Source organism: Mizuhopecten yessoensis, unplaced genomic scaffold (genome assembly GCF_002113885.1).
Source record: "Mizuhopecten yessoensis strain PY_sf001 unplaced genomic scaffold, ASM211388v2 scaffold10965, whole genome shotgun sequence".
NCBI classification, from domain to species: Eukaryota; Metazoa; Mollusca; class Bivalvia; order Pectinida; family Pectinidae; genus Mizuhopecten; species Mizuhopecten yessoensis.
Window position 1 is genome coordinate 1 of NW_018408810.1, and position 63,980 is coordinate 63,980.

General features: G+C 35.9%; 2 protein-coding genes across 3 annotated transcripts; one reads left to right on the top strand and one right to left on the bottom strand.

The window, feature by feature from the left end:
- Positions 1 to 1,183: 1,183 nt before the first annotated feature.
- Positions 1,184 to 27,054, top strand: LOC110464136. Of its 2 annotated transcripts, none has more exons than XM_021519202.1 (12): positions 1,184 to 1,278; positions 7,472 to 7,532; positions 8,147 to 8,227; positions 11,017 to 11,681; positions 12,558 to 12,603; positions 16,642 to 16,701; positions 17,469 to 17,528; positions 18,043 to 18,102; positions 18,900 to 19,007; positions 22,834 to 23,017; positions 26,068 to 26,289; positions 26,514 to 27,054. In XM_021519202.1, the coding sequence occupies exons 1-12, from the start codon at positions 1,262 to 1,264 to the stop codon at positions 26,546 to 26,548; spliced, it is 1,599 nt and encodes a 532-aa protein (XP_021374877.1). In that variant the 5' UTR covers positions 1,184 to 1,261; the 3' UTR covers positions 26,549 to 27,054. The 2 variants fall into 2 exon arrangements, with proteins under 2 accessions (XP_021374877.1, XP_021374878.1); XM_021519203.1 differs by having other exon boundaries at positions 22,834 to 23,011.
- A 21,135-nt stretch (positions 27,055 to 48,189) lies between these two features.
- Positions 48,190 to 48,903, bottom strand: LOC110464135 (putative deoxyribonuclease TATDN2). The gene has a single exon (XM_021519201.1). The coding sequence runs from the start codon at positions 48,901 to 48,903 to the stop codon at positions 48,190 to 48,192; it is 714 nt and encodes a 237-aa protein (XP_021374876.1).
- Positions 48,904 to 63,980: the final 15,077 nt, after the last annotated feature.

The window sequence follows — 63,980 nt, forward strand, 5'->3', positions numbered from 1 at the left end:
TCCTATCTTAGAACCTTGCTGACATTGTATATCTCCTATCTAATAGCCTTGCTGACATTGTATATCTCCTATCTTAGAACCTTAATATAAACCCTCCAACGTGCAAAGCTCAACTTCTGTAGCTGAGCGTACATTTATGGTAGCCATTATAAAATATAAAAAAGTTACAACAAAGAAATAAGTCAACACACTTAATTAAGCAATTAAAAATGATTCACAAGGACAGTATACTAACGTTACTACAAGTAGACACGTGTATCTGTCCCGTATAAAATGCAAACGATTACAAATACGATTTACAGTTTACAAAATAATTTCTAATTCCTAAAATAACTAATTTCTAACCTAATGCAATATTAACCTAACTAAACATATAATAATTTCCTTACAGTATAAAAATTCCTAATTCTAATGATACTCAAGTCTTGCCTGTCATATGTATTCCGCCAATATGGGCGGCCCACTTTACAAGGCGAACGGAGTTCATACAAAGTAACAAATAAACTTAGTTAAATTAAATATAAATTTCAGAACATCAGTGAACACCGCCGACTCTGAATTACCCCTAATAATAATTAAATAAACAATAATAAACTAATAGAACTGTCCCAAATTCTCTCACTCGTTATTCGCGCAATGGTCACAATGGCCAGCGCACGTGGCGAGCAAGAGGGGACCAGCAAGCTAGGTACAAAAGATATCTGGAAAAGAATTGACAAAATTTGTCAAAATAGCGCGAATAGCGCGAGTTGTATCGCACTTATGACACCAATTGTCAAACTGCTCTTAGCTCCTGAAATCAAGTAACAAGTTGGAGGAAAATCACTCACGTGTTGTCTGTTGTATGTCAAGATATTAGAGACCGCGCCGAGAAGTCACATCCAGGTTGTCGGCGCGGTTATCGGTCTAAGGGAGATAACTCTAGCCAAAATTCACCACAACAACAGATTTTTTTTTTAATAAAAATGATTTTAATGATATGGAAGACTAGGAAGACTTTTAAAATTTGTGACTTAAAACAAATAGAAATGAAAAGAAAATACCAATCAATGTTTCGCCCTAAAAAAATTGTTTTAGGGCGAAACAACCTAGGGCGAACGGGATTTGGGGCGAAACAACCTAGGGCGAACGGGATTTGGGGCGAAACAATCCGGAACCACATACATTACGTAATCCGGACTTCTGACAAAATCGGAATTCCCAAATAACTATTTCAAGATGCAATATCCCACAATACCCCGGTTACGTCAGACAGACGAAGATGGCGGAACCAAATAGGTGGGTGTTTTCCGTCGCGAAAAGGCAAACATTAATGTTGTTTAGTTGAAAATCTGTTCGATAAATGACTCTCAATTATTTTACAGCAAATTTGTGGTATGCAAACATGATTATGAAGACACACTGGTCGGGTCCGTCGATTTACAAATACAACCCAACACGATTTGGCCTGTACATACCGGGGTCTTTTCTTTGGTCCTTCCTTGTAGACTGGTGTCACTGTTACCTCTTTCCAACTGACAACACCTTGGAAAGAGGCAACAGTGACACCAGTCTACAAGGAAGGACCAAAATAAGACCCCGGTAACTACAGGTAGCTATGCCCAAGCTAAGGGGAGATAACTCCAATTGAATTTTCGCGTCGCGCCAAAATTTCGTCACACTTTTATACCATCGGAAGAACGGTGATTTTATCGTGCTTGTCCATGTTATAGAAATGGATACATGGTAGGAATTTTATCTTCGATATCCCTCGTCACTTTACTACAGTCTATATTACAAATATCATGGCGGAAACGCAAGGAGCGGAGATTGTGAAATATTGCAGAAGCGACAATTTCCTTATAAAACCGAGTACATCCATCAAAATTATATACAAATGTTCAGTAATTATCCCTTAAAATAAGTATATATATATGCCAATCTGTCAAAACCGTTCTTGGTATGAAAAATGCTGTTGAAATCCCAAGGGGTAGTATAACGGTAAATCCAATATGGCGGACACCTCGCCTCGAAAACGTAAACAAATCCCACCTGTACCAGACAAAACTCGCTAGAAGGATATTGCATTAACGGTTGTTTACCTATCGTGTAAAGGTATCTGTTCTCTTTGTTTTCTGTATATATTTTAAACATTAAATGATGTATATTTGTATAAATTTCGGTACTATTTACTTGTTTCTAAATGATTAAACTTTTAAATTAAGTTACTGTCACTCAGTCTTGACTTAGTTTACATACGCTGATACAGTTAGAAATTGAATAGACCTAAATTTAAATTTATTTCGAGTTTCAGTGTTGTCTGACATACAAAAACTATACAATGGTTGGTCTGTACATAGTTTACATTAAACATATCTAATTGATATGACATGCTTTTGTTTTTCAATATCATTTTTTTTTTTTTATATAAATAAAACTTGTCAGATCATACACCATGTACAAATACAATTTTTTGTTTTTAAATATTATTTTAATGATTTATCTGACTAAAACATATCAGATCATGTGTAATTACAATGAGTATGCTTGAAGACAAGTACCCTTCAGACTCCTGGGTAAGCAAATGCCACAATAAAAGGAGGGGCTGGTATATACATTAAGTACCCCAACTGAGATCAACAATCAGAAGCAATACCAACAGGCCTACATTGTTCAAACTACTAAGTTGAAGAAGACCTTATTCATGCTGCACACTCCATCAAAAACAAAATTGATAACACAACTCAAGTAGTATTCCTGACTGATGCCCTCTCTGTGCTACAAGCTTTGACAAACGACAAGCTTAACCTCAACTTGAACAAGCTTTATACACCATCAAAAGTCTGACAACAGTTCTACAGTGGATTCCTTCTCACTGTGGAGTTTGGGGTAATGAACAAGCCGATAAATTAGCAAAGAATGGTGCTGAACAATAACAGGAAGAAAATCCAGTCTGCTACACAGAGATGAAGACTATCATCAAATCTCTGTTCAACACCCATCAGCAACAAGACAGTTACCACCAACAAGATCTGACCAAACTACCATCTTCCGACAGGACACAACAGACTCAATCAACATCTATACAAAGTCATGAAAGTTGTTTCATCTCCAATGTGTCCTTGTGGAGAAGCAGAGCAGGATACTGCACACCTCTTACAGTCATGGAAGATCCATCAGGCACTGATCATGAGAGATAAGATATGGCATTCACCAACAGTTAGTGAGTGAGTGAGTGAGTGTTAACGTTACCACTCAAAGAAAAGCTATGTGGACCAGTGGATGCCCTTAGCACAGAAGACCACCAGATTTGTTGAGGAGACTGGTATTCAAGTGTAAAGGCGAACGATAAGAAAGAAGATGTGTAATTACCACTGAGACTGGTGCATCAATATATATAATTAAATGAGATTATTAATGTCATTCATTGTGTTTTGTAAGGGGAGGTAACTCTTTGTGAAGTAACATTTTAGCATCATCTCCGGAGTGAGGGGTGATATTTAGCATTGAAATCTTTCATTTTACAATAGAATAGATTGGTTCTGAAATTGTGGTAAAAAAAGAGAAAACAAATTCTCCCATATATACCTTGTTATTGACCTTGTACGCTTTTTTGATTGTTTTCAGGAAAATGCTAGAAAACAATTGTGAAATTTCACGATTTCAAAAAATTCGTAAAAATCCAATTTTGAAGATAACATGGTTCTGATTGCTGTTTTGTAATCAGGTTATGGTAGTCTCTAGGAAAATGACGAGAAATAAATCACTTTTGGTTTAAAAAAAAATAGTTGGGCATAGCTACTACAGGCCAATAAGTTTAACGTCAGTACCATCCAAAATAATGCAACGTTTAATAGGGGACGAAATCCTAACCCACATGGACATAAATAACTTATTCACACCAGACCATCTCCAACATGGGTTCAGACCGGGGAAATCCTGTTCTACCCAACTATTAGAATCCCTGGAAAACTGGCATAAAGGACTGGAAGCTGGTGATAACATATATGTCATATATCTGTGGCCCCGGAATCTCGAAACTTCTTAATTCTCAATTCTTAACTTTCCATTCTTAAGCTAAGTATGTACTTAGCTAAGAATTTCTCAAATTGGTGTATCTCGAAGGCGTTCTTAAATATTTGGATTTCAGTAAATTAAAGCTTTTGACAAGGTCTTGCACCGTTTCCTGATACACAAGCTAGAACAGTATGGAATTGAAGGAAAAGTTTTGGATATAGCCTTCCTGGAAAATACGGTACAAAGAGTAACGATCAATGGTACAACATCAAATCCGAAACCAGTCACAAGTGGGAGTCCCTCAAGGGAGTGTTTTAGGACCAATACCGTTTCTGATCTATGTTAACGACATGCCTGATATGTTAAGCTGTACGATCGAACTATTTGCGGATGACACAAAACTCTCTGCAAAAAATGAAACATTAGCAGACCGCCAAAATCTACAGGACAACATAAATCATATGTGTGATTGGACCAAAACCTGGCTCATGCAACTTAACACCACAAAGTGCAAACACCTGGAGCTCGGACAGAGACAAGGTGACCATATATACACCATAACTCAAGATGGAAAAGAATCTCCAATCATAAGAGTGCAGGAACACGAGAAAGACCTAAGTGTCCATATATAGACAACCAGTATTCCGGACCTTTACATACATGAGGCTTGTAATGTTCCTAAATCTATACAAAACGCTGATTAGACCTCATCTGGAATACTCGACAACAGTTACATCACCATTTTTGATCCGCGACAAAATTACAATCGAGAACATCCAAAGAAGAGCTACCAAAAGGATTCCAACTCTGAACGCACCATACGAAGAACGCCTAAGACAACTCCGACTCCCAACTCTCGAATATAGGAGATATCGTGTTGACGTAATTCAAACCTACACAATACTAAACAACATGGACATTCTTGACAAGGGCAAACTATTTCATGAAGCTGAAGACAACCGAACCAGGGTACTCCAGGACACTATTCAAAAGACCATGCAGACTGAACAAATATGGTAATTTCTACAGCAACAGAGTGATAAATCTGTGGAACTCTCTAACAGAGGAGGTAGTAATCTCTCCAACGCTCAACACCTTCAAGTTACAGCTCAACAGCCACTGGAAAAATCACCCGACAAAATTCAAGCCATCTTTTTATTAGTTACATATATGTTTGCAAGTCTAACCAGTCAAAAGTGAACAATGTAACAAATTGACTGTTTGGCACTGACCATGCTTTTGAAAATCACATGTTTTAACCATCATATTTTAAAAGGAGAGGAATCAACAGTGGGAGCTGAATACTCCAACCCTACCAGATAAAGAAATGAACCTGTAAATGTAAATAACTATATATATAGCAACGAGAAGTCTCATAAGTACGCGTGTGTACAGCATACATTAGAAGAAAGGATCATTATACATCACCACAAGCTACTAGTTAGCTTACAACGATGTCATCTGAGCAAAACTAAGCAGCGAAACGATTGCTGATTTTACCCAATAAGCTTACTTCCCAAAACAAACATCGATTTACCCAATACTACCAGATACTGATTATACAATCGCCGATTTACCCAATATAACCCAATACTACAAGACACAATCGCCGATTTACCCAATGCTACCCAATACTACTCTAACGATGTTAGAGGTTTTACATGGCGAAAAACTTTTGACAGGCGCCGCGTAACCTCTAACTGCCCATAGCTGATTTTCCCGATGCTGACGATCACATTTTCAAAGTTCGGATAAAGAAAGAGTATATCATGTTTACATACATTTAAATGGTCATAATGCATCAAAGAATTAGTGCTTCGGAAATGAAAGGTCGCAGTTGGCAAAATCATATACGATGGAAAAAAGGCCGACCAGCGGCCTATCATGTTATGGGAGTATACTCAATACATGCATTGATTTACCCAATACTACCAGATACAATCACCGATTTACCCAATACTACCAGATACAATTGCCTATTTACCCAATACCACCAGATACAATCGCCGATTTACCCAATACTACCAGATACAATCGCCTATTTACCCATGACAAACATCGATTTACCCAATACTACCTGATAAAATCGCTGATTTACCCAATACAACCCAATACTACCCGATACAATCGCAGATTTACCCAATACTATCCAATACGTACATTGATTTACCCAATACCACCAGATACAATCACCGATTTACTCAATTCAAACATCGATTTACCCACTACACCCAATATTACCCAGTACAATCGCCAATTTACCCAATACTACCCAATGTATTGTACATCAATTTACCCTATGCCACCAGATACAATCGCTGAATTACCCAATACAACCCAATACTACCAGATACAATTGCCTATTTATCCGGTTATCATTCTACAACTGACTGTCTTCCGAATCAATTTAATGCATCGTGCACCCTGATTCGTCGTATTTTACTACTATTTCCACTTTTCTTAGATAATTGCTTACTTTGATGTGTTCCATTTTAATTTTATTCAACTGATCTGATACGAAATGCCAGTAAAAAATCATGAAAGTGTTATATATATATAGTATAGTAGTGTCACCTTGCGCACACGTTGGAACAAATGATAACCGGTTCGACGGGTAATGTGCTTTTTATACCCAGCGAGACCCATACTTGTTACCTGCAAGCAAGGACCAAACTAAAATGTCAGCACTTCAACGATAGTTGGAAGAGACCGGGAAGATCTCAAAACCAGAAAAAATATTTTGAAATGGCTTTTTTTAATCTCAATCGAAAGCTTTTTAAGTTGCACTGTCAGCTTTAAGTATCTGCTAAAATTATCCATTTTCTTGTGTCAGACCATTTTTTTGTAATAATGTATAGTGATTATAAAAAAAAAATTGATAAAGATTAAGAAAAGGGCAAGAAAATGAGCAATAATAATGCAATGTCAAGATTATTAAACAATGCTATTTATTTAAAATTAAACTACATCGATTATAACTCTTGTTTTGAGTTTTCTTTTTCAAAGTGGCGTTGCGCATGATAGATTGGTTGCGACATGGAAATGGTTGGCATGGAAATGGTTGGCAGCGCCACGCTGCGATGGGAGTGTTAAAAAATAAATACCATAGCGCACCAAAAACTATCATGCAAATGCTTTATTCAAATGAACAGTGAGAAACAAAAATTCAAGAAATCATCCAATCCAACCTCTCATTCTCTCCCCCTGGCTCAGTGGCCTGTGGCATGGCCACCCTTCCTGCTGGAGAGTCGTATGTCTACATTATGTATTTCCCACTATTTCAAAAAAAAGGTACCAACTTTCTATTCCTGCATTAATCCCTGAATTATAAACTTTTTGGATGTTTTTGATAAATTAATTAATTCACCAATGCAATTTCATAATGAACTGTTCCTGAACCGTTGAATTGGAAGAGTTCAAATGTGTCTTCAGGGGTGGATGAGTTAATTAACTGAACATAACATTTTTTTCCCAGAAACGAGAAAAAGTGTGGTACAACAGCTGCTAAAGTTGAACTTGGAATACGGGCATTAACTGTAAGTACTTCATTGCCCAAATTATTTTAATGTTTGTTATTTGATTACAAAAAAGTGTTGCCATTCATATCTTACACCAGAAATTATGTAAATGAGGTCCCAATATGTCAATTTTAGTTCACCAAGGTCTTTTTACCAAAGAAGCTTTTTATTCACACGTACACAAATGTTGGTCTTTTACAGAAATCAGTTACAATATGTATTTGTGTATAGCTAACATTGAAAACATGCATCAATGCACGGCAAATTATTTTTTCTGTTAAAAAATGTGATTGAATCTTTCCAAAATCTAAAACCCTGGCTAAATTCAAGAAGGATTATAAAGACCCCCCTCTTCACGTCTGCATTTTATAATTTGGCTCTTTGCACAGACGTCATGTACACATCACTCTTTAAATTTATATTATTCATTTATCCGTACATATTTATGCATATTGAAATAATTGTCTTCATGATAGTGATTTAGATGCCTTTTTCTATCTTCAATAACTAATACTATTAATAATGTGTTGTGAAGCGCTTTAGAGTATTTTTACTGATTATTAAGGACGCTATAAAAATGTTGTATATTATTCTATTTTACCTTTAACAAATGTATTTTTTTTCCAATACAGCAAGAAACCGATCACTTAACGAAAAATGTCACCGAACGACCTAGGAAAACAAAATCAGGGAACCCTGGACCAAGTAAAACGGTTGGTACAAAGAAGTTCTGTATGTTTTAATTCATTCTGACATTTCAATCTTGTATAAACTGTGGGTGTGGCACCTCTGGGGGCAGGGCCAAATAGGGGAAATAGAGGTAAAACCTTTAAAATTCTGCTTCTACAATAGGGATTAAGGGATTTTATTCTAATTTAGTCTGGAGCATCCTTTAGCCAAGGGGACTCAATTTTGTATAAATGATGGGTGTGGCCCCCCTGGGGGCAGAGGGAAATAGAGGTACCCCTTTAAAATCCTTCTTCTACCTAAGGGATTTTATCCTGATTTAGTCTGGAGCATCCTTGGGTCAAGGTGACTCAATTTTGTATAAATGGTGGGTGAGACTTCCCTGGGGGCAGAGGGACAGGGCCCAATAGGGGAAATAGAGGTAAAACCTTTAAAATCCTTCTTCTACAATAGGGATTAAGGGATTTCATCCCAATTTGGTCTGAAGCACCCTTGGTCCAAGGGCACCCATTTTGTATAAACGGTAGGTGTGGCCCCCCTGGGGTCAGAGGGGTGGGCCAAATAAGGGAAGTAGAGGTAATTACCTTTAGAACCCTTCTTCTACCATAGGGATAAAGAGATTTCATCCCAATTTGGTTTGGAGCATCCTCGGGCCAAGGGGACACAATTTTGTATAAACGGTGGGTGTGGCCCGCCTGGGGGCAGAGAAGTGGGGCCCAATAAGGAAAAAAGAGGTGGGGCCCAATAAGGGAAAAAGAGGTAAAAATCTTTAAAATCCTTCTTCTACCATAGGGATTAAGAGATTTCATCCTAATTTGATCTGGAGCATCTTAAGATCAAGGGAACTAAATTTTGTTGAAACGGTAGGTGTGGTCCACCTGTGGGTAGAGCTACAGGGTCCAATAGGGGAAAAAGAGGTAAAAACCTTTGAAATTCTTCTTCTACCATAGGAATTACAGGATTTTATCCCAATTTAACCTGGAGCATCCTTGGGCAAAGGGAACTAAATTTTGTATAAACGGTGGGTTTGGACCCCCTGACGGATGAGAGTTGCGGTTCCCAATAGGGAAATTAGAGGTTTAAATCTTTAAAACCTTTCTTCTTCTGTACCATTGGAGGGATTTGATGTAATAAGAATAATTTCCCATGGTTGCTTCATTATCCAGGTGAGCGATACAGGCCCTTTGGGCCTCTTGTTTAGCTCACCTGGTCCGAAGGACCATGGTGAGTCTATGCCATACTGCATCATCTGTCCTCCATCGTTTGCCGTCTGTCAACTTTTCCTTTAAAACGCCACTTAAGTCCTGAACTGCCAAGTAGATTTTGACTAAATTTAGGCTGGAGCATCCTTGGGCGAAAGGGACTCAATTTTGTATAAACAGTGAGTGTGGCCCTCCTTGGAGCCCAATAGGGGAAACATTCTGTAGGAATGACAGGATTTTGATTAAAGTTGGGATGAAGCACCTTTTGGTGAAGCCGGGAACCAATTTTGTATAAACAGCGGGTCTGAAACATTGTATTGTGATCCATTTAGACCTCACATGCTGCTCTTTCAACAGCGAACAGGGCTACACGATAAGGGTAGCAGGGATCAATGTAGACTTGATTCACTACCTTTTATGGGTAGTTTCCCCTACAGAAGAAAATTCCCCTGTTCTTTGAAATCCCTGATTTCAACAAGAAAATTGCTGTTTTAACTTCAAAGTATTTCCCCTATACATATGTTTTCTTTAAACTTCAACAGTTAAAATGTATAATACTGCATATATATACATTTTCTCTACATAATTTAAACAATAGTTCTACAGTCTCAACATTAAAATTGTTTAAAAATTGAAATATACTACACACATGTATGTAGGACAAAACATTTATCTTTTACCTTCATGGCGCTAGAGCCTTGTATCAAAATTTAAATTTCCCCCAAATCTAAAAAATGGTAGTTTCCCCTTAAACCTGTATTGATCCCTGGGGTAGCCAGCTGATAGTCTGGGACTAATGAAATCTCCAGTTGGACTAAGTGGTTCTAAAAATCACTAGCTGGATTGATTAGTCAAATTTTGATATTGCTTATCTTATTGAATAATATTAGGTTAGTGGAATTTGCACATGGACTAGTAAAAATTGGCTCAATTTACCAGTGGGATTCAAAAATAAATTGTGGCCCTGTATATCCACACAGTTATCCTCTCATTTATTGTATGTATAGAAAAATTTGACCATTGGGTGTGTGGCTGTAATAAAATAGATTCTACCAACTTTATACTTCATCACATTACTGATTTTTAGCTCACCAGTGCCCGAAGGGCTTTTCTTTTAAAACACTGCTAGTCCTGCAATGCTGTCCCACTACATGAACAAGTTGTTCTTCCATTGTCTGATGCAACTGAACAGGTACTCTAGATTTCATTCCTTTAAAAAAAAAAATGTTTGCAACTTACTATATTAGCAAGGAAGCTTGACCTCTTGGCAGGGTGGGGTAAAGGCCATCTTAGTCAAATAATTGTATAATCACTAGAACTATAAAGAATGCCTAATTGCCTGGATGAGTACTAGTGTATCTTAGCCTAAGGACTTCAGTTTCCTTTATTCTGTAATAGTTCTGTCATATTGCTTTGGTTGATGGTGTGAAGTATACCAAATTACAGTTCTACATTAAATCATTTTGAAACTTAGTAGGCATTCACAAAGATATATATCAAATTGAATTCATTTATCGGTTATATTGTGAGAAGTTTGACAATTCTTACTCAAGATAAAAAAGAAGTTAGGACCAGCTTTTTATGTACCAACTCAATTTTTATTTTTTTTGCAGGAAATTATTCCTAAAGAAATCCAAGACAATATACAAATGACGAAATTCAACAAAGGTGTTATTACGTACGCACTGCTTAAACTGAAAGAAAAGCTAGGAAATATTGGCAACAAACATGTCAATGTGGTTGAAATAACCGGCGGGAATGTCTCTATTTCTATGATATCCTACAGTGATGCACTGCTTGAGGAACGAAACCATGATAGTTCCAAAAAGTATTTCCTGTGTTGGATACTAACAGGAGAATCACAAACATTGAAAGCCCATTGCAAACTGTTGACCAACATTGGTTGCAACGAACCAAACCACGTTTTCCTGTTGGATTCGCACCGCAGCAAGAATTATGAACTGACTGAAGATGTCCTGAATGCTTTGGGGCATCTACTTCAGCTAGAGTTAAATAGCATAGTCAAAGTGGAAGTATTGAATGTGCTACAGCAAACCTACGGTCAACCATTGTGTTTCCCTTACACATACGGATGGGCAATAGAAATCCTTCTAGGACGGGTGTCAACCTTGGAGAAAATCAGATTTGTTGAGTCGAAGATCATCGAAGACCTACTTGGAAATCTACGCAGCAAATGCTGCCACAAACAATTCACAATTAAAATGGATTCAGATCCTGATTTCTCGCCAAAAGTCATCAGGTTCCTGGTTTTTACATGGTAAATCATTTTGTTTAAATTCTTGTGAAAAAATTCTACAATCAATTACAGACCTCCAGATTTTTGACACATTTTTCAGATGCGTGTTTGATATTAAAATTGATCATACTTTGTCAAATATTACAAAATCCCCTTGCACGAGATCAAAACGAGACTTGAACGTGATTGAAACCTCTTAAGGGATCAATCTGAAATTTCACTTGAAAGGTTTTACCAAATTTGAACATCCCAATGGTGGAATTTCCCTATCCTACACCCCTGTGCATAAACAAGTCTTATAAATTTAGTCTCAACCTAAAGTTAATATGGGGATTCCCTTATGAATTCATAATAATGGTATGATGTCACGTCAACAATGCATCAATTCAACGTCACATCAATCCTGCATTTAGCCTGTAACTAACATTACATTATGTAACTTTAACATGACTAAATTGAAGGCTCTGTATGTACATGCCGCCATGTGGATGATACATATTAAACTAGTTTGATATTTAATATAAGTACACATAAAGGGATTTGTGTAGCAGCGTGATGTTACTACATATAGTGGATTAAAATCATTTATCTGAAAAATACCCTGAAAGTCGTGAGCTCGTCAAAAATTGGGCGACATAAAATCTCAGTTTGGCAACACAAAATTTTCATAGCAAAACCAATTGGCGACAGAAGTTTTCCTTAATGTGAGCCCTGAGTAGATGCTCTGTCCTCTTCAAAGGAACATACAGTATAAGCCTTGTAATTGGTCAGTTTTCTTTACCTGAAACCAATCCAATAAGAGTGACATGTATTTAAAAAAGAAATTGCTAAATAGCAAAGTAGTTGTCAGTCTTTACATTTTAATGTATATCTTGTATTTATTTACTTTTATTTAAGGAACGGACTGCAGCTGGCTGATGAGAAGTTGCAGTCACTCCACACTGTAAGTACTTATGAATGCCTCGCATGCTACAGGTTGTATTTGTTAAAACCTGAATTATTCAGCTGAGGAAAGTATGTATTTTTTTTATCTACAACACTTTAAGGATCCCTGTCCCGCTGCACTATGGTTTCCCGTATGTACAGTATCACCTTCCCTAATTAACTCATTCACCCCTGAAATTTCATAATGAACTATTCCAACTTTTGAATTAGAAGAGTTCAAATGTGTCTTCAGGGGTAAATGAGTTATATCACTTCCGTATGGATATACAAAGTAAGTATAATAGAACACCATCTGTAATCCAATCTAAATATTGACTGGTTGGACATTGAGTGCTATGATTATGTTTTGTTTCTATCAGTCTCTCCGCCTGTCTGTTTGTCCAAAAGTTCTAGATACTGGTAAAGACCGTAGATTTTTATTTATTGATTATATAATTTGTATCAAGAGGAATATAAAGCTTTGACATGTATGCAGCTAAAATGATAGTATATACAATTTATGTTATTTACGGCCAAATGAAAATGTATACGTACCTGTCAGTTTCCTGTTTACCGACCGGCCCTATTTTTCATGACAACCCTAATACATTTTATTGGTTTTTCACAGTCACGGTTATGCATTTATTAGCTGTTTAATTGTTAGAAGTGTGCATATAATTTGCTATAAATTTTATTAGTCTTGGCTCATGGTCAGTGTCAGAGTTTTATATGGAGATGGTAACTAATCTAAGTAGCCATAGATAATTGTGGTTATGATATAGGTTGGGATTTGTAAATTAGTGTGACCATTTGTAGTCTAGGAGTTCAATTGTTATTCAATTAATTTGAACTGGTGGCAGTTGTAATTGAGAACAGAAATCATCAGCAATTACAAAAGAGAATGTAACACTGGTGACCATCAGGGGAGTTTGGATTACTAAAAAATTAGTGTCAATTAAGCAGTAGGAAAAATACATATTTTTAGGTCATCTGATATTTCTCAGGTGAACTATATAATTGCGATTGCCTTAAGCTTGTGTCCGTCGTCGTGCGTCCGTTTATAAACAACCAGAACAATATGATACAGTTTAATAAATGCTATTTATTAACTGTATAGGTATGCAATGTTATCATGACCAACATTGTTGTATATGTCTTATAAATCAGCATACACATGTTTATACACATAACAGAAGAAATAAACAATACACAAATATAATATACATCTCATGATTATCTACATTTAAGGTTTGGCCTTGGGTGCTATATCATGCTACACATATATATTTAGCTATGGAAATCTCACGGATTACTGACATTATACTACCAGGAGCGAACTTTCACCCCTTGTCCCAGGATTTCTGCAAATATATCCCCCCAGGAGCGAAACGGTCGCCCCTGGTCCCAACGGCTGGATGAAATTTCCAATTATCAAAATAACAGGACCCCAATGAGAGCATATTTCTGACAATCCTGGATCTGGACATGATGAGTTAGCTCATATACCTGGATCCCATGAGAGGATATCTGATCAGTAAATTCCTGGGTCCGCATGATATCTATAGATCTAATTTTCTGGATATAGATCCCATGAGAGGATATTTCCTGAATCCTGGATCGGACCCGTAAACAATTTACATTTTCAACTTCTTCTCCGAAACCCCTGAACTAATTTCAAAGAAATTTTGCAGAAACTTTCCATGGCCAAAGGTCGACTAAAATTGTGAATTATATTGTCCCCAGCCCCCAGGGGCCTGTGGGGCGGGGCCAAAAAGGGTCAAATATGTAGAATCAAATACTCTTCATAGGTGGAAGGGTCTTAATATAAGGTGCTATAGCAAAATTGTGAATTTCATGACCCTGGGGTCTCACGTTTCTCCCTGGGGAGGGGGTAAACTTTACTATAATTTATACAGGGTAATCATATTTTGGATCAGCATTTGTTTAATTTCCATTGGAGTTAATTCAAACTTGGTTAGCATTATCAGTGTTGGATAGCAGTTTGATGGTTTGAACATATATTGGCCCTGACTGACCCCGAGGGGCCGAGGGGCGGGGCCAAAAGGGGTCAAATTGACTGAAATTTCAAAAATCTTCTTATCAAGACCCAGATATGGTAGAATCAAATACTCTTCATAGGTGAAAGGGTCTTGAGGTACTTTATCAAAAATGTGAAATTCATGACCCTAGAGCTTCACGTTTCCCCCTAGGGAGAGGGTGGAATTTACTATAGTTTATGTAGGAACATCCAACTTTTAGGTACATTTTGCTCATTCAAAATCATTCAAACTTGATTTACATTATAACTATGAGATTACAGTTTGATACTTTGACATTTTTAACCCTGTCTCATCCCTGAGGGGCGGAGCCCAAATGGGGTCATATAGCCAGAAATTTCAACAGTCATCTTCTCCTGAGGCTGAGACTGAGATAGGCTGGAAACCAATACTTGTCATAGATGGAAGGGTCTTGAGGTGCTTAATATCAAAATTGTGAATTTCATGACCCCCAGACCCATGTTTGCCCCTGGGGAGGAGGCCAAGTTTACTATACTTTATATAGGAAAATTATACTTTTGGGTATGTTTGGTTCAATTTCAAATGGAAATTATTCAAACTTGACAGCCATTATAACTATGAAACAACGGTTTGATACATTGACAGTTTCGGCCCGGACCCGGCCCCAATGCCTGAGGGGCGGGGCTAAAAGGGGTCAAATTGGCTTAAATTAAACAATCTTATCCAGACCAAGATATGCTGGACACAAATAATCTACATAGATAGAAGGGTCTTAAAGCACTTTATCCCCTGGGGATGGGGTAAACTTTACTACACTTATATAGAAAAATGATACTTTTGGGTATATTTGGTTCATTTCCAACTGGAAATCATTGAAACTTGATAGACATTATAACTTTGACAGTTTAATACTATGACAGTTTTGGCTTTGGCCATCTTGGAATTCTTCTCCACCTCACAATTTTGTATCAGCAGGCTTCATTGACTTAAGTATCTATCCCTGAAAAAGCAAAAAGCAATGTCTGACACATGTACAGAAGCAAAATTATTATTTCAAGAAGAATAAACTGGAAAAGATTAAAAAATAATGGCGTACACATCCATAGTGTTATATTATAGATAACTTTGCCAAAGGCCTGATTGTTCCAACACTTTGTATGTTTGTCGTTAATCAAGTTAATTTTAACATTATTAACAAAATATGCGACCTTTTTATCACAAAAATTTGTTAAATTTAGATGATGTAGTCAATTCACAATTTTGTTGTATTTTACCATTTAGTTGTATGTTATTTATGTTCGGTATAAAAAGAGGCAAAATTTCCAAATGGTAAATTACAATACACAAAAACTCTTCATTGCTGAATCAATATATTAGATGTTTGATAGGACAGCTGTTTTCTTTTTAGCCAGTAACCTTACTCAAATAAATCCCCCAAAACAATCCAACAGCTCGTTCTACTGTAATAGGAAAGAAAGAAGTGGAAAGATGAGGTGCCCCAGCTGGGAACGAACCAAAGAATCCAGGTTCCGGAGGCCAACGCTCTACCACTTAGCTAAAGGGACAATGTCCTGTCAGCTGACTGACAGAACCACTATTTGTACATAGTACATATACTACCGAGATCTTTCACACTACTTTTGTATTACATGTAGTTCAAGTTACCTTTGTTACAAAATTATTTCTTTTTCATTTGGCATTACATAGATAACATCAGTTTTTACATAACTCAGGTGACCGTTAAGGCCCATGGGCCTCCTGTTAACATTCACGGAGGTAATCAGAAGATTTTCTTCACCATAAAACAAAATAAAATAAAAAAATAAAAAAAAATGTTTTTCCTACCTACTTACCCTATTTTTTTTGGAGCCGAAACAGGAAACACACATATATTTGTATTTGGACTAAATTTGTTCAAATCGAATAGGTACAAAAAAGTGGACAAAATTAGAGAAATTTAATAACAACAAGGACAACAAAAGATGTATTATTATTTTAGCGATAATCAACCTAATAAGTCATATTTATATTCCTTACAGTCCTCCAGTGTTACCCCGGTGACTGACCCGCCTTCTGAACCTGAAGTGCCATTTGATGAGGTAAGGAATTGCAGACATCACATAATACATATATGTAATATTATCTGGTGTGAGAAACTCACAGGATACTTAGTGTAACTGTTGGTGATTTAACGGAATTTACAACTCCTATATCTCTTTTCTTCAAAAATAACATATTGATGTTACTCAACCTCATTAACCCTTCTTAACTCATCAGCCTGTGTTATTTTCTCCATTTAGTATCAGTAGAGTATTTTGTGTATGTCATTAAGTGTAATGGGCGATAGAACATCTATTCCGTCTTTGCGTATTGCAGAGTTATCTTCTCTTGGGAGCAGGGATTGATTGTTACGTCACTTGTTTGTGAGAGTAACGTCATAAATTTTTGAGAAAACAATGTAATTTTCTCACACAAACCAATGACGTAACAGTCGATACCTGCTCCCAAGAGAAGATAACTCTGCAATGCGCAAAGACGGAATAGGTATTGTCTTTAACATCAAATAAATTAAGTTATTAGGTGATTTATTGGGTGAAAGAACATCTATAGTATATCTGAAAAGCATTGTCTTTAATACCAGATTAATTAACAGTAAAGTTAATTGGTGATTTAATTGGTGAATGATAGTCTCTTACAACAAATCAATTAATTTACTTTCTTTGTAGAAAACAGGTTCTGTCATCTCAATATCTTTCTTACGATTATTACATAATATTAACATTTGAAACACTGAATTTAGAACAAACAGCAGATTTGGAGCCAAATGATACAGCTATATAACTAAGTGTATTACTCATACTTCCAGCAACAACCTAAGTGGTTGGTGCCCTCTGCACCACCTCCTGATCATGAGGAATATTACAAAGTAAGTATAATAAAACAGCATCTGTAAAATGGTACACAGGTGTATTATTGAATGATATACCCAATCTATATGACGTTACTCTCACAAACAAGTGACGTAACAATCAATACCTGCTCCCAAGAGAAGATAACTCTGCAATGCGCAAAGACGGAATAGGTATTGTCTTTAACATCAAATAAATTAAGTTAATAGGTGATTTATTGGTTGAAAGAACATCTGTAGTATTATACCTGTATATCTGAAAAGCATTGCCTTTAGCACCAGATTAATTAACGGTAAAGTTAATTGGTGATTTAATTGGTGAAGGGTAGTCTCTTACAACAAATCAATTAATTTACTTTCTTCGTCTAATTTGAAAGACTGGATATTCAAAGAAAACAGGTTCTGTCATCTCAATATCTTTCTTACAATTATTACATAATATTAACATTTGAAACACTGAATTGAAAACAAAAAGTAGATTTGGAGTTAAATGATACAGCTGTATAACTAAGTGTATTACTCATACTTTCAGCAACAACGTAAGTGGTTGGAGCCCTCTGCACCACCTCCTGATCATGAGGAATATAACAAAGTAAGTATAATAGGACAGCATCTGTAAAATGGAACATAGGTGTATTATTGAACGATATACCCAATCTATATATTGACTGGTTGGACATTCAGTGTTATGATTATGTTTTGTTTCTGTCAGTCTCTCCGCCTGTCTGTTTGTCATACATCACTTCTCACAAGATACTTAGTGCCAACAAAACGATGGCAGTAAACAGATTTATATCATATGTCACTACTTGCTTCCAATATATCAATACCCTTCCGATGGTCTGACGGGCGTATCATGCTTTCGATCGCGGTGCTCTTGTGACATCAGTTATGCCCCTTTCTAATTCCATTTAGAGATTTTGTCGGTATTAAATCCTGACCTATCTTGATATGAAAGTTGAGTTAACAGCATTTAGATCACCTGAGCATTTAGATCACCTGAGCATTTAGATCACCTGAGCGATGCTCAATTGACCTATCCAGGTCGCTTTCTGTCCGTCCTGCGTAATCTTTTTACATTTTTGGTTTCCTCTCAAGAACCAATGAATGGGTTTCCACCAAACTTGGTAGGGATCATCCTCGGTAGAAGAGGATATCAAATTGTAAAAATGAAGTTTCTGCTCCACCCTAGAGGGCTTGGGCTAGGCCAAAAATTGGAAATTTCCCAATATTTGAAAAATCTTCTTCTTCAGATCTTCCGATACTTTTCATTGATGAAAATGTCTTAAGGTGTTTTAATTTTTTTGTATTATATGTGTAAGATTTGGCGGTAAATAATCTAGCTGTATTGCTTTGCTTCACCATGATGATCTGTCTCTGTCTTTACAGGACTCCTCAAAACTTCAAACTGGTGGATCTAAAGATAGGCTGTTTGATGAGGTTGAAGTTGACGATGATCAATTGTTTGGAGAAACAAAGGCAGCAAAAAACCCACAGGTAATGTTGATAGATATTACACGAACACAACCTGTTACACGTGTATGTCTTCTATGTTTTTGTGACATAAAGAAAAGAGATAGAATGAATTAGCTTTCAGTTGAAATTATCATTTGCTTTATAGGGTGTAAACTAATGTTGTCATTTTTAGCTCACCTGGCCGGAAGGGCCAAGTGAGCTTATGCGGTGGTGCGTCGTCCATCATCCTGTCGTCAATATTTTACTTAAAACAACTTCTTCTTAATAACTAATAGGCCTAGGGTGATGATATTTGCAAAGTAGCATGCTGAGGTGAAGGGCTACCAAGTTTGTTCAAATGAATTACCTTAACTGCAGGATAATGGTATCAGGCCTGTAACATGATGGGATGAAGGGCTACCAAGTTTGTTCGAATGAATGACATTGACATGTATTTAAGGTCACAGGGATCAAATATGTTCAAAATCTTTAAACGACTTCTTCTGAATAACCAAAAGGCATAGGATGATGATAGTTGGCCAGTATCATGCTTAGATAAAGGGCTACTTAGTTTGTTCAAATGAATGACCTTCACTCATATTCAAGGTTACAGGAGTCAATTGTCTTTAAAAACTTGAAACAACTTCTCATGAATAACTAAAATCGGCCGTTTTAAATGTAAACGAAATGCATTATCTGACAATAATAACAACAACGATGTCCAATATCAACTGCTAGACCACGACTATGCGACGAAACAAAGTGACCCTCGTTCACACATTGAAGAGACGCTGGCTACTGAGGACCCTACTAAGCTTACTGACAATTTTACTGTCAGATGAGCTGACACTGACGTCCGATGAGGATCCCTCCAGTACTAGTGATCACGAATACGCCAATAACTTTTTAACCTGGTCGCAGGGTAAACGAGTGGTTGAACTCGCGATGTTATCTGAATACCTGGACCAGAAAGGTTGTAAGGAATGCGGTACTAGGCTACGGTTGTGCAATATACCCAACAGGAAAGACATTTTGGCCTGGGAAATATTTCATACATCACATTAGTCAGGATTATATTCTATATTTGTTATTACATGTAAGGCCTATATTTCAAGTTCATTTTTTATATTACATACAACAGTGTTATTTTTACAATGTGATATTTTATACCACAATATTGTATGTTGTTATTTGTACATAATGTAAACGTTTACTATTGTTGTATAGTGTGATATTTGTTAAACCACAATATATGTTGTTATCTGTATATAATGACTGAGTTTATTATTGCTATATAGTGTGATATTTTGTAGATCATAATATGGTATGCTGTTATCTGTACATAATGTGAAAGTTTATTATTGTTTTGTTCAGAATGTAAAAGTTTACTATTGTTGTATATATAGTGTGATTTTTTTTATATCACAACATAGTATGTTATTTTCCTATTATGTAGAAATTTATTATTGTTGTGTAAAGTATGTGAAACTTTGTTAATGTTGTTCATTGTGACATTTTTGCTATGACACAGTAAAGTACATTGTTTGTTATAATGTTATTCATACACTATGTGCAATTTTGTTTTATATTGGTTATTACATTTGAAGTAATTTTATTGGTTGGTAATGCCTACTGTATTATATTCATATATAAAAAGTGCTATATTGTATGTTGTAAATTGTATATATGACTTTTTATGCCGCTCTTGGCGAGAGCCGAGCGGCTAATTAATTCTGTCCAGAGAACGAAATGACGGATCCACTTCCGGTTGGAGGTGCGTAATTTAGTCTTGCAAATATGCTTCCGCTATATAGTTTCGTTATCGTAAATAGAAAGTAGAATCTCTGACACTCGCCAGTGCCAGTGTGGGTTACATAAAGTCTTAATCCATACTTTAACTAATTGCTGAAAACAAAATGTTTATCTACGGTGCATTCTACGAGTGTTGTGGTGGTGAAATTTGTGCACTAGGTTTGAGCGTTTTAGCAAATCGGATAGAGGTCTGAGGAGTGTTACGCGTGTGAAACACATATGATTCGAGAAAGCACATGTGAAGACTGTCAAGCATTGACGCTGTCTGTAGAAGGAAGAAGAAAATATATATATTTATAAACCGTATTAGTGATGAAGAATAACCTCTATTTTGATGTTTCAAACGGGAATGTAATATGACATATCGTGCTTAGGTTGATAACGGTAAGGGCTCTGGGACGAGACGATATGTGAACTGTGTATGCTTATCAAACATTTCTGTAACACAGCATGCTATTTCTGGTGTATTTATTTATGAAAATTGTAACAATTTAAGAACATGACACAATTACTGCCACTGCTGTCTGACAAGAATTTGTGCCGTGTCAAAATATTATCCAATCTGGTGTAAGGGAAATAACTCTTACGTTGGTAAAGTCGCATTGAGAAATATAATTCAAATATATTCCAAGAACATTTGTGAGATTTTGTATATTCAATGAAAGTAAATAAAGTCACTACATATATAAATAATTATTATTAATATGAATAAATAATAAATAAAAATAAAAGGAGTACGATGTCTCTTTTCTCCATGCATTTGTTCTCCATACTGTTAATTCTTCATTTCACAATCACAAAATGCACCTATTCTTTATTATCCATTCACCGATTGCCATTCTGCACATAAATGCTCATGTCACATCATTGGAGGATGCTTATTAATGAAAATTACAACAATGCGTCACACTTAAGGGTGAAAAAGGAGAGAGAAATGTTTTTAAGGCATCATTTAAGATGTGATTGATTTTGGAAATCCCAAAGGCAACATCATCACATGACCTGATTTTCAATTAGCAGAATGCAGAACACATATCTGAGGTATAATAGAAGATATTGATGCTCAACATCTTACTGAAGCAATTAAATTTAAAGTGGTGAGCGGCTTTAATGTCACACTGACATAATTCTAGTTGGGATTTAGAATTATTATTGGTTCAAATGTAAGAGTTGTCTCTCTTTTTTATACGCCCGTCGAAGACGGGGACGTATTATGTTATCACGCGGGCGGGCGGGCGGGTGGGCAAACGATGTCCGCTCGATATCTCGAGTAATTATTAACGGATTAACTTCAAACTTCACAACAAGGTTAATTACCATGAAACCACGGACAAGTTCGATAACCGCCATTATCCGACCATAATTACTGGAGTTATTACCCTTGGTTTCATTAATGCGATGCATGCGTTCCATGATGTTGTATTGCACTCATTGATCTACCAGTTATGTTGAATGATTTCTCTTTTAATATCAATTACTCACAAATACTTCATATATTTCAATCATACAAACAACTGCTCATTCAATGTGTGACAGGCGTATTATATACCGCTCGCGGTAACCTTGTTGTTTAGTTTTTTTGTATATTTATATTTTTTGGTAAAATAGGTAAGTCTACAAGATATTTACTTTTTGTCACCTGTATTTTCTTTTCCTTGTCCTAAACGTGTTGCATTGGCACTCAGAATTTTATTGATTCATGTAACGGGCATTTTTGTTTGTTTTAGTATTATTGTTAGAAAATTACTCAGTTTTTTTGTTTTGTTGCATCAAATAAAATGTATTTTGTTTTATTTTGTTCCATTGATTTTTTTTTATTAAAAAATCAAAATTTCATTATAACCCAAAAAAATCTGAAGAAACTACCGTAAGGTATGGGTTATTGTTCAGAAATGATTTGGTTATGCAATAGCAATGCCGTAGAAAAAAACCCAATGCCTAATTGCATTTTTAGGCGGCGGGACGGGGATCCTTAATAGGACGTTAAACAAAATTAAACCAAACCAAACAAAACCAGCATCTTTTTAACGCTTTGATTTCACTTCTGGTCAAACAGGGAACCGGGCATGAGAAGGCTTTAGGAGGCGTATCATCCATGGGAGTTACAGACACTGTGATGACCGAGCAACAAGATCCACTCAGCAAATCGGAAAGGGATAGAGATGAGGTGCCAAATATATCTGAAATAGAGGAGCTGCAAACACCACCCTCGTCTGCTTCAGTGACAAATGCAGGTACAGGTAAATAGGATTTATCTACAAATTGCTGCCTTAAGAAGTTATGAATACAGAAGTCGTTTTCAATGTGGGATGTTTTTGTGTGTGTGTGCGTGTGTGTGTGTGTGTGTGTGTGGGGGGGGGGGGGTCTATCCAATGGTACATAATTTGTCATCATAAACCAGGCTTGTTGAAGGAAGAATTACATCCTCCACACTGACCTATATCATGAATCAACTTTTTACTTCCTTATTCTATATATTCAGCCTGAAAATCCAGTAGATACTGATAACATATATATCTGCTCTGCTCATGAAAATTATCATACGTCCTGAGTCCTGAAGCCAACGGTCAGTTTTATCTTTACGGAAAGTGATAAAAATAGCTATGACCGAAATAGTGCAATATCCAGGCCTTTTAGTGAGAAGTAAACAAGAACAGTTACCACAGTGTCAACTGACCCACCATGTCAGTTATGAGTCTGGCTTTGCACATAACATGTTTAGGTCACCTGAGACAAAGTCTCAAGTGACTTATTGCGAATGCCTTTTGTCCGGCGTCCGGCCGTAAACAATTTACATTTTCGTCTTCTTCTCCAAAACCCATGAACCAATTTCAATGAAATTTTACGGAAACCTTTCATGGCCAAATGTTGACCAAAAATAGTGGCCGATTTGGTCCCCAGCCCCCAGGGGCCTGAGGGGTGGGGCCAAAAAGGGTCAAATTGACTAAAATTTCAAAAAATCTTCTCAAGACCCAGGTAGAATTAAATACTCTTCATAGATGGAAGGGTCTTAAGGTGCTTTACGAAAATTGTGAATTTTATGACCCTGGGGTCTCATGTTTCCCCCTGGGGAGGGGGTAAACTTTACTATAGTTTATATAGGGAAATCACATTTTGGACTAACATTTGTTTAATTTCTATTGAAAGTAATTCAATTTGGGTTAGCATTATCAGTATTGGGTAGCAGTTTGATGGTATGCACATATGAGCCCTGACTGACCCCCCCGGGGCTGATGGGTGGGGCCAAAAAAGGGTTGAATTGACTGAAATTTCAAAAATCTTCTTCTCAAGACCCAGATATGGTAGAATCAAACACTCTTCATAGATGGAAGGTTCTTAAGGTGCTTTACCAAAATTGTGAATTTCATGACCCTGGGGTCTCACGTTTCCTCCTTGGGAGGAGGTAAACTTCACTATAATTTATATAGGGAAATCACATTTTGGACTAACATTTGTTTAATTTCCATTGGAAGTAATTATCTGATGGTATTTATTTGATGGTATGCACATATGAGCCCTGACTGACCCCCGGGGCTGATGGGTGGGGCCAAAAAAAGGTTGAATTGACTGAAATTTCAAAAATCTTCTTCTCAAGACCCAATTTGAAAAATTAACCAATTTGGGTTAGCATTATCTTTATCGGTATTGGGTAGCAGTTTGATGGTATGCACATATGAGCCCTGACTGATCCCCCAGGGCTGATGGGTGGGCCAAAAAAGGGTTGAATTGACTGAAATTTCAAAAATCTTCTTCTCAAGACCCAGATATGGTAGAATCAAACACTCTTCATAGATGGAAGGTTCTTAAGGTGCTTTACCAAAATTGTGAATTTCATGACCCTGGGGTCTCACGTTTCCTCCTTGGGAGGAGGTAAACTTCACTATAATTTATATAGGGAAATCACATTTTGGACTAACATTTGTTTAATTTCCATTGGAAGTAATTATCTGATGGTATTTATTTGATGGTATGCACATATGAGCCCTGACTGACCCCCGGGGCTGATGGGTGGGGCCAAAAAAGGGTTGAATTGACTGAAATTTCAAAAATCTTCTTCTCAAGACCCAATTTGAAAAATTTACCAATTTGGGTTAGCATTATCATTATCGGTATTGGGTAGCAGTTTGATGGTATGCACATATGAGCCCTGACTGATCCCCCAGGGCTGATGGGTGGGCCAAAAAGGGACGAATTGACTGAAATTTCAAAATTAATTATGGTTTATAATGGCAAATGATACTTTGAATGTTACATGTTAATAACTTGTTTGGAATTATAATCCTGAGTTGACACTTTGATACTTTGAACATTTTGAGCCAGCCCTACCCCCAAGGGCTGTAGGGTGGGGCCAAAAGTAGTGGGTGTGCTAAAATTTCTTCATTTTCCTTGTTTAGAATCAGAGGTGCTAGTTTCAAATACTTTTAAGTCTTAAATCTGTATGCTAGATATTGAATAAGGTGGTTTTATTGTTTTTTGTCACTTTGAATAATATTTCTGTTCGTGTTAAAAACAAAATCAACTCTATGTATGAATATATCAAGTGACCGTTTAAGGCCCATGGACCTCTTGTTCTTGATGCGTTGAATCTACACAATACATTGCAAGCAAGAATTATAAGTAGCATAATATATAAATCTAATGAGATGTTCACAGCTGGATTTGAATAAAAAGAAACAGGTTGAAATAGAGTATGCACACACTAAGAGGGTACCGCACAGTGAATTTGAACCTGCAGTAATCTGGAAGTACACTATCAATAGGTTTAAACGTAAAACATAACTCATAAATGCTCTTGATTCAGAATCAATGCCTGTACTTGAATTATTAGAAGTTGGGTTCATAAAGCAAGAATCGACAGCTGCCGCTGAAACGTATGGTTATACAGTTAAGGATATCTTCATTACTGATTAAAAATGCCAAGAAAGCATTGTCTTTTGTTAATTTTTAAACAAGAATTGTTCATTAGGAGTATCAAACTATATCATCCTAAAGAATTTGGTGACAAGATAATAAATAAATCTTACTTCATTAAGCTGTCCCTTTAATTGTCCAAATAATAAAAGAGCAATATACGTATTCATTGAAGATTCCCTATCACAGTTATTTACATAGAGGATTGGAGTATCCTTCACTTAAACAATTCATGTAATAACCATTTCTTAACACCTACAGTTTCACAATTCAGATTGTTTTGTTTTCTATGAAGTTCCAGATGTTTTCTAATCTTTTGTTGTTGATGTTTGCATCAAAGATACTACTTTTTATTTTACTGTTAATTCTCTATTTAAAGTTGGAGATGAGAAACTGATCCCAATCTCGTCAGCCAAACAAGCGTCCTCCAGGAAAACCAAGGTTGTCTTTCCAAAAAATCATGATGAGAATGATGGCAGGATTTGGCTTCCACTAGACCCAACTAAACGTGTCTTAGTGCCTAAATCAAGTGAAACAAGTGCCTCGTCATTGAAATCTACATTTGCTGTCAACAGGAAGGAGACGACCAGAGAAAATGAAAGTAAGTTAATTAGTATGATGTTTTAAAAAGGTTGATATAGAATACATCTCGACTGTAGTATGTAATAAAGCATTTGGTTTTTACCTCGCCTGGCACAAAGTGAGGTGAGCGATACAGGCCCTCTGGGCCTCCTGTTCATTTCTGTTTTGGCCACTTATTGACCCTAATGACCTCTTCTGTGGTGACGGGCTGTTAAAAATAAGAATTACTCTTGCTTGTTGTAGATAACATTGCTCCAACACAAGCCAGGCCTATGTAGGAGGACATGAACAACACAAGCCAGGCCTATATGTAGGAGAACATGAACAACACAAGCCAGGCCTTTATGTAGGAGAACAGGAACAACACAAGCCAGGCCTATGTAGGAGGACATGAACAACACAAGCCTGGCCTATGTAGGAGGACATGAACAACACAAGCCAGGCCTATATTACACATCACACGTGCAGCAAAACCCAGCTCACAAGATAACAACATGTTGACTTTATGGGAGACAAGGACTTTATGGGACCAGATGACTTGACAGGTCATATGCAACGTGTATATGCAGATGAATTCAATGTTTTATTAGCTCGCTTATTCTAAGAACAGAGAGTTATAGCGTCCCCTGGCGTGAGCGTCAGCATCAGCTTGAAAACTGTTAAAGTTTTAATTACCTGCAAGTTATTTAAAAGCTTGTCATTCATTAAACATGTGATATTTATAGTAAGTGACCTTGACCTTAGATATCAAAGGATAAAACGCTATCCAAAAGCTTAAGCAAAGTATTACTTGAAACAAATTTTAAATTATATAAGAAATAATTCTCAGGGACACCATCTAAATGAAAATTGATTGAGTTTTATAACAGTCGAGATGCATTTGATATCCTCCCCACATGGAAGGTAAAACAAACATTACAGTAAAATGTTCAAACCTGGCCTGCATGGTGTAAAGTTTCACCTTTTGGCCTTTTGTAACTTTCAGCTTTCTCGGTGAATTTTGTGCATTTCTAAATATCTCCCATTCTCATCAGATGTATATGAAGTGCATAACAAATGGAAAAATGAAAATAAGTACATATGATAAACTTCCAGAATAAATAAATGAATAAGATGTATAGGAAAGCAAACAAAGGGGCACAACTCTTCAACTTTGTGAAAATCCAGCCCAGAATTTCTGCTTTTGTTAGGATGCTTCTACACCAAAGTTAAATAACTTTGGCTACTTCAACTTCTGACAGGTCAATGACCCTTGATGAGACTTATTTAGCTGTCAAAAATCAGACCAAAAAATATTGCAGTACAATTTTATGTCAACTTATGTATTACTGGGTTTGAACACCACTGTAAATATGAATGTTGAACAGAAATATTTTAACATTTAAGCCAACTCATATTTTTTTTTAAATCCTTTTAAACACAGGTTAAGGAAATGAAGGGTTTAAATGTTGTTTGTTGATGTTTAGTAGATCGAAGAGATACATGTATAACCTTTTTTTTTAAACACAGTATTCTAAAAGATATGGTTAAGGATTCAGACTCTTTTAGGTTATCAGCATCTTGTGAGGAAACTCCATGTAATGTAGCAGACAAATGTCAACAAATTATATGAAGTGTAGTGCAGTGGATATAGAAAGCTCAATTCCTGCTATATCTTTGTAGTAAAGCTGTCAAAGAATCAGATATTTGGCAGACCTTTCACATTCATATGACTTAAAAGTGGTTGCGAGGATTTATAAAACCCAAAAAATAAACTGATTCCTATTCCATATACAGAAAACAGTGTGGAAATACAGATGAACTGAAGGTATTGAAAATAACGGAAAAAAAGTGTTTTTAATATTATTCATTATTGGGTAAATGTATTTTTCTTTCTCCTGGATCAGCTTCAAAATTAAACTGTCACAGTGTACTTTATTTTTACCAAAACTGAAATTCAAACAGTAATGAGTTTGGTAAAAGTAAATACACTTTTTAAAATAATCGCAATTATTTGTGAAGGTTATTTTTATTTTTGTGAATTTTTCCATTCCAATATATATAAACTGTAGTTCTAATCAAGTAATTACTATTCACAACCTAGTGTTTGTTATATTACAGAACAACAGTTATTAAAAATCAAATTTCAATACATTGTATATATGTATGTGACCAATTGCTGATAGAGTTTTTTATTATATATAATACATGACTATATTTTTTCATCCGAAGGAATTCCATCTTTCCTGATACAATTGTTTTTTTTGTGCATTTTTACACTTCAATTTTCCTTGTATATATATATATCATTGGTTTTGTATCATAGTGGATTATATTTTAAAGATATCAGATATGCCATAGAGAGTATTAATTAATTTTCTGTAAATATGGAGAAGTGAATCAATACCTGTTCCTGATTTGTTTTATCACATTTCTGACAGAAAATTATTTCCGGATTCTTTAGTGAACTGTTTGAAAGAGAGTAATCATTGATTAAAAAATATCAATAAAAATTAATTTTGATCCCAAAATAAATGTTATTATAAACATTTACTTTTTATTCCAGCTGAATTTTTTTTTTTTAATTCTTACATGTATAAACAACATTAAAATTTGGTTTTTGACTATTTTAACTTTCTCTTTAACTAAAAGCAGAGACAGTATGCATACATTATACATCCCTGGTGTTACCTTGTGACATCAGTGTCTCTATACATACGGTAATAATCTGTTAATGTTCGATAAACGTCTGTTTTTATTAACGTCCTGATTATGTAAAAAGTGTGCTTCCAGTATTAATTAAAGATAGTTTAAAGAATAAAGGAATTAACAAAAACAATTTCAATACATTGTAAATATCATTCGTTGAATGTTTGCGAAGCAGACGATGTTTGATCATGATCTCGAAACTAGAACATAGAACATTTTTTCCAAAAAATGTGTTTTAATTTATCATTTGAAAGAAAAAAATTGAAGGGGAAAAAATCAATTTGTTCTTTTATGAATTAATGAAAGTGATACAGAAAAGAAATAAAGTAAACAATTGATATCAAATTTATCAAAAGCATCATCCTTGGGGTTCCCGGTTGTTTCGCCCGAAATCCGCTAGCCCTAGGTTGTTTCGCATTGTTTGGTATTTTCTTTTCATTTTTATTTGTTTTAATTCACAAGTTTAGTCTTCTTAGTCTTCCATATCATTAAAATCAGTTTTATTAAAAAAATGTGTTTGTGTTGTTTTTAAGTACATTTAAAGCAAAAAACAGAATACATTATTTTATTCATGCCGACACACCATTATAACATATATTGAATTTAATTCTAGAAATAAATAAGAATAGTGAAATGAAACAAAATGTTTTATTTTTTATTACATTGCGGGGTATACAACAATATTATTTTCCCATGTTAACACATTAAGTCTAGTGTACACATAATCTTCGCAGTGTGACAATGTTTTCCATGCTTGGTGTTGTTTTTTGCTTATTGGAGGAGATAATTTTGTTTCAAGTTTCAAGTTTTATTTTACACTCTTGACACACGAGGTGTGTTAGAAGAGGTCAACATTTTGATACATTTGAATTACATAGCAAAGTGAGTACCGATTGTGTATGCAACATGTAAATATATAATACTACAGAATAATAGCACTGCATTATATCTAATGTCACATAAAGCCTTGATTGTTTTCTCTAGAAAACGACTTATTTTAGGTATAACATAAATTACAAATAGAAATCATTCCTTGAAGCTTAAAATTGCTTGGGTTTGTAATGTAATAATTATGGATATATATTTTTCTTGATGATATATAAGTAATTTGACATTTAAACAAATAATGTGGTTCATCACCTATACCTGTTTGACATAAAGGACATATTCTATCTGATTTTAGAGTTGCATTCCAGTGTCCAATCTCTATTGGGAAATTCAGATTAGAGTGCGGAATTAACAAATAATTTTCCTATCTTCTTGATTAAGTTTTTAGCTCACCTGGCCAGAAGTCCATTGTCCATCCGTCAACGTTTTCTTTTGAATGACTTCTGAAGAAGAACTGTAGGACCTAGGGTCATGATATTTGGCCAGTAGGTACCTGGTATGGAGTGCTATAAAGTTTCCTCATTAAAATGACCTTGACTTACTTTCAAGGTCACAGCGGTCAAATATGTGAAAAATTTCAAACAACAATATCCTAAGCTTAACTTTTTGAACTAGAGTCATGATACTTGGGTATGTTATGTAGACCAGCAGTGCAAATATTTTTCTCAGTTACAGTTATGAGGTCAAAGGTCAAATTTAAATGTTAGTCGGGGGTTCAAATATCAACTTTGGTTAAAAGATTTAACAATCTTCTGCTCAAGTTCCATTATATTCCATGATATTTGGCCAGTAGGTAGCTGGGATGGAGTGCTATAAAATTTTCTCATTAAAATGACCTTGACCTACTTTCAAGGTCACAGCGGATAAAGATGTTAAAAACTTCAAACAACAATATTCTAAGAACCATTTGGACTAGAGTCATGATACTTTGGTATGTTATGAAGTCCATTGTCCATCCGTCAACGTTTTCTTTTGAATGACTTCTGAAGAAGAACTGTAGGACCTAGGGTCATGATATTTGGCCAGTAGGTACCTGGTATGGAGTGCTATAAAGTTTCCTCATTAAAATGACCTTGACTTACTTTCAAGGTCACTGGGGTTAAATATGTTCAAAACTTCAAACAACAATATCCTAAGAACCATTTGGACTAGAGTCATGATACTTGGGTATGCGGTGTAGACCAGCTGTGTGAATTGTTTTCCTATAACAGTAATGAGGTCAAAGGTCAACTTTAATTGCAAATTAGGAGTCAAAGGTCAATATGTGTTAAAAGCTTTGACATTAAAATTTCAATTTTCAAACAACAACATCTTAAGAACCGTTTAAGAGATGTTAAAATGTCTTGTGTTCTAGTTACTTTGGTCTTAAGTTACCTATATGTCAGTTGCATGTAACAAAAGAAACAGGTGAGCGATACAGGCCCTTTGGACCTCTTGTATTAGATATGATTCATACTGAAAGTTTGTCTTAAATATGGAGGAGAATTTACCACGAGAAGAGTTTTTTCTATCTCTTGGAACTATTTCTGTATGAATTGATCTTTTAAACGCTGTTTAACTACAGCTTGAAATGATTTCTATTCATAGTACATGTATTTTGAAAAATCCACAAATTGCTAAAACCTAACTTGTTTAATATATCTTTTATGTAATTATTCCCTTTAAATGCATTTGTTCATTTGATTGTGAAACATATGCCATTTTGTATATCAGACTGGATATCTTGCTCCCGCCAGTTAACAACTTAAACCAGAACATGATCATTCTTGTCTTGATTTCTACTTCCAGAGGATATCTCTCGGTTTCTCTATAAATCATGTAATTCTGAGTAGAATTTTTCACATTCATGATTCTTTAACAAAATTGCAAATGCATTCTTTCTATGGTAATAGTGTTTTCGAATCCCCATATCTCACAAGCATACAATAGGATCGGTGAAACAAGATAATCAAATAACTTAGTTGCAAATTAACAGACAATGGAATATTTCTTATTTTCTTGTAAAATGCATATAGTGCCTTTTAGCTTGTTCAGTTACTTTTGTTTTTGCTTTACTAAATGTTCCATTGCTATTAAATAATATGCCCAGATATGAATAAGAATTTTGGACTTCGATATTTTCTTCATTCAATTGAAACACATATTGTTGTCCACGTTTTCTTTTATTAAAGATGACGACTTTCGTTTTCTGTACATTAATAGTTAACTTCAACTTCTACAATAGTTTTGAAACACACTCCGACGTCTCGGCCATCAACACAGTATCATCCGCATACAGTATTACAAACAGTTTAAGAAACATTCCAATGTCTTTCTACATCATTAAGATATTCAACATCATTTTGGTTTAAAAAATCGTCCAGATCATTCAGGTATAGGGAAAACAAAAAAGGGGATACATTTCCCCCCCGTTTTAATTCGACATTACTAACGAAAAAATCCGAAATTTCATTTCCGTTTTTAACACATGACTTGGTGTTAAAATATCAGTTTTGGATAACCTTAAAAACGATTCCATTTATGTGACTTTTTAACATCTTTTGCCATAACCCCGCTCGCCAAACTTTGTCGAGTGGTTTTCGAAAATCAATAAACGTACAGTACAGTCTTTTCCCTTGAGCAAAATATGTGTTTATTAATACGTGTAATATAAAAATATTTTCAGTCGTCGAGTAACCTTTTCTATGCCCTGCCTGAGAGGGAGAAATTATGTTAATTTCATCAGCTAATTTAGTTAATCTATCATTGATGATATGCGTAAACACTTTCCCCAAGCAAGACACTAGAGTTATAGCTCTATAGTTGTCCGGGTCGCAAGTTTCTCCTTTATTTTTATAAATAGACTTAATTATTCCAACTTTCCAATAGTCATGGACTAATCCAGTATTTAGTATACTGTTGAATAACATTGTATATAACGACATAAAGTTAGTTAATGTTATGTTACACGGGGGGGGGTGGGATGTGGTTAGAAGGATTATAGTCTATTTTCTGAGTAGTATTTAGCTGTATTTACCTGTGTTTTTACATGTGGTAAACCCTTTTATTTAGTAGAGTGATGTTCTATTTAAAAGCGCGAAGCTTATTAAATATAATGTTGATATGATTTTATTTTATTTTCTATTTATTTCCGTTAATTTTACAACTTATAGGATTTTCAACAAATAATTTCATATAAGTACAATATATAATTACATATTATTGGCACATTCATCACAAATCAGCAGCAGCAACAACATCATCGAAATCATAATGTATCGCTTTCATCATTATCATCATAATCATCGTCATCATCATCATCGTCGTGGTCGGTGTCGTCGATCTCCTCGTCGTCGTCTTTTAACTCATCATCATGAAATAATCATCTTTTTAAATCAACATCAAATACTTCCTCATCATCCTCATCATCATCATCATTATCATAGTCAAAGTACAACAACATGAAATAATTTCATTTTAACATGAATTTCATAAAACTGGTACATTTTTCACAAATCAACGATATTATTGAAATCATCATCATCATCATCATCATCATCAAAATATCAACATCATCGAAAACATCTATATCATCATCAGCGAAAAACAACAACATTGAGCATTTACCATCTTAAACATGAAAAGATTGTTCGAACAAAACATGGACATGATACGATTGAGTTGGACAAAATTAGGTAAAACAAACTTATAAATTAAAACAATCTTTCGTTTGTTAGCTTCAATAATAAATTTCCCTAACAAATTCAGTTATTTTACATTGTGTGTATTTACTAATTCGATAAGTTTGAATACCGATGTTTTTTTGCCAGTTATAATTTTTAATATTTTTTTTCCTTAGATCTAGATGACGTGGGCAGGTAAATTGAAAATGAAATTCATCTTCTATCTCTATTAGGTCACAGTTGCTGCAATATCTATTATTCCTTGGCAACATTCCTGTATCTTCCCGTTTCTATTGCAAGATTGTGAGCTGACATACGTAATTTGGTAATCATAATTCGACGTTTTGGTATAAACTTTGTTAAATAATATTGCAACATCACGGTATCTACCATGTATCTATAGAGATCACATTTACTTGAGATGGCCAACGAGTTGGATAATGTTTGTTTTGCCTGATCATCTATGCGCTGTTTAATAATAGGTAGTAGACAGACGTCGGTAGCTACCTGCCTTAACCATATATATCCGAACCCTAGTTCAAATAATTTATGCTTTATGAATAATAACCAATTTCGTTTCGGGTTTTCCATCCAAGTTTCTTTCAATAAAAACTGATATGCTTCTTTTAGAATACAATATTCACAATTTAACAACTTAAACCAATATTTAAACATTCGAAGCATCTGATTGTTTGCCAGAGGAAGTCGTCCAAGCTCAAAATATACCATAGCATTGCACGTAGATTTTTTAACACACAGTATATTTTTACAAAATTCCTGATGAACCCTTTCTATTTCAACTCCTTCAAAACTACTCCATATTTCACAGCCATAATATAATACACTACTCACATATGTGTCAAAGAGGTGTAGCATAGTTTTGATGTTTAAATGAATGTGTTTACATTTAGATCGTAAGGCAAAAAGTGCTTTACGACCTTGCTCTGCTACATGTTTAACCATAAAACAGAATTTGTTATTAAATCTAAACAGAACCCCCAGATAACAGAATTGATCCACAATTGAAATTTTGTTGCCGTTATACACCCATCTTTCTGATTCTCTAATAATTCCACTATTTCTGAAAACCATAATTTTGGTTTTATCGGTATTAACTGCTAATTTCCACTTATTCGAATACTCACTTAGATTGTTCAAGAGGCTTTGTAAACCTTCGATTGACTCAGAAAATAAATCTAAATCGTCTGCATATAGAAGAAGAAATAAACTCAATTCCCCAAAATCATAATGGGATGCTCCATTTTCTATAAAACTATTTTCAAAGTCATTTAAAAACAAAGAAAAAAGAAAAGGGAACAAAATTTCCCTTGCATCAATCCAACATTATAAGAAAAAAAGTTCGAACATTTGTCATTAACTAAAACACAAGATTTAACTAATGAGTATAAAGACTTAATTGTAGTCAAAAATTTACCTCGAACACCCAGCTTTGTTAACTTGCACCACAGGCTTACTCTTTCTTTCAGATAACGTTTTCGAAATTATAGTTTGCAAAGCGAAAACAGCATCCATATAAGACTTCCATTTCTTTAATAGCAAATGTTATTTCACAATATTTCAATATTAATTATAGATATAAATATATATATCAAATATATAAATTCTGTAGTCCTTGTGCCGCTGATATGACAATATAATAAGATGAAATGTGTCATTTTATCATGTTATAATTTTTTACTTTAAACATATTATTAAAATAATAATAAAAATAGTTATAAGATGAAACTTTTCTTTAGTATTGTAGCATTTAATAAGTTGCCTAAATACCTAGTAAAAATGGTTAAGTGGGACTAAGAATGTGGTGTTAAACAGTTGATAATTAAACTTTAAAAAAAGAACTTCATCTAAATTCCTAGATATTAGAAGTATATTGTAACTATCATAAAAATCATTTAATATCTATAATAATTCAAGCTTTTTTTAAAAATCCTGGTGGGCTAGAATTGATCAAAGCCTATGCTAATTAGTGAGATAATGATGAGTTTTACCAATATCTATAAGCACATCTTGACATCTGGACGGTGGACTTTATGGAGTACGCGAATGCAGCATCACATCTCTTACATCTGGGATGTATTACAACAGAAATGTGTGACACTTGTGTATATTTGCGAAAAAAACTTTTTTTTTTTGCATGGCCTTTTTTATTATGACGCAACAATCCCACATATTTTGTATTTAGGCATCATCTGTTTGTGTTTAAATAATAAATAAAATTACTAGCGCCAATTGGAGGGTAAAACTATTCATAAGTATCATTTAAAATTATGTCTTATCTACAAAGCGTAGCTGTACTGTCCACGTGTGCAGTAATTTGATGACATGATTCCATAGAACACTTCAATTGTGTATATTTCGGCAAGTAAACATTGTTCAAAAGGCCCGTGTGGTCAGATCATCTAATTTAGTCAACATGTACTCAGATCAGTCGTTGTTAAGTCGCTACCGTCATGAACATAACAATTAGGATCATTATATAAACTTATTGTAATTATTATTATCATCATCACGACTAAAATCAACTGTTTCATTATTATTATTATTATTACAAGCTAACTGGTAATAAGATTTATATATATATGTGTTCAATGCCGCCGTGACTATTCTCCATAATTATGCTTATTGAAGATTTAAAAGAAACTGTGGTTAGGTATACATGTAGCAAACACAAGTGAAAGCAAGTGTGTGTTTTTTTTTATAAAAGCACTGGATCAACCCAACAGAACTCAAAATATAAGTAGTGCATTTTATAACCTGATTTTCTATTCATATAGTAACAGTGATAGAGACCTAACCCCCGGCCTGGAAAGTTATCCAAAGCAGGCACTTTCTTTGAGGAAGCACTGTATAAAGTCAAGAGGATAATCAGCCCAAGAGAAATCAAGATTATATATTGTGCATTAGTGCATTAAACAGATTTTCTATTTATAGTGACCCATTGACCACAGGATCTAAAAAGTTATCCCAAACAGGCACTTTCTTCCAAGAAGGACTCGATAAAATCTGAGTGTAATCAGTCCAACAGAATTTGAAATACAGTGAACAGACTGATGTTCTATTTATAGTAAGTGACCTTGACCTTTGATAACAAAGGCTGAAGAGCTATCAAAAAGCTTAAACAAACATTCTATTACACTGGATTAAGTCCATGTATGCACACACACAAGGTTCTACACTTAAAGTTGATAAGTTGACTTTAATATTCATATTTTTTTTTCTGTATGTTATTACCATCTCAATAACATATTTGATGAAGTTGCTAAGTGTTTAAATTGAATCAGTTGATGATTTTCTATATATAGCAACAGGGACCTTGGCCTTGTCCTTGGAACCCTGAAACACAACATTGTCCGAAGTTTACTCATACATGACCTTTGCATAAAGTTTGACCAAAATCCATGAACAAACGAAGTTGCTAAGTGTTTGAATTGAATCAGATGTAGATTTTCTATATATAGCAACAGTGACCTTGTCCTGACCTTGGAACCCTGAAACACAAGGATATACCCATATTTGACCTATGTATAAAGTTTGACCAAAATCCGTTGCTAAGTGTTTAAATTGAATCAGTTGATGATTTTCTATATGTAGCAAGCGTGACCTTGACCTCGGATCACTGAAATACAACGATTTATGAGGTAAACTCATACTTGACCTTTGTATAAAGTTTGACCAAAAACTGTCAAAGAATGAAGTTGCTTAGTGTTTACATTGAATCGAGAAGGGACGGGACGGGATGATTTTCTATATATAGCAAATGTGACCTTGGCCTTGACCTTGGATCCCTGAAATACAAAGATACCCGAAGTATACCCATACTTGACCTTTGTATAAAGTTTGACCAAAATCTGTCAATGAATGAAGTTGCTAAGTGTTTACATTGAATCGGAATGCAAAGAAATGCGACGGGACGGGACGGGGCAGGAAGCCGCACCAGGGCAAAAGCTCACTTATCCTTGGCAGGTGAGCTAAAAACAGATAGAAGGACAGACAGACGTAAAATCTTATTACTAAAGATGTGCAAGGGTCCTAGCAACAAATTGTGTAATTGAATTGGAGAATCTACGTGTGGGACCCCACTCCTCCCCCTAGGGAGCCAGAGTATTATGAGAGAGACCATCTGTTAAACGACATTCAGTCTTCTTAACCAAGTAATGCTCCAGACCATTGGTTTGAAAACATCATCAAGCCATACAGAAGACTTGAAAGGATGTACTGTTTCAGGTGATTTATGTCCTCAGCCAGGGTCATATGAGGACGGGTGTCACCGATAGAAGAAAACTGCAATTCGAAGAAAGTGCATGTGTTGACGGAAACAAATACAGTTACTTATAAGAATTTCCTATGTGCAAAGGGCTTTAACTCCAGAAAAAATAGAACATGGACACTGGATTCTAACTCAAAATGTAAACCATTATACATGTATACTAAGTTGCAAATAATATGGAAAACAGTTAATTATGAGAATTTCCTATGTGCAAAAGGACCATAACGCAAGTCAAAAATGGAATTTTAATACATGATTCAAACTCTGTCAGCTATTATGATAAAGCCACAAACAAAGTTTCAAATTGATATCGCAAGCGGTAGCGAAATAAGTCCAAAAAAAGGTTTATTTTGATAATTTCCTATGTACGAAGGGCCATAACTCCAGCAACAAATGAAATATTGACACAGGGTTTGGACTCTAACTGTAATCCATTATTATAAAGCCATATACTAAGTGGCAAGCGGTAGTAACGAACAAGGTATGGCAAACAGTTAATTATGAGAACTTCCAATGTGTGAATCGAAGGCCCAAACATTTAACTCCAGCAAAAAAAAATAAAAAAATATTGGCACGCGGTTTGAACTTGATCTGTAATCTATTATGATTAAGCCACCTACAAAGTTACAAACTGATATGGTAAATGGTGGCGAAAAAAAGTCTGGAAAACTTAAATGTGACTGCCACCGCCAACGACAACGTGTGATGACGGAAAGACTGATCCTTAAGTGATCGACATGCTTCTCAGGCAGCATGACTAATAAGGGAAGGCAGAACAGTGAAGAAAGAAAGGAAAGATTTAAGATCCCAAATGTGTTGCAATGGGATCAGAAGATCTATTTTGGTATTTTCAATGTCCCCCAAGTAGTAGACATGAAGGAAATCCCCAATTCTTCAGTGGTAGTAGCTATGGGAGCACCCTATATATGTTATAAACATAAAAATATAGGTACCTTGAAAACAATAAGCAGATTTCGTAAAACCACTAATTCTCAAAAATCACCTAAACATGACATATTTTATCTAAAAGGAAACTTGGAACTTATAGAAGTAACAAACTATATCCGATATATAACAGAAAGGAATGTGAGGAAATCATGTGAGGGACACAACTCGCAGAAATATTATCCAAAGGAAGACAATCAATCATAACTGCACAAATATTAAGAGTACATAGCAAGTGTTCCTAGTTTAAAACAGAGAGTATGAGTATAACTTGAAACATTTTTTAAATTATATAAGAAATAATTCTCAGGGACACCATCTAAATGAAAATTAATTGATTGATATAAGTCGAGATGCATTAAAAATCCTCCCCACACGGAAATTGTTCAAACCTGGCCTGCATGGTGTAAAGTTTTAACCTTTTGACCTTTTGTAACTTTCAGCTTTCTTGGCGAATTTGTCCACATTGTTAGATATCTCCCATTCTCATCAGATGTATATGAAGTGCATAACAAATGGAAAAATAAAAATATGAATGATAAACTGCCAGAATAAGATGTATAGGAAAGCAAACAAAGGGGCACAACTCTTCGAGTTCGTGAAAATCCAGCCCTTACTTTCTTCTATTTTTAGAATGCTTCTACACCAAAGTCAAATAACTTTGGCTACTTCAACTTCTGACAGGTCAATGACCCTTGATGAGACTTATTTGGCCGGCAAAAGTCAGACCAAAAAATACTGCAGTACAATTTTTTGTCAGCTTATATATTAGTGGATTTGAACACCATTGTTAATATGAATGTTGAACAGAAATATTTTAACATTTAAGCGAACACATTTTTTAGGGAATGAAGGGTTTGAATGGTGTTTGTTTGATGTTTAGTTGATCGAAGAGATACATGTATAACATTTTTTTTTAAACACAGTATTCTAAAAGATATGATTAAGGTTACAGACTCTTTTCGGTTATCAGCATCTTGTGAGGAACCTCTATGTATTGTAGTAGCTAAATGTCAACAAATAATATGAAGTGTAGTGCAGTTGATATAGAAAGTTCAATTCCTGCTATATATTTGTAGTAAAGTTGTCAAAGAATCAGATATTTGGCAGACCTTTCTTATACATATGACTTAAAAGTGGTTGCAAGAATTTATAAAAACCAAAAAAAATTCTGATTCCTATCCCTTATACAGAGAAAAGTGTGGAAATATAGATGAACTGAAGGTATTGAAAATAACGTCAGGTACTTCGGGTAAAATGGACTTCCATCATGATTTTACATATTCATAATGTGTTTATACAACCTCCCTTAAGAAAAACACATTCCTTACATGTTTTCAGCCTGTTTTTGTTGTCATTATCTGTCCAGCCTGTAACATCTCATCTTTGCTAGCCAAGCGTTTATTTTGTATTCACGTATTCATGTTTCAAACTTAGCGGATTTAGCCTTGTTCTCTAAGCTTTCGAATTATTTAACCTGGCACAAGGACTTGGCACAAATTACCATCCTATGGTCCACATATTTTTGTTATTATCATACATTACATCTATATAATACACATATGTAAACTGAGGGTTAGAAATTAAGTCCCTGTGCATGTAAATAATAATGGCGGCACCCATTACCAAGTTGCCTTGTCAACTATGTCATGATTTACGTAAAAAAACAAAGGAGGACAATACTTAAATAAACATTTTCTTTATATGATCAGTTGGTAGAGATATTTGGCCATATTCTAACTGTAAATGATAACCAAGGGAAATACAAAGGCGACCAGTGCTGAAATAATCTTGAAAGTTTAAAGTTTTGCTAGTGAAGTGTCTATGCAAGGTGGCAGGGGAGGGGAATTAAATACAAGGCCAAATCTGCCAAGGTTGAATAGTACAAATTTAAATTATGAACCCTTGGGTATTGAAGATGGTGAGATAACGAGGTTCGATCGCAAAAAAAGATGTGTTTTCAGCAGTATGCTTCAGTGAACTTACATTATAAAGTCAGCATCAGTCCTGCGCTATCACAAGGAGACAAACATGAACATACCATAGACTCCCAAAACACAATTTAATTATGCACAAACTCACCACACGCATGCATCTAGAAAATGGGGGAGGCCGTCCTTAAATGACCATGTATAGCTGTTGAATCAAACCTGAAGTTTATTTTGACATAAAGATCTTATTTATTTGGATAATTTCATGGAAATGATGACCTGTTATTTTAAACAAAGGATTTGCTAATTTCAGCTTGCATGCACTGTATGAATGTTATTTTAATAACATTGTACCCATATGAATCCATGATTTTTGTGAAGTGGTGCTTTATTTGAATTTGATACATTTGATGCTCTATTACCTGGCCTGGAACGCATTCGTAGCCATACCGAGACAATACAATACTGTGGTATAACTGAATATATATTGTGTACATAGTTTAAGCGTCTGCGAGACCAGCTGTTCTAACCTACAAACGACCAGGTGAGGTGACGAGAAAGAACATGAGAGGAATGTTTTTGACTTTTGACAGGAGCTGTAGACAATTCACACTTTTCAATTTATACTATTCCTCTTTTTGGATAACAACGCTTTAACTTGTAAGCGAAAAATACATCACTGATAGCGTCACGAGCAGCATCAATACTAAAAACGTCTTAGAATTAACGGCTACTAAACTCGTGCTCCTGGTTACAAATAAATGCTGTGTCCCAATCACCTGCCCTCTGGACTGGTTTTTAAGTAAGTTGTTTTAGTGCCAAATTTTGTACAGCATGATTATTTAGCGTCTTTATCTTAATCCTTCCAACGTAGGTATCTTGTAATAAATTTTGTTGTTTGCCNACACTGTTACAATGTTTTACCATTTATATATATATATATATATATATATGTTTGTCGAAATACAAGCTCCTGAGAGCTTATAAGCTTATGCTATGACATATATATTCAACGTAAAATAATGATTCTTGTATCTTGTATTTTATCAAGATAATATCTTAATTGACCTTTGTATTAATTATTTACTAAATACTTATAATACTACATCATACTTTCCGGAACATCTAATATGTCATGGTCGTCTATTACTTCCAATCCGGTATTTCCTTTGTTATGGTATGTTAAAAGAAGTAAATTTTCAAAATGAAGAAGGCTTCCAATATTTTAAAGAAGATATATACCTTCTTCAAGCGTCGGTTACTAAAAACCCGGTACATGCAAATATTGCTGATAATCTAACAAGTCCATCCGCAGGCCCAAGCATCATACCGCAAAGCACGTGCTTGGACTCTCCAAATCCAAGAAGGACACTCCAGCAAGGACCATTATACATGGGATTTAAATCCCAGCAAGAAATCAATTCGGAACAAGTTGTCCACAATCTATTAACTAATTGGTGTAATGTTTAAACCATTTGTGTTGATAGGCTTATTCAGTTGTTAAACAGTCGTGTATATATTATCAAATTAATACAAATAAACATAAACACACAATAACATATATCATTTCAAATGTTGCAAAACTGCAAACCTATATTTGAATTGAAAAAAGGAAGTATATTTAAATTCAAGAATTTAGGCGTTCAAATTTGAAAATAAATAATAATATTCAAAACTCAGCAAATTACTTTAGAACCAATGCATATTAAATAGAAAATAACGTCTTTCAGTATGATTGTTTATTTACATTATATATTTGAAAGATATTCATTCATTGCAAATGTTGATTTCGTTTTAATTCAAATGTGTATCCTTCGAATTCGATGTGTATTTCCTTCAATGTAGTTCAATGACAGTTTTGGGTTTAACGATATTGTCGATAGAAACTACAAGAATTTATTTTTCTAATCCGATGATCTGATGAAGACTTTTCATATGTTATCTCAGGGAAAATATGAATTAGCATTATTGTAAAAAAGTGGGACTCAGACCTTCTCCGTCATGGTATTTAGACCGGTTAGATAGAAAAAAAACTTCTGGTAGCATGACTGAAAAAAATAGGGTAGATCGGTCTGGATTTATATATTTATAACTCGATTCACTCAGAGAGAAGCTATCCAGCGGTCCAACCGTGATGCTTTGGACCGGACGCCGACTTCTGGCCAACGCCATTCCAAGCGTCAGCGTCGATTCACAGCTACGCCTACGCACTCGCCTACATAGGGGTGTCGGGGTAACATTCAACGACAGTACCAAGTGTGACCGGGCGATACATGTGTCTGATACCGATATCAGAATTATTTCCTGGAACGTAAATGGTGGGTTACAAAATAAACTAAAAGTTGCTGAATTCTTTAATGTTATACTTAACTATGATTTTATTTTTTATCCGAGTGCGTGATTCCAAAAGGCTTCGATGAAGAACTTGAGGACTTTAACACGCTGTACACAAGTTGGTGTTACTAATCCGTAATACTATTCTTAAATTTGTAAATGTAGGTAATGTTTTGTTTGATACAATTATACCGGAAACTCTTGACCAGGGTTTAACCAGTTGTACTGACAACCTTATATTGTTATTTAGATTATTCCACCTAGTTCGTCTTTTTTTTTCAATTTTAGAACAGTTATAAGCGAATATTCTGAATCCAGAAATATAATGGCTATAGGTGGTTTAAACAGTCGTACCCGTAATACAGATGATTTTATTTCATTCGACATTTGATATGGCGGTATACAGTCACATATTGAATCCATTTTTAATTACTTAAGTGATACTGATGAAGAAAGGCTTCTGCCGACCACAACAAATCCTGATCCAGGAGTCAACGAATTTGGTACTAGATTATTAAACCTATGTTAATCCTCGGGTCTAAGAATTTTAAATGGTAAAGACCTAGACAATCTCTCTAATAATTTTACTTTCTGTGGTGCAAATGGAATGAGTGTTATTGATTATGTATTAATGTCATTTAGTATGTTTTCTGTTGTTAAAAAAATCATGGTTTGCGAATTTGTTGAATTTTGAAGGTGATATTTTGGAGTATATGAGAAAACATAACCCGGGTCTTTTTTATAAAAAAAATTGATAAGACGAAAGCTAAAACACTAATGTATAATAGTAATCAATTGTACAATCATTTCAAAGCCTATCTTCTGTACAACAAGATCCAGTCCATCATGACGACTTTAGTCTTACTGATAATGACACTGTTTTTGAGGAATTAGATGCTCCTATTTCGTTACAAGAAGTAAAATTGCAATGAGGTAAATCACATGGACCTGATGGTTTGTTAAATGAATGTTTAAAAGCTGGAGAGGAATGACTTCTTCCAACTATATCTACGTTGCTTAATAATATACTAGAACCTGGTTATTTTCCTTCTAATTGGTCGTCAGCCATAATTATTCCTGTCCATAAGAAAGGTGTTTTAAATGACCCTAATAACTTAGGAGGTATTAGTTTAATTCGTTGTCTTTGTAAACTTTTTACCTGTGTACTAAATAAACGTATTTTAGATGTGTGTACAAAATATGACCTTATTACTGATGCACAAATCGGATTTCGTCCAGAACTTAGAACGATTGATGCAATTTTCGCATTACATTCCATTATAACGAAAACGTCATCTTCAAAGAAACGTTTGTACTGTTGCTTTGTGGACTTTCGCAAAGCGTTTGATTTTGTCAACAGGTTAAGCTTATGGCGCAAGTTGACTAGACTTGGTATGCGAGGAAAAATGTTGTCGGTTATTAAGTCGCTTTATAAATCGGTCAAATCCTATGTTTTAATTAATGGGAAATGCTCTAACTTTTTTGAAAACAATGTCGGTATATTGTAAGGGGAAATTTTGTCACCATTACTGTTTTCACTTTTTATCAATGATTTTGAAATGTCCTTTATTTAAAACGGTGCAACATATTACGACTTCGGTGAGTTAAGTTTGTGTCTGTTTATGTACGCAGATGATTTGGTTATTTTTTCGGAATCTGTGCAGGGCCTGCAGACTCTTCTTGACAGCCTTTTTGAAAACTCTAACTTAAACGGTAGTTAAGTCGAATGTGTGGATCAATTTCCTTACCTAGGCGTTATTCTAAAATACAATAATAAATTCACTGGTACTTCTCCTCGTGTCAGTCTATCTTTTCGTCTGTCTGTCAATCTGTCTTTCTGTCCATTTACCTGTCTTTATTTCCACTATGCTTTGTTTTCTTGTTTCCCTTATCTGATTTTCCTTCCTTTCTTATATAACATTACTAAAAAATAAAATACCCCTTACAAAAGGAGCAATATTAATCAGAATGAAAGTATGTGTGAAAGAGGATTTCATTATGTATAACGAAATGTATATGTTATTGTAATGTGAAAAAAAAATAAAAAAATCACTTCTATCCAAAAACAATTAGCTACCCAAGGACGAAAAGCTATGTTTGCATTGTTTTTTTTTAAAGTGTTCATCATTAAATTTAAATGTAAAAACTATACTACACCTTTTCGATACATATGTAAGCAGTATCCTTTTTTATGCAAGTTAAATTTGGTGTATGCACAAAGCTCCAGAGATTGAACGTGTACATTTACATTTTTGTAAGAAATTACTTAAAGTGAAGAAATTGGCCAATAACAATATGGTATATCTTGAATTAAGACGATTACCTCTAGTTTGGATGAGAAAAATTAGAATGATGAAATATTGGTTTAAGATCTTAACATCTGGAAATTGTATCATATCCTCCTCCTATAGATTTTTATTACAATGTTGTAGTAAACACGATTTCAACTGGACTAAAGCAGTAAGAGATGAATTAATTGATCTAGGGCTTAGTGATGTTTGGTTAAATCCATGTATATCTCAGCATAATATGTTATAACCATTGATAAAACAAAGAATTTTTGATCAAGACATACAATCCCTAAGGGCCTCAGTGGAACTTTTTACTGAAGAGTACCAAGACAAACCAAGACCGTCTTACCTCGCTAGTAATGCTACATGTCCACAGAGAAATTCCTACCAATACGAACAACGTAGTACAGACCTTCATAACACAAAAGAAAGGGAAAGTGTCTTTTATCTCTTAGACATTTCTAGCTCTAAGCTGTAAACTGCATGTTGGATAGGCAACGTGCAGTGTAAAATAAACATAAAAGTGAACATAAGTTATGTGATGTTCTTCATTTCAGCGCATTTGACACTAAAATATGTCTTTAAATAACTGTCTCTGATAACAATATGAATGCTTCGTCAAATCATAAAAAAGAATTTTCCTCCGGGGGGGGGGGGGGGGGGGGGGGGGGGGGGCCCCCCCCCCCCCCCTGAACACCCATCCAGGGCCCTGCCCTGGACTCGCTGGGCGGCCCCCAGGCCTCTCGCCTGGGCTTACACATATCGTTGGGCCTAGCTACGCCCCTGATGCTTAGCCTATATACATGAAAGCCTTTTTCTATACCGATATTCAATTACAAGATATTACTTATACATTGAGAATCATTTAGTGTTTTTGAAATAGGAACTAGTATGATGAAGTATATTTCTATTAGTTTTGTTAGACATACCAACGACAACATGACAACATGAAGATAAACAAATCCTAATAGATTATCCACAAGAGAAGATGTGATGTCTAAAATAACTATAAAGAGGCTATTCAAAAAAGGGTATTGTTTTCTTTGTTTCATTCACGAATGGAACAGTAAACGAATGGATACACATTAGTGAAATTCTTTGCTTAACCTAGACATATTTTAAATGTCTTCACAACAATATATTGTACATATTAACAAGTAAACGATATCTGGAAAGAGAAAGAGAAAAACAAATTCATTAGTGATAGATAGTAGGACAGTAACGGAAAAACCATAATTATACTCGCTCACTTTCATATATTACCATTTGTACTTGTTTCTAGAATAATGTATTGGAATATAGGAGATCACGAGCATCATAGTTATAACATCGGTACTTTGAAAACTTATGAATATATGTTGAAGTATTTGTATTCAGTTTCGCTGTTCTTGTTCTTTTTTTAATTTAATTACCATTTTGATGAAATTTGTAACCTTTCATTATTTCTGGGGAATTGAGTGTTCCATGTATATAAAATGTATGTTTATTTTGTCTCAATATTGAATGACCGATAATTATATTAAGAACTGCAAATAATTTAAAAACAATGGTTAATTATCATCAAGATGATTATTTGAAGCTCAACATAGGCTATTATCTAACTGTGTAATTCTACTTTTTTTAAAAATCTGAACAAGTTTATGTAATAACCAATGATTTCTTATGTAAAGCCGATTGAAATCATAAAATTACACATCTGTACACACCTGTTTCATTTAGACAACAGTCTAGGGATTATGTCCGCGTGTTTCAAGATCGCGCCGAACAGAGGCATACACGGTTTTGAGAGCTCCGTTGATAACTGATGAAAAATGTTCACCTGGACAATCTTTTTACCTACCCTACACAGATAATGTACATGTACCTGTGTGAGTGAGTAATAATCAGAACCAGGTAAGTTTGTCTTTATTTTCAATAGCCCAGTCTGAGTGTATCCTTCATAATGGATACAAGTGTTTTTGGATTACTATCCACCTCCAGTGTCAGGGAAGGTAAGGAGTGTCTGTTCAACAATAAGAACAAAATACGGGAAACAATGTTGAATTTCTGACTACATTTTCAGTTTAATTTTCAAGATGTCGCAAATGTACAGGATATTGAAACCATTTTTATATATACAATGTAAGGGTTTATCAATCCCTAAGGAATTCCATTTCTTTCAATGAATGGGATATTTTAATCTACAATTTTGTATAAAGAAACAGCTCCTAAAGTTTATAAACTTTTCCATGAAATGCTTATCCTCTCACGTGATAAGTGAAGTAATAATTACCTTCTATCTTGGTTTTCCAAGCCGCCACGTGATTGACTATATCTCAATGTCGCTGGACTGGTCAGGCAGGAGAGATATAGCTCACAACGCTAGTAATACTAGTAAATAAATATCTGTCACGGTGCCCAACAATATGCGAGGTCACCGAGAAACTGTCATTACTATAAGTAGAGCAGACTGTAGGAATGAAGGAGTACAATGACTACAATATGCAGAGCACCATAAACCGTCCGTCCAGTCTGGAATCCTGGAAGGAAGAGAGTTGGGGTCCAGGTATATTCACCCACGCATCACGGGATCTGCTACGCCTCACTTCCGGTTAAAGCCCGGATGATGTAATGTAAACAGACTGTCGACACAACATTCCTCCCCACTTTATAATGAAAATCCTTCGTTCTGGGAGATCCTGAATTGGAGAATATCCTGACCCTTAGTTCAAGTTCCCACAAGCTATAAGCCTGTGTTTTCCACATATTCTATTACTGGTTGTTGCTCCATGAAACACAGAGTCAAGGCCCAGCCTCTTTAGGTCTTCTGGAGTATAGGTACAGGGTAGCACTATAAGCACACACCTGGCCTAAAAGACCAGGTACCCCTGACCATAGATGTTATAAAATAACCTACACGCGTCGATACAGTCGTCGGGCGTTCTGGACAGATGTAGCAAGCAGTGATTCCGGGTTCATCTTGAAGTAACGTGCTAGAGACGACGCTGTCCGGAACAGTTGGTTTGGTGCGGAGCACTTGGTTCCAGGTCTGGCAAAATATGGAGCGTCCGTCTCTAACAGTACTCGTTCAGAGTTGTTTCCCCTCACGGCTTGGGACTGCTGGTTTTTGAACTTAGCAGCCATACTGGTGAATCCGAAGTACAGCTGTGAGAAGGCACTGGTCCACTGGTCACGAACATACGAATCTCCACTGAAACAATGGAGATGTATTCTCTGGTCAGGACCCACAGCCTTCTTCACATAATAGAGCAGAAGTAGATAGGCCTCCGCTCCACTGTCTCCGGTGATTCCTCTACAGTGTAATGCCAGGACATGCCTGGGTTCCACAGGTGGCAGAATCTTCTCCAGCATAACTGACTGCTGAGCCCACTGCTCCCTAGGGACAGAATGGTCCAGCCCAATCTCGCCGACTGCTCCGACACTAGGCAGAAGGATAAGTTGACGCAGCTCCTGGACAACGCGGTTGAACTGCTCCTGCGAGTACTGGTGCTTCGGATGTACCCCCACTGCGACCTCCATGTCCTCTGGTAGTGTAGCCAGATGCTCCTTAGTTGGATAGGTAACGGGGTCACATTCTGACATGGCTAACTGGTTTATATTTACCATGCGGCTACGGCATTCTACCTCAAACCATGGACTTCTGATCTTTGTTGTAAGCGGGTTTATCACTGGCTGTCTTGTACTTTCGTCCAGCCCAGTTTCTCTGCAAGCTTGTTGATAGCCTTCTCTATCATCTCCTCCATTCTGGAGTCGCTCGCAGATACTGCATTGACGTTTCCAGTAACATCTTGATCTTTGCGCTTACCCTTTTTATTGTCCATAGCTTGACTGACATACTGAAAGTGTTTCATCAGATTAGTCGCATTCTCCATTGATCTTGGATGGCCCAGACAAGCATGTTTACCTGCTTCCTTGTCTGTGGCTCCTTGACAGTACTTGGCGATAGCTTCAGTACAGCCATATTTTTCATGTAGGTGGCGATAAGCTGGAGTGGCTAGAGTCATGACTCTATCTACCCATTCATCTAAGGGCTCGTCTTGGCTTTGACTGGCCTGCTGAAATTGTATCCTGGCCGTCTCTGTTAATTCTTTGGCGCCCAAACGAGTCTCCAGCTTACGCATGATTTCCCGGAAAGAATGGCAGCTTCCCATCTTTGTGACTAGGGTGAAGTAGTCCAACGCCTTTCCTTCTAATGCCCATCCAAGATAATCCCGAAACTGACTGTGTGACCATTCGAGGACGTGTCTGTAGCTGTCAAACTTCTGCTTGAATGACAGCCAATTAGTTTTACCATCAAACTTCAGATTTTTGGGTAATTTCATAGGATTTCCCCTTCTGGATGAATGTTCATGGTAGTCCTCAGAGTAGTCGCCGTCACTGGAGGAATCAGAGGAATCAAAGTAAAACCTTGACCTACCTCTCCCCTCACTATCATGATGACGTTGTCCATGTCGACGTCGGGCATGCGACCTATCCTTCCTGTTTCTATGACCGTGACGAGATTTAGCCCTATAAGAGCTGTGTCCTGTCCTATAAGGACTGTGTCTACGGCCATGTCTGTCCCTTGATGGTGTTCTTGAGGACCTCCCAGCATACCTCCCTGATGGCCTCGACCTAGATTTTGACCTCGAGTCATATAATGACTCCGAGGGCGAGGGTGACCTTGAAGGGGTTCTGTATTTATGATGGCTACCCCTGTGTTTTCCCTCATAAGGTTTCCCTCGTGTCCGGTCCGATACCAAACCTCGGCCATCAGTGTTGTCCTGTGACCTTTGGTGGTCTCTATGCCTAGATGATACCATCTGTGTACCAGGAGCCTCTGTATGTTTCCTATGAGTAGGAACCATATCCGGTGACCTTGACGACCTGGAGCACTGACTTGATGTATAGTGTCGGTGCTTGCCTTTGTCAAGGTTCCTCGGACTTCTCACTGGCATGTCCTGGTAAACAGTTGGACTTGATGGACAACTGGGCTGGTACTTGTCCTCAACGGCTAAACTGCTTCGCATACGTATCAGCTCTTGATACATTTCATGCATCCTGGAGGAACCTGATACATACGAATATCCAGATTCAGCTGTGCTGTGCTCCACCATCTCCTGTTTAACACCATGTTTAGACAGAACCTTATACCTGGCTCCCTCGTCCCTTGATAAATTTTGGTATGGAACCTGGGGGAAATCAGCCATGTATGGGTTCTGTTCTCGTGCAGGTCTTGGCTGCTTACCCTGTAGATTTGTTGATGACCATGGGTCAGTGCTGTTGTCCACATCAGGGCAATAGGTATCAGCCTCCTTACCTGCACCAGGTTTAGTGGTGTGTGCAACGGGTTGGGCAACATGGGGTGAGGCAACACGGGTAGGGGTCCGTATTCGGGCTGTATATGGGGGTTCACCCGGTACTGAACGTAACATCTGCCGTTCCCTTACTGGTGGGGCTGCTAGGTCATCTGTCCCTTGTTGGGGTGTGGTAGCACCCATATCTGATGGTACATGTCCTAGCAGATCTCTTAAATTCTGTGACTCAGAATGTTGGCTGTCCGGCACAGGGATATTGTCCTCAAAATCTATAAGATTTATTAGGTCCCTGTCCATCCTCCTCCCACCAAAAACTGATGTAAACTGGGGCATTGAAATGAACCCAAATTGTTCCCGAATTTCCATAATTCTGGCAGCCCTCCTAGGCCCTATGCCTGGAAGTTGCCTCATTTCCATTTCTGTTGCAGTGTTGATATTTATCAAACAGTGTTGGGCCATGTTGTTTTTATTAATTAATGTTCTTTTAAAATGTTGTCAGTTTTTTCCCTCTCTTTCCAAAATAACTGCCGTAATTTCCGGATATCTGATACAAATATCGGAATGAAAACCGCGTGACCACGTGACTACTACAACAGGTAAAAATCAGAAAAATTCCGACTCAAAGCTGTTGAATTATCAGAAATACAGCGCGAATAAATTCCACACTAAAAGGCAATGCTATCCTAGCACTTCTGACACCAATGAAGTAATAATTACCTTCTGTCTTGGTCTTGCAAGCCGTCACATGGTTGACTATATCATAATGTCGCTGGACAGGTCAGGTCAAGTAATATAGCTCACAATACTAGTAAATATGTATCTGGCACGGTACCCAACAATACGCGAGGTCACCGAGAAACTGTCACTACTATAAGTAGAGCAGACTGTAGGAATGAAGGGGTACAATGACTACTATATGCAGAGCACCATAAACCGTCCGTACAGTCTGGAATCCTGGAAGGAAGAGAGTTGGGGTCCAGGTATATTCACCCAAGCATCACGGGATCTGCTACGCCTCACTTCCGGTTAAAGCCCGGATGACGTAATGTAAACAGACCGTCGACACAACAGACTGTACGGACGGTTTATTGTGCTCTGCATATTGTAGAAATTGTAACCCCTTAGTCCTACAGTGTGCTCTACTTATAGTAGTGACAGTTTCTCGGTGACCTCGCATATTGTTGGGTACCGTGCCAGATACATATTTACTAGTATGGTGAGCTATATTACTTGACCTGACCTGTCCAGCGACATTATGATATAGTCAACCATGTGACGGCTTGCAAGACCAAGACAGAAGGTAATTATTACTTCACCGATAAATTGTCACTACTATAAGTAGAGCAGACTGTAGGAATGAAGGAGTACAATGACAACAATATGCAGAGCACCATAAACCGTCCGTACAGTCTGGAATCCTGGAAGTAAGAGAGTTGGGGTCCAGGTATATTCACCCAAGCATCACGGGATCTGCTACGCAACACTTCCGGTTAAAGCCCGGATGACGTAATGTAAACAGACCGTCGACACAACATTAGGAAATTAATAACGCTGCCAACTCAGTCGTTTTGTTTGTTTGTTTTTCAATCATGAAATAACCCTTTTTAACCTTATTTTTGATAATTTTCATATTTTAAATGTGTCAATTAAGTTTATCCTTTCCACTGTATTGACTTAATCGTTAACTTCTTATTGATTATCTCCCCTTTCTTACAGCATTTGTGACCACAGTCCACTGGGCACACCCAAGTTCATGGTCATGTAATCAAGATTGGCCATGAAAGGGGATTATGTGTGCAGTGGACTGTGGTAGCAAGTGATTTATTGCCCACAGTTTTCCATTGTGAGAGGTGGGAAGTATGCAGTAAGGGATTTGTTACACCCGAGCAAATCGAGGGTGTAATAAGTCCCGAGTGCCGAGAAATCATGCAATAACTGGCTTACTGAATGCTTCCCAACTCGAACAAAACAGAAAAATTGAGTAAAAATGTTCACCTGGACAATCTTTTAACCAACTCTACACTGCAGATAATTTACATGTACCTGTGTTAGTGAGTACTACTCGGATGTTTTTCTTTATTCTCAATAGCCCAGTCTGAGTGTATCCTTCATAATGGATGCAAGTGTTTTTGTATAACCACCCAGCTCCAGTGTCAGGGAAGATAAGGCGTGTCTGTGCAACAATTAGAACAAAATACGGGACGCAATGTTGAATTTCTGACTACATTTTCAGTTTAATTTTCAAGATGTGGCAAAAGTACAGGATATTGAAACCATTTTCATACATACAATGTAAGGGTTTATCAATCCCTAATGAATTCCAGTTCTTTCAATGAATGGTATATTTGAATGTACAATTTTAAATTAAGAAATAGCTCCTTAAGATTATAAACTTTTCCATGAAATGCTTATCCTCTCACGTGATAAGGAAATCAAAAACGCTGCCAACTCAGTAATTTTTATTGTTTGTTTCAATCATGAAATTACCATTTTTAACTTATTTTTTTTCTTATTTTAAATGTGTCAACTAAGTTTATTCTTTCCACTGTTAACTCGTTACTTACTTATTGATTATCTCCCCTTTCTTACAGCATTTGTGACCACAGTCCACTGGGCACACTCCCTTTCATGGTCATGTAATCATGATTGGTCATGAAAGGGGATTATGTGTGCAGTGGATTGTGGTAGCAAGTGATTTATTGCCCACAGTTTTCCATTGTGAGAGGTGGGAAGTATGCAGTAAGTGTGTCACCTGTGTGCTACAATGTACATGCATATGGGCGCGTAAGCCAGCACGCGACGACAATGATGACTAGAAGCACTACATCCAGTATATAAGAAAGTGTGCGCGGGGTCCTACACGGGGACACCGAAACAGATACAGCCAGTTCTATGCGGCAACTTATAGAGATGATGAAAAACATGAGCGATCGATTAGAAACACCAGTACACAAGATTGATCGTATAGATGCTGCATTAACTTCCCTAAATGCGAAGGATATTACTATGGAACATCAGGTGAAGGAAATAGTACAGAAAAACATTGAAATAGAAAAAAGTACGGAAGCTATCGGGGAATTCTATGAACATGTGAAAAGAAAGACTGAAAAAAAAGACAACATCATCAAAAACACACGGAGAATTCCAAGGTGTAATAATGGAAACCAGAGACATTTCAATAAATCAATGCATTATCCAAAACGAAATAATGAATTTAAGAAAGGACTGTGAAGAAATCAAACTAGAGGTGGAAGACCAAAAGTCTAGAAACATGAAATACAACCTTGCGTGACTTCTTTCAACGTCACCTTGGAATCTGCACCGATTCCAGAAATACGTTCATGGTAAAGTCCTCCCAGTTGTTGTCCGCTTTTTGTACTACGAGGACAAACAAGAGGTCAAAGATCGTGGTTAAATGCTACGAGGTACCCGAATTGGCGTCAACGAACAACATCAGATATCTAACAACACCAAAAACAATACATTTAACGACAACCAAGATTATCTAAAATATGCATTGTCATTTTTGAGTCGCTGAATACATCGCTGTGTAAAAATTCTGCGAAATGTCGCGTAAAGGTACCAGACAGATCGGACGAGATAGGAAAATCTAGCATGGGGTGTGACGTATCTTTTCGTAGATTTAAACAAAGAAGTCACTACCGAAGAAGTCAAAATAAATATGGACTGGGAAAATGTGAACTGATGTATTCCGTTAGAGTTATCATGAATAACTGCGTGTTTCCTTAGTCATTATGAGGAAAAACTAAAAATGTACGTATTAACTAAAAACGTGACATAGCGCTTTTTCGCCACAGCAGTCCAGTGTCTGAAAAAATAAAATGGCTCACCACGACAAAGCGCCATTTAAGGATGTAAATTGAACCTAGTCTGTCGGAAAAAGGAGCATTGAAAAAGATCAGATGAAAGATATGAATACTTGCACAATTCGACTGTGGTGATTACGTTAGTGAAGCTTAAAGTTAAATCAGGATATTTGTGGACAAGGTAAGGCTACGACGTTTTCCCAACGGGTTTCATGCAACTGGTCTTCTTTTAAATCAAGTTTAAATGTTCAAAAAAAGTATTTTTACACAGTTCCGTGTTGTTGTTTTTTTAATCCCCTCTCAAAAATGTATTTGTGACCCGAATAATGATAAGTATGAAATTACAAAAAATATTTAAGCGGCGATTAAAGATAGGCTATCCGGAATTCCACAAGCGCTTACCTCCCTTCCCACAGCGATGGCGCCGCATCGGTCATTTGTACGTGTAACACATCCACATGTATAATACAATTTAAAGTTATCATTCTAAAATACAATTTTTTAAGTATAAAAAAAAGATAAACATGATAGAATGATCTGCTCCTGATTTTCGTTGAATTACATATTAACGTTAAATTCATGTACAATTATATCATCTACACATTTGATAGTCTTATGCACCTTATTGTGTATTATGATATATACAGTGTTTTTTAAGGTCTTTTCAACAGCTAAGGCCATTTAAAGACTTGCCAGATTTTGGTGGTGGAGGAAAGCTGGAGTACTCGGAGAAAAACCACCGACCTGCGGCCAGTACCTGGCGACTGCCCCACGTAGGCCTCGAACCTGCGACCCAGTGGTGGAGGGCTAGTGGTATGTGTCAATATGTCAGACGCCTTAAGGTCGAATGAGTGTATTGATAAACGGAAAAAGGAAGTACATCCCTAGTTGAAAATCTAATGTAGGGAAACAGTATCACGATTTCTGCATATTCCATTTTGTTTTAGAAAGTGCCAAAAATACAGGAAAAATAAGTAGAAAACATTGATGATAATTATATCACCAAAGAGTTGTCGTTCTTGCCAGAATATTAGAATACAGAAATACATTGTACTATAATTACTGTATAATGAGTCATTATGTTTATGTTTTGCCATTGCTTAATCTTAAACTGATGAATATTGTATGTTTATTATTGACAGAACAGTGTGTTCTCTCAATATTAAAGTATTTCAAAGCAAGCCATTTGTTTTTTTATCAACGAGTCATATGTGTCCATTTTTCTGTACTTCATGAAACCGGCTACCTATTTCACTACTGTAAAGTTTTTCATGAAAGATAACTCTTACATGCAATTACTATGTGTATATGGTTTTATTATAACATGTCAATTTTTAATCGTTTATAGATAATTTATTTTACACAATTTCAGCATTTATTAAATTGATATACATTAATGCAATACTAATCTATGCAGTATCATTTTTATAGACATTATTTTGCTAAAATTGTGTCTTTAATTGTTTTTTTCAAAACTCACTCCTTCTTACAAAAATTTCCATTTAAAAATCCTTAAAATTCTGACAACCTATATTATTTTTGTGGCAGAAAATTGTCTTTACTTCCAAGCCATATAACTGCAAAATTATAATTATTCCAAATGTGGGAGGAAACCGGAGTACCCAGTGACATACCTTTCAATGTCCGATCGAGGAATCGAACCCCAGCCGCCTTGATGAAAGGCATAAGCGCTATCCTCTGCGCCAACCGACCACATATATATTAACTTTTAAATGTGCAGTTGAAACAAACAAATTGTTTCATAAATAAGGATTCAGAAATTGTTCTGGAAAGTGTAAGGCATTTTTCCAGACAAACATCCAATAAAAACACATGCATTATCAAATGGACGAATTTCGAACGAGTTGTTCTCATAGCTGGCTTAGCGGGTCTAATCAATGAAGTCGTTGTTTGTATTGCCTGCATCCACTCACGTAGAAGTTCTCATTATTGGTTTTTCAAAATGGAGGCATTTCTCGCGAGAAGTGTTTATTAGTACATGTAGATGATGAAGGCAATCTGGACCGTACGCGGGTCTAACACTGGCCGACATGAGGGAAGGATCCTGGGGATGATCTAGGGAGATGGGGCGGGGTGTTTAGTTGGTTAATTCGTGTCATGTGTTAAAATCAAATGCATGGAAAATATGTCAATATCACGAGTGCCAGGCCCCCGGAACGTATCTCCACCAAGGCAAATTCCTAAGGATTTTCAGAAGAAATGTTTTCCTTCGCTGAGAATTTTTCATCAACGCATATAATGATTTTCTAAAAGAAATTTGTCAGAATCTACATGTACGCCATGTGCTCGCCCGGTATTACGGAAATCGGGAATCGTCGGCACTTTCCGTAAACTATAAAAATCCACATGCGCTTCAAGCTCCGCCATGACAGTTGTTGTGCTACGGTGACTTACTAGTTGGTCCCTAAACCGGAAGACTTTTTTGACAAGATTTGTCTGTATAACTCCGCCCTTTCTATTCCCGATGTATTTCCTCGTATGCGGAATGTGGCGACGGTTCCCGGTGGCGACTAACGATAGGATATCCCTTGTGATGTCACCTACGAATTTTCACAGTTCTGATATAGTGGGGAGGTTACATGCACTTAATTAGTATTTCAGTCAAACAGGTGTCGGGCAATACAGATTAGGGGAAATATACATATGGTTTCATCAGATTCACGAGAGATATCAGAATGTCAGATATCGTGTCCACAATATTTAGATATTTAAAAAAGATTATACAGGAACGATAATGAAACTGGGTCCTGGATTAACAAGGGACCACGTATACTTACCTAATACCGTGGTATGACGTTTTAATTGATTGATGATTACCATGATACGATTTTGATGGCATACATTGTACAAAGAGATGTAAGGGCCAAATAGCCTGCAGTCTGTTAACGGGTGATTTTCGGAATCCTGTACATCAAGTTGCAATTCGTATAACGATTATCTAAGGAAGTTGGGGCATTAAACGAATTCTCATTTAAGTCTCGTTTTAATAAAAAGTTAAAGATGTTCTCAAATACTGATGTTTACTTAGTGATTTCAAATATATAGATAATTCAAGCGCGTAGAAATGTATCTGGTTTGTAAACAATGTGCATTCCTCCAACAGGGGCAGCCCCAAACCCCTACCCTCGCCAAAAAAGGTAATCTAGAAGTTCTGTGGTGATATCTGTTGGCCTATGAGAGCAATTTGTTTAATGCGTTTATGTGGATAAGTATTTATCTCTTCATTTTATTTCCTTCTTTCTTCTTCTTCTTCTTCTTTTTCTTCTTCTTCTTCTTCTTTCTTCTTCTTCTTCTTCTTCTTCTTCTTCTTCTTCTTCTTCTTCTTCTTCTTCTTCTTCTTCTTCTTCTTCTCCTTCTTCTTCTACTCCTTTCTTCTTTTTCTTCTTCTTCTTCTTCTTCTTCTTTTCTATTTCTTCTTCTATAATGTGACCGGGCGGAATGCTCTGCTGGGTGTCTTCGGTACTGTATTTCAGTGAGATAGCACTATAAAATCGGCATCAGATCCGCGCTATCACAAGGAGGCAAATACACAAACGTACCCTGTCTCCGGCACACATACACGCATGCATGCATACACAACACACATGGAGGCACGTACTTAAATTACCTTAGATGTTAATAGGACGTTAAACATAATATAACAAAAAGCAAACCAATTCTTCTTCTTCTGCTTACATCGCAACTGTGCCTGTAATTTGCTAATTACTTTCTTAAAATGATTATAACGTGTTGATTTTAAAACAAGAAACTAAATTGTTTTTTTTTTATAATTTTAAAAGCAAAACTTCACGTAATTTTTACATCTACATTTTCCGTTAGGTGTTCTACTCCATCTTTAAGATTATATATCTTTGTCAATATTTATTCTGTTTTATACTATAAATGACATTTTTTTTTTTTATTTAAACGTATTTTTTGCCTTGTGCCCAATATCATTGTTATGTAAAAAAGGCAATAAAAAATGTTTAATTAAAAAAATCTATTGTCATTTTTTTATCAGATACAATTATATTTAGCAATATTGTATAAAAAGAATACGATTTTTAGTCCTTTTTAGGGTTACTTAATATCATTTTACCTTTGATCGTAAAAGGTTCAAAGTGTTATAGCAAAATAATACCAAGAGTTACCTATGACCTTTGGCTTTATATACATAAGTGTAAATGTCAAAGAACAATCTTATAATGTATAAATATTCAACAAAGTTACCGATAAATATATAATTTCAAGTTAAAAATTCTGATTTCTGTTGTATATGATTTCCTACCAATGTTTTAGTGCGTCATGTGTGCTGGAGGCGGCCTGTTTGGGTGTCTATTTGCCTCATTGCGATAGCGCAGATCTGATGTCAACCTTAGAGTGACACTTATGACGGTCTGTATCAAATAAAATGACAGTAGGTTCAACGAAAGGCTGAGAGAAGATTTACTGCCCAATTAGACAGCCTACACGGTATGGTGTGCAAGCTCATTTGAGTGATAGGCCGGTACATGTAAACTCAATACCCTATAAAAGCCGCTAAGAGGCCATAACTATAAGACATCACGATCTTCCTAACAGGAAGTGAAACCTGACGCCCCGGAAGGTGAAGCGTTGCCCGAACGTGATATAATGTCTGATTTCAAGAGAGCGACGTTCTATCAACAGGGTCGGAATAAAGCAACAGTCGTTAGAATTCAGCCTATGCAGGTCCCGGACGGCAACGAGGTGAACACACCTGGTCCCTTACAATTCAATTAGAACAATGTTTTGTCTTCTCCACAATTAATGTACAAGGATTAGTTCTCAAAAGCTAAGAATGTACGAACAGCGATATTAAGTTGAAAGAAGTCTAAGTGGAACTGAAAGTAATGTAGCAGTGCTCCTAGAATTTGTGAGTGGGATGGGGATCACGCGTCCGATTTATTATACATATATGTACTGTGTATACTTATTTAACAAACTTAATTTATTAAGGGCAGGTGGTGCACATGTGTCTTCTGACATGTGATATCTTATATCATTATTTTGTGGAATTCGTACTGGTGGATATCTTTCATGAAACTGTCTGAAAAGCACGTCCTTCGGAACACTTCGTCCCGATTACAGTACCTTTCACTAAATGATGCGAAGTGAATTGGCCGCGGTGTTCCAAGTGCGAAAAGCAAACACTAATCGCTTCGTTCGATTCCGTAACGATTGTCATGCGCAGAGCTTCCTGCTGAGTGAATAAAGCGCCGTCTAATTGGATTTAGCAGAGGTATTATTGACATATATACAGAAACATATATACTCTAGTTCTCTTCCAAAGCCAATATCACGACAAGCATTGAACCTATCGAAATGCTTTCGTAAATGTGCACAGAACGGAAGTGAACGTTACATGTGCAACTTCGAAGATGTGACATCAAGACCCGTTCGATTAAAAAAGGTCATTATAATGCCGTTTCTATTTTAAGAATATGCGACCAGAAAATGCGTTTTTTGTACAAACGTGATTACAATGTGAAAACCCTACCGTATTTGTACATTTGTGTCAAGGTAATACTGTCTCAAATAGAGTTTTACTGGTGCGCGAAACATAAATGAAGGTTTAATCAAATCTAGGTCCCTACGAAAGACCAAGGTGATGTATGCAACAGTGGTATTTGCTCATGTTATTCTAATTTGCGAGATTTTTTTTGTGAAAACTTACTATATTTTAATAAGCCAAACATCTTTAAATTGATAGGACCGCTAATTGTGAAGAATACAAAAGAAATAGCGAACCTAGGGAAATATATAAAAGAAAAATCAAATTCGAGAAAAACCAAATTATTATAAATAGCTATAGTTTTACACTCAAAACATGTGTTACTGTTTCTATTTGTAATTGTGTTGTGAGTGTGTGTAATGTTGTGGTATGCTATTGTGTATTATGCACCGTAAATATCGAACTTTTGTTACTTGGTAACTGGTGGCCCGTGAATCGAAAGTAATAAAGAGCTTGAACTTGAACTTGGTGTGTAAACATGGGGCGATTGCAATCGGGAATCGTCGGCACTTTCCGTTTACGGAAAGTACCGACGGTTCCCGAATTGGGGCGATGGCTGACTCATTCTCTGCATGAATACGCAGCCAGCTTATATATGCGAACACAAATTGCAACAAATTGCATTGCATGAAGCGTACCACGCGTGTGTGACATCCTGTTTTGATATTGGGTAAGGTTGCGATAGAGTCAGGAACTTATTAAATAAGAGTTGCTGGTTTTCTAACAGGAAAAATAAGACTTGTAATATAATATAAACTTTATTTATTTTACGACAATTAGGAAACAAGTTATAACAACTTTTATTTATCAGTCTTGTTGGCCCGGATATTAGCATGCGAAGTGTCTTAATTTTGGAGGAAACCGGAGTACCTGGAGAAAACCTGCGTATTTAGGCGGGTGACCCCATACTTGTTCACGTCTGACCGGGGAATCGAACCCCGGCCGTCTTGGTTAATGACGAATATGTTATTCATTGTGGAAACCGACCACCAACTTTGCAAAACTTTTAATACTATAAACAAATTATTGACATAACATTTGGTTCCAAGAATTAGATTAAAGGAAAGATGTAAGAAATGTATTTTGTTTATATTTGCAATGCTATCTAATTGAATTTTCAGGTACTTTGTGCATTTAAGTTCATTAAATAAACAATACAGTAATGACGTATTTCACTATTTATCGCCAAAACATATTTTTCTGAATAAATTCTAAAAATTTAATCTAATTACCAGAAGAAAACAACATGTTATAGAAGAGACAAATGGAAGCTATAAATAAATTTGTATGTCAGAATGATAATTCAAGTGGCATGTTTAAACCAGAAAACATACAGTTTAAGCATTCGTATGGCGTCTGTTATTGGGTCTAAGTTATAAAGGAGCTTTGTTTATTGTGTAATTAAATGTCTTAAAAAATGGAAATGGTGATAATTTAAACACAATTTCGGGAGACTCGGTAAATTCTAACTTTGAGCTTGTGGAGTGAGAATTGTAAACATCAACTTTATAGTTACGCAGTGCCATACACTATATCGAATGAACACACTCTATTTTATTGTCTGTCAATGCTATGAAGGCACTAACAGTAACAACAATTCAAAACTTGTTGATATTTTAAATTCTGGAAGGAAACGATATAACTATTTTAACAGAAATGAAGGCACGTTATCGAAAATTTTCAGTTAATTTAAATGGATTAATAATGATATTGATATTTGTTTTATCATATATTTTTCACAAGTAGAATGAGATCAAGAGATAATATTGGGGTAGGTGGGGGTTCATATAAAACAAAATTGACACTTCGTCAGTCTACAAAGACAAGATCTTAACTCCAATTCGATGAAAAAAAACATCTCATGTAAAGGGAATGATAAATAATGCCGGGAACCAAAAGGGAACCGTCGGCAATTTCCGTTTCTCGTTTACGGAAAGTGCCGACGGTTCCCGATTGGCCTGGAATAGGTAGTGGTTGTTGGAAAATATTACTGCAATGAGTATCTCAAAACAAATCTCCAACGCAGCCATCAGATTCTTCAACAGATTGCGTGCTAGAGATATGTGTGGGTAGAGCATTAATATGCGCCAGTGGCAGGTGTAACAACCCCCTCTTTAATTGTCTCAATCAGTTGACGGAAATCAATTACATGTCATGACAAAGGTTAACTACAATTCGCTCAAACATCTTCTTAAATGGACAGGACCTTATATAAACGATCGGTCAGGACCATAAATACCGAATATAATTGATGAACATACCGACAATTCTACAGTATACTGGGGACGAAGGATACACGCTGACAGTCTCGTTCAACCAGATGCTTGATCACTTTGTAATCTCTGTTCGGCGTAGCCTTAGTCTCGTTCAACCAGACGCTTGATCACTTGTAATTCAAGAGTCTGGTCAAACACAGTGCATTAACATTATCACTACCAGAGGGCAGTATTTCTACTTTCGTTTCCGGACGTTATGTCAACGCCATTAAACATTTCACCGAATAATGAAATTAATGAAAAAAATTACCTATACATGCATTCCTGAAGTACCCGTCTATTCACTTATATCGAGAACAATGTAAGAAAATGTGTCAAATCTTCAGAATAATGCCATATATTTCCATGGAATAAATCATAACTAAGCACAAAGCCAACAAGGCTGACTCAAGTTTGAAAAAAAGCATAAAAAGCAAGTGAAATTTTACCTGTACACCATTCAAATCACCTTCAAGTTCTCACTCAGGTAATCTGGATTGACTTGTATCAATAGTCTTGTTAGCTTCATGAATTATTGTAAAATATTCAATGAAAATACATGAAATAATTCTTTTTTAAGCATTTTCTTACATTTTTCTCGTTAATAGTGAAAACATGGATACTTCAGGAATGCATATATACAGGTAATTTTTTAATGGCTTAAAATATTAAATGTAATTTTGGGCCAATCAAATTCTGACTTCAAAACTTAAAAAGGGCGTGTCAACCTTTGACCAATGATTTTTTTTTACCATAATCTCGGTAAGCTTCGTTATGATGTCACAAAACGAAAGCACTGCGTTTGACTAGACTCTCTATTCGGCGTAGCTTGCGCAGGCAACAAGAGTCTGGTTGAACGAGACTAGCGTAGCCTGCGCAGGCAACAAGAGTCTGGTTGAACGAGACTAACACTCTGATCGTAAAACTACAGCAAAGAGCTACTGAAAGGGCAAGCACTCTGGGTCTAATATAGACATGGTAATATGTTTTACGGCACGGCCGTTAGTGAGGGCGGAGCCAGGTTGTACTGTAAATGTATCGGAATATCGGTACTGTACTCTTTCAAGCATTGAGTGATGCGTTAAATTACTAAATCAGACCTACATGTATAGCTATACAGTGTATATTACAGTTAAGTTTCCTTTCTTGATTTCTTTTTGGCTGACAAGATGTTTGATATTTTGAAGCTTTCCGCCTAGGCGTATGATGACATGACATTAATGTGAGAATGCGAAAGGTTCATTAGACTCTATATAAGTATTTCAATTTGCACCTCTTGAATCTATTGCAAGAATCAAGTGCAGCATATTCTACAAAGACATTGTTATAAACATAATAGGATGGATATTGTTAATCATGTATAATAGCATAGTTATCTGATATCCACGAAAAAATATACATATATATATGTATATATCTTTACGAATAAGCCCTTTGGATTACTTCAAACTTAACTTCAATGATTTATCAATATTGTATCCAGAGAGAACTTATGCATAGTATTTTACAATTTTTATGCTTTTTATGTCTAAAAACTAATTTGTTCAATGCTATAAAAACTGGATTTATATGAAGTTTATTAAAAATAAGAAGAATATGCGAAATCACATTTTTTGTCATTTTTCAATACCCATCATTGCAGCCAAGAGAGTCAATAGATCTATATATCATATATATATTGTGGATGAATACATTTGTTTCAGCAACTTACTGACTATATGCTTTATATGTCTCTGCTTTATGTATAGTTTTAGCAATAGAGAAAATGTAT

Coding starts and splice junctions, on each gene's coding strand:
- LOC110464136 (XM_021519202.1), top strand. Junction 18,103..18,899: donor ATCATGAGGAATATAACAAA/GTAAGTATAATA, acceptor CTGTCTTTACAG/GACTCCTCAAAACTTCAAAC. Junction 26,290..26,513: donor GACGACCAGAGAAAATGAAA/GTAAGTTAATTA, acceptor TGCTTGTTGTAG/ATAACATTGCTCCAACACAA.
- LOC110464135 (XM_021519201.1), bottom strand. CDS start 48,903: ATGGTAAATATAAACCAGTTAGCCATGTCAGAATGTGACCCCGTTACC.